The sequence below is a fragment of the Arachis ipaensis genome, chromosome B2 (genome assembly GCF_059453495.1).
Source record: "Arachis ipaensis isolate K30076 ecotype BB chromosome B2, ASM5945349v1, whole genome shotgun sequence".
Taxonomy (NCBI): Eukaryota; Viridiplantae; Streptophyta; class Magnoliopsida; order Fabales; family Fabaceae; genus Arachis; species Arachis ipaensis.
In genome coordinates this window covers 35,863-107,951 of record NC_142437.1, presented here as the reverse complement: position 1 = coordinate 107,951, position 72,089 = coordinate 35,863, and the positions used below count along the sequence as shown (strand labels likewise).

The window sequence follows — 72,089 nt, the reverse complement described above, 5'->3', positions numbered from 1 at the left end:
TAGGGTTTTGCTCTAAGTGAGAGATCCTTGGTTTAATAGCCACCTATAACATATTTTTATAACATATACATATATAGGATCTAACTTAGTCATACACAATTTCCAATCCTCTAATTTGTCATATTTTTGACATAGTTTATTCCTAAGGTATTCAAACTATTTTAATTTATTCCAATTTAGCCTCTTAAATTTTATTGTTTAAATTTGAAATATTTGATTTTTAATCATAATTTTAATTTGATCTTTAAATACCTCAACAACTATGACATCCCATTTTCTCTTTGCTTACCCAACAATACCCACTACTTTCAAATCTCCAATATTCTTCTTTCACAACCCCTCAGTCTCCCACCCTGTCATAGACCAGAACGGCAGCCACTGCTTTCTCCAGCATCCCTCTGATCTCTTCATTGTACACTATTACTATTGCTGTTGAGGCTGCAACCTTTGAGCTCGATGCCGATCTGCTCTCTACTCCTCTCTTCGCTGCTGCTGTGCTCTCTACTCTATACTCTCTCTCCATCCTTTTTCTTTCTCTACGCACACCGCCGCTATTCTATCCACAAGCAGCCTCCGCCGCCGCCTGCAAACTCTGCTGCCAGCACTGCAACGAACGTCTCCTTTCTTCAGAAAATTAGGTATGCGTTCTCCTTCTTTATCTTTTATTTGTTGTCATTTCTCAATCTGGAACCTAAATTTGTGTCTCTTGTTTGATTTTATCTAAATATTTTTTTCCTCTTCCTTTGTGAATTGAATTTATTTATTTTTAAACTATGGTATTGTGTATGATTGTTTTGTGTCATTTTCTCGAATGATAGAGCTTTGGCACTAGAATTTGCTTAATGAAATGGACATTGATGACGTATTTTTTCTTATACTTTTTTGTGCATCTCTTGATTTTTGATTAATTGATTATTGAATATTGATGACTTGATCAGTTAAGAATATGGATTAGTTCAATTTTTAAATTTCTTTGTTTATCTATCTTTTTTATCAGGATAGTTCTGGGTTGCCACTATATGAGATAAAAATACAGTGTGATTAAACTTTATTCAATTTAGTGAGAGCTTTTTAATATGTGTGATGTGTTCTTTCCAAATAGAGGCTTAATTTGCTTGTGTATGATTAAACCTTGCTACTTTATAAAAGAATTAACTAGCTAACATTCTGGGGCCTTAATTTGCTTGTGATTTGAATTTAATTAAAGACAAATGGAAGAATGAAGGCCTTAGTTTACTTCGTTGCTTACCATTTTGGTTCACTAATCCATCTTCATTAAATACAATGTAATAAGTGTCTTGCATATGATTGTTTTCAACTCTTAATTTATCTTTTATTCACGTAATGAGACTCCTTTATAGCTATGCAATTGATGACTGCTTGTTAGACTAACTATATTCCTGTCTTTTATTATTGTCTATGTTAATTTGTTAATTGAAATATATCATATCACACAGAATATTATTATCCATTGAAAAAAGTTGAGAAGTTGAAGAAACACTATCTCTAGGATCACTTTCGTCCGATTTTGGATTTAAACAAAATTAATAGTTTCAATCAAAAGATGTCAAGGAAGAAAATGAGTTAAGCAGAAAAAGCGAAAGAAATAAAAAGAGAAAGAAAGAAGGAAGAAAGAAAAGTTGACATATTCATTTATATAAAGGGAATCTAAAAATACATTGTGATGACTAAATTAAAAGATATCTCTATATATGTATCATGTTGCTAAATGCTACAAAGGGAATGGACATATAACAAAAGATGGAAGGAAAATAATGAAGGATGTTGTGAGGAAATATTGAGTGATTGCTTCGGAAGATGACAAAAAGCTATCCATCTGCTGTAATTTTTGGTCTATTAAGTAATAATGTAGAGTAAAATACGATAGGTGAAAGCTTTTAATGAATGTTGGAGACCTGTACATGGATGTTGCAAATGATATTATGTAGGGTTTTTTAGAGTTTTCTAGGTTTTTCTATAGTTTTTTAGGATTTTTCTAGGATTTTCTAGGGTTATCTAAGGTTTTCTAGGGTTCTCTAGTATTATCTAGGGTTTTTTTAGGGTTTTACTAGAGTTTTCTAGGATTTTTTTATGGTTATCTAGGGTTTTCTAGGTTTTTTAGGGTTTTTTAGGATTTTTAGGATTTTCTAGACTTTTTTTTCATGGTTTTTAGGATTTTTTAGGGTTTTTCTTGTGTTTTATAGGTTTTCTAGGATTTTCTTAGGTTTTTGAGGGGTTTCAAGGATTTTCTAGATTTTGTCTAGGTCTATCTAGGATTTTTAGGATTTTTTGGGTTTTTTAAGATTTTTTATGGTTTTTTAGAGTTTTTTTCTTTGATTTTTTAAGGTTTTTTAGGGTTTTCTAAGGTTTTCTAGATTTTTTCTTAGGTTTTCTAAGATTTTTCTAGAGTTTTTCTAGGGTGTTTAGCATTTTTAAGATTTTCTAGGATTTTTCTAGGATTTTCTTGGGTTATCTAAGGTTTTCTAGGATTTTCTAGGATTTTTTTGTATTTTCTAGGATTTTCTAGGAATTTTTTTAGGATTTTCTATAGTTTTTTTAGGGGTTTTTTAGGTTTTTTGTATTTTCTATGGTTATCGAGTGTTTTCTAAGGTTTTTCTTGAGTTATCTAGGGTTTTCTAGAATTTTTTATGTTTTTTTAGGATTTTCTAGGGTTATCTAGGGTTTTTTAGAATCTTCTAATATTTTTTTGGATTTTTTAGAGTTTTCAAGTGTTTTTTAGGTTTTTTTTAGGATTTTCTAGGGTTTTTAGGACTTTCAAGGGTGTTTTAATGGTTTTTAGAATTTTTCCGGGTGTTTCTAGGGTTTTATAGAATTTTCTAGAGTTTTCTAAGATTTTTCTATTGTTTTCTTGGATTTTCTAAATTTTCTAGGGTTTGCTAGGATTTTTTAGGGTTTTTTAAGATTTACTAGGGTTTTTAGGATTTCTATTGTTTTCTAAGATTTTTTTTAGGGTTTTCTAGGGTTATCAAAGATTTTCTAGTGTTATTTAGGGATTTCTAGGGATTTCTATGGTTTTCTAGGATTTTTTAGGATCTTCTAGGGTTTTCTATGGTTTTTCTACAGTTTTCTATGATCTTCTAGGTTTTTCTATGGTTTTCTATAGTTTTTCTAAAATTTTTTAGGATTTTCTAGGATTTTTTAGGGTTATCTAGGGTTTTCTAGGGTTTTTATGATTTTTCTAGGGTTTTATAGGATCTTCTAGGGTTTTCAAAGTTTTTTCTAGGATTTTCTAGGGTTTTCTATGGTTTTTAAGGTTTTCTAGGTTTTTTTATGGTTTTTCTAGGGTTTTTTATGGTTTTTTCTAGGGTTTTTTATGGTTTTTAGGGTTATCAATGATTTTCTAGGGTTTTCAAGGATTTTCTAGGGTTATTTAGGGTTTTCTAGGATTTTTCTAGGGTTTTATAGGGTTTTCAAGGGTTTTCTAAGACTTTCTAGGTTTTTTCTAGGATTTTCTAAAATTTTCTAAGATTTTTAGGGTTTTTTAGGATTTTTTATGGTTTTTAGGATTTTTAGGATTTTTCTAAGCTTTTCTAGGATTTTTCTATTGTTTTCTAGGGTTTTCAAGGGTTTTTCTAAAGTTTTCTAGGGTTATCTAGGAATTTCTAGGGTTTTGTAGAGTTTTCTAGGGTTTTTCTAGTGTTTTTAAGGATTTTTAGGATTTTCTAGGATTTTTAGGATTTGCTAGGGTTTTTTAGGGTTTGTTAGGGTACTTAGGTTTTTTTAGGGTTTTTTTAGGGTTTTCTAGGGTTTTTTATGGTTTTTTATAGGGTTTTTTTATGGTTTTTAGGGTTATCTAGGATTTTCTAGGGTTTTCTAGGATTTTCTAGGGTTTTTTAGGGTTTTCTAGGATTTTTCCAGGGTTTTCTAGGGTTTTCAAAGATTTTCTAAGGTTTTCTAGGTTTTTTTAGGGTTTTCTAAAATTTTCTAAGAGTTTAAGGGTTTTTAAAGATTTTTTATTGTTTTTAGAATTTTTAGGATTTTTCTACGATTTTCTAGATTTTTCTAAGGTTTTCTAGGATTTTTCTATTGTTTTCTAGGGTTTTCAAGGATTTTTCTAAAGTTTTCAAGGGTTATCTAGGAATTTCTAGGGTTTTGTAGGGTTTTCTAGAGTTTTTCTAGTATTTTTTAGGATTTTTAGGATTTTCTAGGGTGTTCTAGGATTTTTTTTAGGGTTTTCTAGGGTTTTTCTAAAGTTTTCTAGGGTTATCTAGAGTTTTCTAAGGTTTTTTAAGATTTTCTAGGGTTTTCCAGGATTCTTTAGGGTTTTTTAGGAGTTTTCTAAGATTTTTTAGGATTTTTAGGGTATTTTTTAGGGTTTTGCACTAAGTGAGAGATCCTTGGTTTAATATCCACCTATAACATATTTTTATAATATATACATATATAGGATGTAAGTTAGTCACACTCAATTTCCAATCCTCTAATTTGTCATATTTTGACATAGTTTATTCGTAAGGTATTCAAACTATTTTAATTTATTCCAATTTAGCCTCTTAAATTTTATTGTTTAAATTTGAAATATTTGATTTTTAATCATAATTTTAATTTGATCTTTAAATATAAAGAAATATTGTTAAACTAATAAACTATTAACAAAAATGAAAAATCTAAAGATTTCAAATTAATACATGAGTGACAAACCCCCCAAAAAATACCCCGACGACTATGACATCCCATTTTTTCTTTGCTTACCCAACAATATCCTCTACTTTCAAATCTCCAATATTCTTCTTCCACAGCCCCTCAGTCTCCCACCCTGTCCTAGACCAGAATGGCAGCCACTTCTTTCTCCAGTATCCCTCTGATCTCTTCATTGTACACCGTTACTATTGCTGTTGAGGCTGCAACCTTTGAGCTCGATGCCGATCTGCTCACTTCTCCTCTCTTCCCTGTTGCTGTGCTCTCTACTCTGTATTCCCTCTCCAACCTTTTGCTTTCTCTACGCACACTGCCGCTATTCTATCCACTAGCAGCCTCCGCCGCCGCCTGCAAACTCTGCTGCCAGCACTGCAACGAACATCTCCTTCCTTCAGAAAATACGATAGGTAATAATGTATATTAAAATAATGTATATTAAGTAATAATATATATTAAAATAATGTATATTCTATCCACCTGCTGTAATTTTTGGTCTATTAAGTAATAATGTATATTAAAATACGATAGGTGAAAACTTTTAATGAATGTTGGAGACCTGTACATGGATGTTGCAAATGATATTATGTAGGGTTTTTTAGAGTTTTCTAGGTTTTTCTATGGTTTTTTTTTTTGGATTTTTCTAGGATTTTCTAGGGTTATCTAAGGTTTTCTAGGGTTCTCTGGTATTATCTAGGGTTTTTTAGGGTTTTACTAGAGTTTTCTAGGATTTTTTATGGTTATCTAGGATTTTCTAGGTTTTCTCTAGAGTTTTCTAAGATTTTTAGGATTTTTTAGGATTTTTTATGGTTTTTAGGATTTTTAGGGTTTTTCTAGGAATTTTTAGATTTTTCTAAGGTTTTCTAGGATTTTTCTATTCTTTTCTAGGATTTTCAAGGGTTTTTCTAAAGTTTTCTAGGGTTATCTAGGATTTTCTAGGGTTTTGTAAGGTTTTCTAGGGTTTTTCTAGTGTTTTTTGGGATTTTTAGGATTTTCTAGGGTTTTCTAGGATTTTTTAGGGTTTTTCTTGGATTTTCTAGGGTTTTCTAGGGGTTTGTTAGGGTACTTAGGTTTTTTTAGGGTTTTCTAGAAGTTTTCTAAAGTTTTCTAGGGTTATCTAGAGATTTCTAAAGTTTTTTAGGATTTCCTAGGGCTTTCCAGGATTCTTTAGGGTTTTTTAGGAGTTTTCTAGAATTTTTTAAGATTTTTTAGGGTATTTTTAGGGTTTTGCACTAAGTGAGAGATCCTTGATTTAATACCCACCTATAACAAATTTTTATAACATATATATATATATATGATGTAAGTTAGTCACACTCAATTTTCAATCCTCTAATTTGTCATATTTTGACATAGTTTATTCGTAAGGTATTCAAACTATTTTAATTTATTCTAATTTAGCCTCTTAAATTTTATTGTTTAAATTTGAAATATTTTATTTTTAATCATAATTTTAATTTGATCTTTAAATATAAATAAATATTGTTAAACTAATAAACTATTAAAAAAATGAAAAATCTAAAGATATCAAATTAATACATGAGTGACAAACCCCCAAAAAAATACCCCAACGACTATGACATCCCATTTTTTCTTTGCTTACCCAACAATATCCACTACTTTCAAATCTCCAATATTCTTCTTCCACAGCCCCTCAGTCTCCCACCCTGTCATAGACCAGAACGGCAGCCACTTCTTTCTCCAGCATCCCTCTGATATCTTCATTGTACACCGTTACTATTACTGTTGAGGCTGCAACCTTTGAGCTCGATGCCGATCTGCTCACTTCTCCTCTCTTCCCTGTTGCTGTGCTCTCTACTCTGTATTCCCTCTCCAACCTTTTGCTTTTTCTACGCACATCGCCACTATTCTATCCACTAGCAGCCTCCGCCGCCGCCTGCAAACTCTGCTGCCAGCACTGCAACGAACATCTCCTTCCTTCAGAAAATTAGGTATGCGTTCTCCATTTTTATCTTCTATTTGTTGTCATTTCTCAATTTGAAACCTAAATTTGTGTCTCTTGTTTGATTTTATCTAAATATTTTTTTTTCCTCTTCCTCTGTGAATTGAATTTATTTATTTTTAAACTATGGTATTTTGTATGATTTTTTTAGGGTTTTTTAGGATTTTTTTTGTTTTTTCTAGGATTTTTTAAGGTTTTTTAGGGTTTTCTAGGATTTTCTAGATTTTTTCTTAAGTTTTCTAGGGTTTTTCTAGGATTTTTCTAGGGTGTTTAGCATTTTTTGGATTTTCTAGGGTTTTTCTAGGGTTTTCTTGGGTTATCTAGGGTTTTCTAGGATTTTCTAGAGTTTTTTTTGTATTTTCTAGGGTTTCCTAGGAATTTTTTAAGGATTTTCTATGGTTTTTTTAGGGGGTTTTTACGTTTTTTTGTATTTTCTAAGGTTTTCTATGGATATTTAGTGTTTTCTAAGGTTTTTCTTGGGTTATCTAGGGTTTTCTAGGATTTTGTAGGGTTATCTAGGGTTTTTTAGAATCTTCTAACGTTTTTTTTAGAGTTTTCAAGTGTTTTTTAGGTTTTTTCTAGAGTTTTGCAGGATTTTCTAGGGTTTTTAGGACTTTCAAGGGTGTTTTTATGGTTTTTAGGATTCTTCATGGTTTTTCTAGGGTTTTATAGATTTTTCTAGAGTTTTCTAAAATTTTTCTATTATTTTTTTGGATTTTCTAGATTTTTCTAGGGTTTTCTTGGATTTTCTAGGACTTTTTAGGATTTTTTAAGATTTACTAGGGTTTTCTAGGGTTTTTAGGATTTCTATTGTTTTCTAAGATTTTTTAAGGATTTTTAGGGTTATCAAAGATTTTCTAGTGTTATTTATGGATTTCTAGGTTTTTCTTGGATATTTTAGGATCTTCTAGGGTTTTCTATGATTTTTCTACAGTTTTCTATGATATTCTAAGTTTTTCTATGGTTTTCTATGGTTTCTCTAGAATTTTTTAGGATTTTTTAGGTTTTATTAGGGTTATCTAGGGTTTTCTAGGATTTTTATGATTTTTCTAGGGTTTTCTAGGATCTTTTAGGGTTTTCTAAGTTTTTTCTAGATTTTTCTAAGATTTTCTAGGATTTTCTAGGGTTTTTTATGATTTTTCTAGGGTTTTTTATGGTTTTTTCTAGGGTTTTTTTATGGTTCTTAGGGTTATCTGGGGTTTTCTAGGGTTTTCGAGAATTTTCTAGTGTTATTTAGGGTTTTCTAAGATTTTCTAGGGTTTTCTAGGGTTTTCAAGGGTTTTCTAAGGTTTTCTAGGTTTTTTCTAGGTTTTTCTAAAACTTTCTAAGAATTTTAGATTTTTTTAGGATTTTTTATGGTTTTTAGGATTTTTAGGGTTTTTCTAGGATTTTCTAGATTTTTCTAAGGTTTTCTAGGATTTTTCAATTGTTTTCTAGGATTTTCAAGGGTTTTTCTAAAGTTTTCTAGCGTTATCTAGGAATTTCTAGGGTTTTGTAGGGTTTTCTAGGATTTTTCTAGTTTTTTAGGATTTCTAGGATTTTCTAGGGTTTTGTAGAATTTTCTAGGGTATTTTAGGATTTTTTAGGATTTTTCTTGGATTTTCTAGGGTTTTCTAGGGTTTATTAGGGTACTTAGGTTTTTTTTAGGGTTTTCTAGGGTTTTTCTAAAGTTTTCTAGGGTTATCTAGAGTTTTCTAGAGTTTTTTAGGGTTTTCTAGGGTTTTTCAGGATTTTTTAGGGTTTTTTAGGATTTTTTAGGATTTTTTAGGGTTTTGCACTAAGTGAGAGATCCTTAGTTTAATACCCACCTATAACAAATTTTTGTAACATATACATATATAGGATGTAAGTTAGTCACACTCAATTTTCGATCCTCTAATTTGTCATATTTTGACATAGTTTATTCGTAAGGTATTCAAAAAATTTAAATTATTACAATTTAGCCTCTTAAATATTATTGTTTAAATTTGAAATATTTGATTTTTAATCATAATTTTAATTTGATCTTTAAATATAAAGAAATATTGTTAAACTAATAAACTATTAACAAAAATGAAAAATATAAAGATTTCAATTAATACATTAGTGACAAACCCCCAAAAAAATACCCGAACGACTATGACATCCCATTTTCTCTTTGCTTACCCAACAATACCCACTACTTTCAAATCTCCAATATTCTTCTTCCACAGCCCCTCAGTCTCCCACCCTGTCATAGACTAGAACGGCAGCCACTTCTTTCTTCAGCATCCCTCTGATCTCTTTATTGTACACCGTTACTATTGCTGTTGAGGCTGCAACCTTTGAGCTCGATGCCGATCTGCTCACTTCTCCTCTCTTCGCTGCTGCTGTGCTCTCTACTCTGTACTCTCTCTCCAACCTTTTGCTTTCTCTACGCACACCGCCGATATTCTATCCACTAGCAGCCTCTGCCGCCGCCTGCAAACTCTGCTGCCAGCACTGCAACGAACGTCTCCTTTCTTCAGAAAATTAGGTATGCGTTCTCCTTTTTTATCTTCTATTTGTTGTCATTTCTCAATTTGGAACCTAAATTTGTGTCTCTTGTTTGATTTTATCTAAATATTTTTTTCTTCTTCCTCTGTGAATTGAATTTATTTATTTTTAAACTATGGTATTTTGTATGATTGTTTTGTGTCATTTTCTCGAATGATAGAGCTTTGGCACTAGAATTTGCTTAATGAAATGAACATTGATGATGTATTTTTTCTTCTACTTTTCTGTGCATCTCTTGATTTTTGATTAATTGATTATTGAATATTGATGACTTGATCAGTTAAGAATATGGATTAGTTTAATTTTTAAATTTCTTTGTTTATCTATCTTTTTTATTAGGATAGTTCTGGGTTGCCTCTATATGATATAAAAATACAGTCTGATTAAACTTTATTCAATTTAGTAAGAGCTTTTTAATATGTGTGATGTGTTCTTTTCAAATAGAGGCTTAATTTGCTTGTGTATGATTAAACCTTGCTGCTTTATAAAAGAATGAACTAGCTAACATTCTGGGGCCTTAATTTGCTTGTGATTTGAATTTAATTAAAGACAAATGGAAGAATGAAGGCCTTCGGTTGCTTAGATTTTGCTTACCATTTTGATTCACTAATCCATCTTCATTAAATACAATGTAATAAGTGTCCTGCATATGATTGTTTTCAATTCTCAATTTATCTTTTATTCACGTAATGAGACTCCTTTATAGCTATGCAATTGATGACTGCTTGTTAGACCAACTATATTCCTGTCTTTTATTATTGTCTATGTTAATTTGTTAATTGAAATATATCAGATCACACAGAATATTATTATTCATTGAAAAAAGTTGAGAAGTTGAAGAAACACTATCTCTAGGATCACTTTCGTCCCATTTTGGATTAAAACAAAATTAATAGTTTCAATCAAAAGATGTCAAGGAAGAAAATGATTTAAGCAAAAAAAGAGAAAGAAATAAAAAGAGAAAGAAAGAAGGAAGAAAGAAAAGTTGAGATATTCATTTATATAAAGGGAATCTAAAAACACATTGTGATGACTAAATTAAAAGATATCTCTATATATGTATCATGTTGCTAAATGCTAGGGAATGGACATATAACAAAAGATGGAAGGAAAATAATGAAGGATGTTGTGAGGAAATATTGAGTGATTACTTCGGAAGATGACAAAAAGCTATCCACCTGCTGTAATTTTTGGTCTATTAAGTAACAATGTAGATTAAAATACGATAGGTGAAAGCTTTTAATGAATGTTGGAGACCTGTACATGGATGTTGCAAATGATATTATGTTGGATTTTTTAGAGTTTTTTAGGATTTTCTATGGTTTTTTTGGATTTTTCTAGGATTTTCTAGGGTTATCTAAGGTTTTCTAGGGTTCTCTAGTATTATATATGGTTTTTTTAGGGTTTTACTAGAGTTTTCTAGGATTTTTTATGGTTTTCTAGGGTTTTTTAGGTATTTTCTAGGGTTTTCTATGGTTTTTAGGATTTTCTAGACCTTTTTTTCATGGTTTTTAGGGTTTTTAGGGTTTTTCTAGTGTTTTCTAGGTTTTTTAGGATTTTCTTAGGTTTTTGAGGGGTTTCAAGGATTTTCTAGGTTTTGTCTAGGTCTATCTAGGGTTTTTAGGATTTTTAGGGTTTTCTAGGATTTTTTAGGATTTTTTATGATTTTTTTTTATTTTTTCTAGGATTTTTTAAGGTTTTTTAGGGTTTTCAAGGATTTTCTAGATTTTTTCTTAGGTTTTCTAGGATTTTTCTAGGATTTTTCTAGGGTGTTTAGCATTTTTAGGATTTTCTAGGGTTTTTCAAGGGTTTTCTTGGGTTATCTAGGGTTTTCTAGGATTTTCAAGGATTTTTTTTGTATTTTCTAAGGTTTTCTATGGATATTTAGTGTTTTCTAAGGTTTTTCTTGGGATATCTAGGGTTTTCTACGGTTTTTTATGTTTTTCTAAGGTTTTCTAGGGTTATCTAGGATTTTTTAGAATCTTCTAACGTTTTTTTTTTTTTAGTTTTTTAGAGTTTTCAAGTGTTTTTTAGGTTTTTTCTAGAGTTTTCCAGGATTTTCTAGGATTTTTAGGACTTTCAAGGGTGTTTTTATGGTTTTTAGGATTTTTCAGGGTTTTTCTAGGGTTTTATAGATTTTTCTAAAATTTTTCTATTATTTTCTTGGATTTTCTAGGACTTTTTAGGATTTTTTAAGATTTACTAGGATTTTCTAGGGTTTTTAGGGTTTCTATTATTTTTCTAAGATTTTTTAGGGATTTCTAGGGTTATCAATGATTTTCTAGTGTTATTTATGGATTTCTAGGGTTTTCTAGGATTTTTTTAGGGTTATCTAGGGTTTTCTAGGATTTTTATGGTTTTTCTAGGGTTTTCTAAGATCTTCTAGGGTTTTCTAAGTTTTTTCTAGGATTTTCTATGATTTTTAGCGTTTTCTAGGGTTTTTTATAGTTTTTCTAGCGTTTTCTATGGTTTTTTCTAGAGTTTTTTTATGGTTCTTAGGGTTATCTAGGGTTTTCTAGGGTTTTCGAGGATTTTCTAGTGTTATTTAGGGTTTTCTAGGATTTTTCTAGGATTTTCTAGGGTTTTCAACGATTTTCTAAGGTTTTCTAAGTTTTTTCTAGGATTTTCTAAAACTTTCTAAGATTTTTAAGGTTTTTTAGGATTTTTTTATTGTTTTTAGGATTCTTTAGGATTTTTCAGGATTTTTTAGGGTATTTTTTAGGGTTTTGCACTAAGTGAGAGATCCTTGGTTTAATACCCACCTATAACAAATTTTTATAACATATACATATATAGGATGTAAGTTAGTCACACTCAATTTCCAATCCTCTAATTTGTCATATTTTGACATAGTTTATTCGTAAGGTATTCAAACTATTTTAATTTATTCCAATTTAGCCTCTTAAAATTTATTGTTTAAATTTGAAATATTTGATTTTTAATCATAATTTTAATTTGATCTTTAAATATAGAGAAATCTTGTTAAACTAATAAACTATTAACAAAAATGAAAAATATAAAGATTTCAATTAATACATTAGTGACAAACCCCCAAAAAAATACCCGAACGACTATGACATCCCATTTTCTCTTTGCTTACCCAACAATACCCACTACTTTCAAATCTCCAATATTCTTCTTCCACAGCCCCTCAGTCTCCCACCCTGTCATAGACTAGAACGGCAGCCACTTCTTTCTTCAGCATCCCTCTGATCTCTTTATTGTACACCGTTACTATTGCTGTTGAGGCTGCAACCTTTGAGCTCGATGCCGATCTGCTCACTTCTCCTCTCTTCGCTGCTGCTGTGCTCTCTACTCTGTACTCTCTCTCCAACCTTTTGCTTTCTCTACGCACACCGCCGATATTCTATCCACTAGCAGCCTCTGCCGCCGCCTGCAAACTCTGCTGCCAGCACTGCAACGAACGTCTCCTTTCTTCAGAAAATTAGGTATGCGTTCTCCTTTTTTATCTTCTATTTGTTGTCATTTCTCAATTTGGAACCTAAATTTGTGTCTCTTGTTTGATTTTATCTAAATATTTTTTTCCTCTTCCTCTGTGAATTGAATTTATTTATTTTTAAACTATGGTATTTTGTATGATTGTTTTGTGTCATTTTCTCGAATGATAGAGCTTTGGCACTAGAATTTGCTTAATGAAATGGACATTGATGATGTATTTTTTCTTCTACTTTTCTGTGCATCTCTTGATTTTTGATTAATTGATTATTGAATATTGATGACTTGATCAGTTAAGAATATGGATTAGTTTAATTTTTAAATTTCTTTGTTTATCTATCTTTTTTATTAGGATAGTTCTGGGTTGCCTCTATATGATATAAAAATACAGTCTGATTAAACTTTATTCAATTTAGTAAGAGCTTTTTAATATGTGTGATGTGTTCTTTTCAAATAGAGGCTTAATTTGCTTGTGTATGATTAAACCTTGCTGCTTTATAAAAGAATGAACTAGCTAACATTCTGGGGCCTTAATTTGCTTGTGATTTGAATTTAATTAAAGACAAATGGAAGAATGAAGGCCTTCGGTTGCTTAGATTTTGCTTACCATTTTGGTTCACTAATCCATCTTCATTAAATACAATGTAATAAGTGTCCTGCATATGATTGTTTTCAATTCTCAATTTATCTTTTATTCACGTAATGAGACTCCTTTATAGCTATGCAATTGATGACTGCTTGTTAGACCAACTATATTCCTGTCTTTTATTATTGTCTATGTTAATTTGTTAATTGAAATATATCAGATCACACAGAATATTATTATTCATTGAAAAAAGTTGAGAAGTTGAAGAAACACTATCTCTAGGATCACTTTCGTCCCATTTTGGATTAAAACAAAATTAATAGTTTCAATCAAAAGATGTCAAGGAAGAAAATGATTTAAGCAAAAAAAAGAGAAAGAAATAAAAAGAGAAAGAAAGAAGGAAGAAAGAAAAGTTGAGATATTCATTTATATAAAGGGAATCTAAAAACACATTGTGATGACTAAATTAAAAGATATCTCTATATATGTATCATGTTGCTAAATGCTACAAAGGGAATGGACATATAACAAAAGATGGAAGGAAAATAATGAAGGATGTTGTGAGGAAATATTGAGTGATTGCTTCGGAAGATGACAAAAAGCTATCCACCTGCTGTAATTTTTGGTCTATTAAGTAATAATGTAGATTAAAATACGATAGGTGAAAGCTTTTAATGAATGTTGGAGACCTGTACATGGATGTTGCAAATGATATTATGTAGGGTTTTTTAGAGTTTTCTAGGTTTTTCTATGGTTTTTTAGGATTTTTCTAGGATTTTCTAGGGTTATCTAAGGTTTTCTAGGGTTCTCTAGTATTATCTAGGGTTTTTTTAGGGTTTTACTAGAGTTTTCTAGGGTTTTTTATGGTTTTCTAGGGTTTTCTAGGTTTTTTCTAGGGGTTTTCTAGGGTTTTTAGGATTTTCTAGACCTTTTTTTATGATTTTTAGGGTTTTTTAGGGTTTTTCTAGTGTTTACTAGGTTTTTTAGAATTTTCTTAGGTTTTTGAGGGGTTTCAATGATTTTCTAGGTTTTGTCTAGGTCTATCTAGGGTTTTTAGGATTTTTAGGGTTTTCTAGGATTTTTTTAGGGTTTTTTAAGATTTTTTTTCTTTTTTCTAGGATTTTTAAAGGTTTTTTAGGGTTTTCTAGGATTTTCTAGATTTTTTCTTAGGTTTTCTAGGGTTTTTCTAGGATTTTTCTAGGGTGTTTAGCATTTTTAGTATTTTCTAGGAATTTTCTAGGGTTTTCTTGGGTTATCTAGGGTTTTCTAGGATTTTCTAGGGTTTTTTTTGTATTTTCTAGGGTTTCCTAGGGATTTTTTTAGGATTTTCTATGGTTTTTTTAGGGGTTTTTACGTTTTTTTGTATTTTCTAAGGTTTTCTATGGATATTTAGTGTTTTCGAAGGTTTTTCTTGGGTTATCTAGGGTTTTCTAGGGTTTTTTATGTTTTTCTAGGGTTTTTAGGGTTATCTAGGGTTTTTTAGAATCTTCTAACATTTTTTTTTTGTTTTTTAGGTTTTTTCTTGAGTTTTGCAGGATTTTCTAGGATTTTTAGGACTTTCAAGGGTGTTTTTATAGTTTTTAGGATTTTTCAGGGTTTTTCTAGGGTTTTATAGATTTTTCTAGAGTTTTCTAAAATTTTTCTATTATTTTCTTGGATTTTCTAGGTTTTTCTAGGGTTTTCTTGGATTTTCTAGGACTTTTTAGGGTTTTTTAAGATTTACTAGGGTTTTCTAGGGTTTTTAGGGTTTCTATTGTTTTCTAAGATTTTTTTAGGGATTTCTAGGGTTATCAAAGATTTTCTAGTGTTATTTATGGATTTCTAGGTTTTTCTTGGATATTTTAGGATCTTCTAGGGTTTTCTATGGTTTTTCTACAGTTTTCTATGATCTTCTAGGTTTTTCTATGGTTTTCTATGGTTTTTCTAGAATTTTTTAGGGTTTTTTAAGATTTTTTTTAGGGTTATCTAGGGTTTTCTAGGATTTTTATGATTTTTCTAGGGTTTTCTGGGATCTTCTAGGGTTTTCTAAGTTTTTACTACGATTTTCTAGGGTTTTCTATAGTTTTTAGGGTTTTCTAGGGTTTTTTATGGTTTTTTCTAGGGTTTTTTTATGGTTCTTAGGGTTATCTAGGGTTTTCGAGAATTTTCTAGTGTTATTTAGGGTTTTCTAGGATTTTTCTAGGGTTTTCTAGGGTATTCAAGGGTTTCCGAAGGTTTTCTAAAATTTTCTAAGATTTTTAGGTTTTTTTAGGATTTTTTATGGTTTTTAGGATTTTTAGGGTTTTCTAGGATTTTCTATATTTTTCTAAGGTTTTGAGGATTTTTCTATTGTTTTCTAGGATTTTCAAGGGTTTTTCTAAAGTTTTCTAGCATTATCTAGGAATTTCTAGGGTTTTGTAGGGTTTTCTAGGGTTTTTCAAGTTTTTTAGGAAATTTAGGATTTTCTAGGGTTTTGTAGGATTTTCTAGGATTTTTGAGGGTTTTTCTTTGATTTTCTAGGGTTTTCTAGGGTTTGTTAGGGTACTTAGGTTTTTTTAGGGTTTTCTAGAGTTTTTCTAAAGTTTTCTAGGGTTATCTAGAGTTTTCTAGGGTTTTTTAGGGTTTTCTAAGGTTTTCCAGGATTCTTTACGGTTTTTTAGGCTTTTTTAGTATTTTTTAGGGTTTTGCACTAAGTGAGAGATCCTTGGTTTAATACCCACCTATAACAAATTTTTATAACATATACATATATAGGATGTAAGTTAGTCACACTCAATTTTCAATCCTCTAATTTGTCATATTTTGACATAGTTTATTCGTAAGGTATTCAAACTATTTTAATTTATTCCAATTTAGCCTCTTAAATTTTATTGTTTAAATTTGAAATATTTGATTTTTAATCATAATTTTAATTTGATCTTTAAATATAAAGAAATATTGTTAAACTAATAAACTATTAACAAAAATGAACAATCTAAAGATTTCAATTAATACATGAGTGACAAACCCCCGAAAAAAATACCCCAACGACTATGACATCCCATTTTCTTTTTGCTTACCCAACAATATCCACTACTTTCAAATCTCCAATATTCTTCTTCCACAGCCCCTCAGTCTCCCACCCTGTCATAGACTAGAACGGCAGCCACTTCTTTCTCCAGCATCCCTCTGATCTCTTCATTGTACACCGTTACTATTGCTGTTGAGGCTGCAACTTTTGAACTCGATGCCGATCTGCTCACTTCTCCTCTCTTCGCTGCTGCTGTGCTCTCTACTCTGTACTCCCTCTCCAACCTTTTGCTTTCTCTACGCACACCGCCGCTATTCTATTCACTAGCAGCCTCCGCCGCCGCCTGCAAACTCTGCTGCCAGCACTGCAATGAACGTCTCCTTCCTTCAGAAAATTAGGTATGCGTTCTCCTTTTTTATCTTCTATTTGTTGTCATTTCTCAATTTGGAACCTAAATTTGTGTCTCTTGTTTGATTTTATCTAAATATTTTTTTCCTCTTCCTCTGTGAATTGAATTTATTTATTTTTAAACTTTGGTATTTTGTGTGATTGTTTTGTGTCATTTTCTCGAATGATAGAGCTTTGGCACTAGAATTTGCTTAATGAAATGAACATTGATGACGTATTTTTTCTTTTACTTTTATGTGCATCTCTTGATTTTTGATTAATTGATTATTGAATATTGATGACTTGATCAGTTAAGAATATGGATTAGTTTAATTTTTAAATTTCTTTGTTTATCTATCTTTTTTATTAGGATAGTTCTGGGTTGCCTCTATATGATATAAAAATACAGTCTGATTAAACTTTATTCAATTTAGTAAGAGCTTTTTAATATGTGTGATGTGTTCTTTTCAAATAGAGGCTTAATTTGCTTGTGTATGATTAAACCTTGCTGCTTTATAAAAGAATGAACTAGCTAACATTCTGGGGCCTTAATTTGCTTGTGATTTGAATTTAATTAAAGACAAATGGAAGAATGAAGGCCTTCGCTTGCTTAGATTTTGCTTACCATTTTGGTTCACTAATCCATCTTCATTAAATACAATGTAATAAGTGTCCTGCATATGATTGTTTTCAATTCTCAATTTATCTTTTATTCACGTAATGAGACTCCTTTATAGCTATGCAATTGATGACTGCTTGTTAGACCAACTATATTCCTGTCTTTTATTATTGTCTATGTTAATTTGTTAATTGAAATATATCAGATCACACAGAATATTATTATTCATTGAAAAAAGTTGAGAAGTTGAAGAAACACTATCTCTAGGATCACTTTCGTTCCATTTTGGATTAAAACAAAATTAATAGTTTCAATCAAAAGATGTCAAGGAAGAAAATGAGTTAAGCAAAAAAAGAGAAAGAAAGAAGGAAGAAAGAAAAGTTGAGATATTCGTTTATATAAAGGGAATCTAAAAACACATTGTGATGACTAAATTAAAAGATATCTCTATATATGTATCATGTTGCTAAATGCTACAAAGGGAATGGACATATAACAAAAGATGGAAGGAAAATAATGAAGGATGTTGTGAGGAAATATTGAGTGATTGCTTCGGAAGATGACAAAAAGCTATCCACCTGCTGTAATTTTTTGTCTATTAAGTAATACTGTAGATTAAAATACGATAGATGAAAACTTTTAATGAATGTTGGAGACCTGTACATGGATGTTGCAAATGATATTATGTAGGATTTTTTAGATTTTTCTAGATTTTTCTATGGTTTTTTAGGATTTTTCTAGGATTTTCTAGGGTTATCTAAGGTTTTCTAGGGTTCTCTAGTATTATCAAGGGTTTTTTTAGGGTTTTACTAGAGTTTTCTAGGGTTTTTAATGGTTTTCTAAGGTTTTCTAGGTTTTTCCTAGGGTTTTCTAGGGTTTTTAGGATTCTCTTAGGTTTTTGAGGGGTTTCAATGATTTTCTAGGTTTTGTCTAGGTCTATCTAGGGTTTTTAGGATTTTTAGGGTTTTCTAGGATTTTTTTAGGGTTTTTTAGGATTTTTGTTTTATTTTTTCTAGGATTTTTTTAAGGTTTTTTAGGGTTTTCTAGGATTTTCTAGATTTTTTCTTAGGTTTTTTAGGGTTTTTCTAGGATTTTTCTAGTGTGTTTAACATTTTTAGGATTTTCTAGGGTTTTTCTACGGTTTTCTTGGGTTATCTAGGGTTTTCTAGGATTTTCTAGGATTTTTTTTGTATTTTCTAGGGTTTCCTAGGGATTTTTTTTTATGATTTTCTATGGTTTTTTTTAGGGGTTTTTACGTTTTTTTGTATTTTCTAAGGTTTTCTATGGATATTTAGTGTTTTCTAAGGTTTTTCTTGGGTTATCTAGAGTTTTCAAGTGTTTTTTAGGTTTTTCTAGAGTTTTCCAGGATTTTCTAGGATTTTTAGGACTTTCAAGGGTGTTCTTATGGTTTTTAGGATTTTTCAGGATTTTTCTACGGTTTTATAGATTTTTCTAGAGCTTTCTAAAATTTTTCTATTATTTTCTTGGATTTTCTAGGTTTTTCTAGGGTTTTCTTGGGTTTTCTAGGACTTTTTAGGGTCTTTTAAGATTTACTAGGGTTTTCTAGGATTTTTAGGGTTTCTATTATTTTCTAAGATTTTTAGGGATTTCTAGGGTTATCAAAGATTTTCTAGTATTATTTATGGATTTTTAGGATTTTCTAGGATATTTTAGGATCTTCTAGCGTTTTTCTATAGTTTTCTATGGTTTTTCTAGAATTTTTTAGGATTTTCTAAGATTTTTTTTAGGGTTATCTAGGATTTTCTAGGATTTTTATGGTTTTTCTAGGGTTTTCTAGGATTTTTTTATGGTTTTTCTAGGGTTTCTTATGGTTTTTTCTAGGGTTTTTTTATGGTTCTTAGGGTTATCTAAAATTTTCTAGGGTTTTCTAGGGTTTTCAAGGGTTTTCTAAGGTTTTCTAGGTTTTTTCTAGGGTTTTCTAAAACTTTCTAAGATTTTTAGGGTTTTTTAGGATTTTTTATGGTTTTTAGGATTTTTAGGATTTTTCTAGGATTTTCTAGATTTTTCTAAGGTTTTCTAGGATTTTTCTATTGTTTTCTAGGATTTTCAAGGGTTTTTCTAAAGTTTTCTAGCGTTATCTAGGAATTTCTAGGGTTTTGTAGGATTTTTAGGGTTTTCTATGATTTTTCTAGGGTTTTATAGATTTTTCTAGAGTTTTCTAAAATTTTTCTATTATTTTCTTGGATTTTCTAGGTTTTTCTAGGATTTTCTTGGGTTTTCTAGGACTTTTTAGGGTTTTTTAAGATTTACTAGGGTTTTCTAGGGTTTTTAGGGTTTCTATTATTTTCTAAGATTTTTTAGGGATTTCTAGGGTTATCAAAGATTTTCTAGTGTTATTTATGGATTTCTAGGGTTTTCTAGGATATCTTAGGATCTTCTAGCGTTTTTCTATGGTTTTCTATGGTTTTTCTAGAATTTTTTAGGGTTTTCTAAGATTTTTTTAGGGTTATCTAGGATTTTCTAGGATTTTTATGGTTTTTCTAGGGTTTTCTAGGATCTTCTAGAGTTTTCTAAGTTTTTTCTAGGATTTTCTAGGGTTTTCTATGGTTTTTAGGATTTTCTAGGATTTTTTATAGTTTTTCTAGGGGTTCTTATGGTTTTTTCTAGGGTTTTTTTATGGTTCTTAGGGTTATCTAGGATTTTCTAGGGTTTTCAAGGGTTTTCTAAGGTTTTCTAGGTTTTTTCTAGGGTTTTCTAAAACTTTCTAAAATTTTTAGGATTTTTTAGGATTTTTTATGGTTTTTCGGATTTTTAGGATTTTTCTAGGATTTTCTAGATTTTTCTAAGGTTTTCTAGGATTTTTCTATTGTTTTCTAGGATTTTCAAGGGTTTTTCTAAAGTTTTCTAGCGTTATCTAGGAATTTCTAGAGTTTTGTAGGATTTTTAGGGTTTTCTAGGATTTTTTCAGGATTTTATAGATTTTTCTAGAGTTTTCTAAAATTTTTCTATTATTTTCTTGGATTTTCTAGGTTTTTCTAGGGTTTTCTTGGGTTTTCTAGGACTTTTTAGGGTTTTTTAAGATTTACTAGGATTTTCTAGGGTTTTTAGGGTTTCTATTATTTTCTAAGATTTTTTAGGGATTTCTAGGGTTATCAAAGATTTTCTAGTGTTATTTATGGATTTCTAGGGTTTTCTAGGATATTTTAGGATCTTCTAGCGTTTTTCTATGGTTTTTTATGGTTTTTCTAGAATTTTTTAGGGTTTTCTAAGATTTTTTTTAGGGTTATCTAGGATTTTCTAGGATTTTTATGGTTTTTCTAGGGTTTTCTAGGATCTTCTAGAGTTTCAAAGTTTTTTCTAGGATTTTCAAGGGTTTTCTATGGTTTTTAGGATTTTCTAGGGTTTTTTATGGTTTTTCTAGGGTTTCTTATGGTTTTTTCTAGGATTTTTTTTATGGTTCTTAGAGTTATCTAGGATTTTCTAGGGTTTTCTAGGGTTTTCAAGGGTTTTCTAAGGTTTTCTAGGCTTTTTCTAGGGTTTTCTCAAACTTTCTAAGATTTTTAGGGTTTTTTAGGATTTTTTATGGTTTTTAGGATTTTTAGGATTTTTCTAGGATTTTCTCGATTTTTCTAAGGTTTTCTAGGATTTTTCTATTGTTTTCTAGGATTTTCAAGGGTTTTTCTAAAGTTTTCTAGCGTTATCTAGGAATTTCTAGGGCTTTGTAGGATTTTTAGGGTTTTCTAGGATTTTTCTAGGGTTTTATAGATTTTTCTAGAGTTTTCTAAAATTTTTCTATTATTTTCTTGGATTTTCTAGGTTTTTCTAGGGTTTTCTTGGGTTTTCTAGGACTTTTTAGGGTTTTTTAAGATTTACTAGGGTTTTCTAGGGTTTTTAGAGTTTCTATTATTTTCTAAGATTTTTTAGGGATTTCTAGGGTTATCAAAGATTTTCTAGTGTTATTTATGGATTTCTAGGATTTTCTAGGATATTTTAGGATCTTCTAGCGTTTTTCTATGGTTTTCTATGGTTTTTCTAGAATTTTTTAGAGTTTTCTAAGATTTTTTTTAGGGTTATCTAGGATTTTCTAGGATTTTTATAGTTTTTCTAGGGTTTTCTAGGATCTTCTAGGGTTTTCTAAGTTTTTTCTAGGATTTTCTAGGATTTTCTATGATTTTTAGGATTTTCTAGGGTTTTTTATGGTTTTTCTAGGGTTTCTTATGGTTTTTTCTAGGGTTTTTTTATGGTTCTTAGGGTTATCTAGGATTTTCTAGGGTTTTCTAGGATTTTCAAGGGTTTTCTAAGGTTTTCTAGGTTTTTTCTAGGATTTTCTAAAACTTTCTAAGATTTTTAGGGTTTTTTAGGATTTTTTATGGTTTTTAGGATTTTTAGGATTTTTCTAGGATTTTCTAGATTTTTCTAAGGTTTTCTAGGATTTTTCTATTCTTTTCTAGGATTTTCAAGGGTTTTTCTAAAGTTTTCTAGCGTTATCTAGGAATTTCTAGGGTTTTGTAGGATTTTTAGGGTTTTCTAGGATTTTTCTAGGGTTTTATAGATTTTTCTAGAGTTTTCTAAAATTTTTCTATTATTTTCTTGGATTTTCTAGGTTTTTCTAGGGTTTTCTTGGGTTTTCTAGGACTTTTTAGGGTTTTTAAAGATTTACTAGGGTTTTCTAGGGTTTTTAGGGTTTCTATTATTTTCTAAGAATTTTTAGAGATTTCTAGGGTTATCAAAGATTTTCTAGTGTTATTTATGAATTTCTAGGGTTTTCTAGGATATTTTAGGATCTTCTAGCATTTTTCTATGGTTTTTCTAGAATTTTTTAGGATTTTCTAAGATTTTTTTTAGGGTTATCTAGGATTTTCTAGGATTTTTATGGGGTTTCTAGGGTTTTCTAGGATCTTCTAGGGTTTTCTAAGTTTTTTCTAGTATTTTCTAGGGTTTTCAATGATTTTTAGAGTTTTCTAGGATTTTTTTATGGTTTTTCTAGGGTTTCTTATGGTTTTTTCTAGGGTTTTTTTATGGTTCTTAGGGTTATCTAGGATTTTCTAGGGTTTTCTAGGATTTTCAAGGGTTTTCTAAGGTTTTCTAGGTTTTTTCTAGGGTTTTCTAAAACTTTCTAAGATTTTTAGGGTTTTTTAGGATTTTTTATGGTTTTTAGGATTTTTAAGATTTTTCTAGGATTTTCTAGATTTTTCTAAGGTTTTCTAGGATTTTCTATTGTTTTCGAGGATTTTCAAGGGTTTTTCTAAAGTTTTCTAGCGTTATCTAGGAATTTCTAAGGTTTTGTAGGATTTTCTAGGGTTTTCTAGTTTTTTAGGATTTGTAGGATTTTCTAAGATTTTCTAAGATTTTTTAGGGGTTTTTCTTGGATTTTCTAGGGTTTTCTAGGGTTTGTTAGGGTACTTAGATTTTTTTAGGATTTTTTAGAGTTTTTCTAAAGTTTTCTAGGGTCATCTAGAGTTTTCTATGGTTTTTTAGGGTTTTCTAGGGTTTTCCAGGATTCTTTAGGATTTTTTTTAGGGGTTTTTAGGAGTTTTCTAGGACTTTTTAGGGTATTTTTTAGGGTTTTGCACTAAGTGAGAGATCTTTGGTTTAATACACACCTATAACATATTTTTATAATATATACATATATAGGATGTAAGTTAGTCACACTTAATTTCCAATCCTCTAATTTGTCATATTTTGACATAGTTTATTCGTAGGGTATTCAAACTATTTTAATTTATTCCAATTTAGCCTCTTAAATTTTATTGTTTAAATTTGAAATATTTAATTTTTAATCATAATTTTAATTTGATCTTTAAATATAAAGAAATATCGTTAAACTAATAAACTATTAACAAAAATAAAAAATCTAAAGATTTCAAATTAATACATGAGTGACAAACACTCCAAAAAATACCCCAACACCTATGACATTCCATTTTCTCTTTGCTTACCCAACAATACCCACTACTTTCGAATCTCCAATATTCTTCTTCCACAGCCCCGCAGTCTCCCACCCTGTCGTAGACCAGAACGGCAGCCACTTCTTTCTCCAGCATCCCTCTGATTTCTTCATTGTACACTGTTACTATTGCTGTTGAGGCTGCAACCTTTGAGCTCGATGCCGATCTGCTCACTTCTCCTCTCTTCGCTGCTGCTGTGCTCTCTACTCTGTACTCCCTCTCCAACCTTACCTTTTGCTTTCTCTACGCACACTGCCGCTATTCTATCCACTAGCAGCCTCCGCCGCCGCCTGCAAACTCTGCTGCCAGCACTGCAACGAACGTCTCCTTCCTTCAGAAAATTAGGTATGCGTTCTCCTTCTTTATCTTCTATTTGTTGTCATTTCTCAATTTGGAACCTAAATTTGTGTCTCTTGTTTGATTTTATCTAAATATTTTTTCCTCTTGCTCTGTGAATTGAATTTATTTATTTTTAAACGATGGTATTTTGTATGATTGTTTTGTGTCATTTTCTCGAATGATAGAGCTTTGGCAGTAGAATTTGCTTAATGAAATGGACATTGATGACGTATTTTTTCTTCTACTTTTCTGTGCGTCTCTTGATTTTTGATTAATTGATTATTCAATATTGATGACTTGATTAGTTAAGAATATGGATTAGTTCAATTTTTAAATTTCTTTGTTCATCTATCTTTTTTATTAGGTTAGTTCTAGATTGCCTCTTTATGAGATGAAAATACAGTGTGATTAAACTTTATTCAATTTAGTTAGAGCTTTTTAATATTTGTGATGTGTTCTTCCCAAATAGAGGCTTAATTTGCTTGTGTATGATTAAACCTTGCTGCTTTATAAAAGAATGAACTAGTTAACATTTTAGGGACTTAATTTGCTTGTCATTTGAATTTAATTAAAGACAAATGGAAGAATGAAGGCCTTAGTTTGCTTCGGTTTTGCTTACCATTTAGGTTCACTAATCGATCTTCATTAAATACAATTTAATAAGTGTCTTGCATATGATTGTTTGCGATTCTCAATTTATCCTTTATTCACGTAATGCAACTCCTTTATGGTTATGCAATTGATGATGCTTGTTAGACCAACCATATTTCTATCTTTTATTATTGTCTATGTTAATTTGTTAATTGAAATATATCAGATCACACAGAATATTATTATTCATTGAAAAAGTTGAGAAGTTCAAGAAACACATTCTCTGGGATTACTTTCGTCCCATTTTGGATTATAAAAAATTAATAATTTACAATCAAAAGATATCAAAGAAGAAAATGAGTTAAGTAAAAAGAGAGAAAGAAATAAAAAGAGAAAGAAAGAAGGAAGAAAGAAAAGTTGAGATATGCATTGATATAAAGGGCATCTAAAAACATATTGTGATGACTAAAAGATATCTCTATATATGTATCATGTTGCTAAATGCTACAAAGGGAATGGACATATAACATAAGATGCAGGAAAAATAATAAAGGATGTTGTGAGGAAATATCGAGTGATTGCTTTGGGAGATGACAAAAAGCTATCCACCTGCTGTAATTTTTGGTTTATTAAGTAATAATGTAGATTAAAATGACGATAGTTGAAAACTTTTAATGAATGTTGGAGAGCTGTACATGGATGTTGCAAATTATATTATGTAGGATATTTGTATCTTTATTTGTGGTCTATTGTAGACATATTTATCAAATCCGGCTTGACCTTGTCGGTTCGACCGAAAACTCGGTCACCCGGTTACTTGGTCGGGCCAAGCCACTCGTTGAACTGGTTGTGCAACAGACCCGGTTCGACCAAACGGGTTTTCGTGAAATCCGATGACCCGGCCGGTTAATTTAACCCGATCCGGGTCTTTTTTATTTTTTTTTCTTCCTAATACTTGAAACGGCGTCCTTTCATAACCCCCCTCCTAACCTTTCCCTTTAGATGAAACCCTATGCCCAAATGCCAAATCTGAGACTCTTGACTCTGAGTGTCTAAGTAAAACCCCCTAACCCAGCCAGTCTCTGTGCTCTCTCCATCTCTAGCTCGGCAGTCGAAACTCAATACTCAGTAGTCCCTTTCTCGTCTCTCCCCTCACCTCGACAGTCGTCACTCTCAGTCTCTCACGGCCTCACCTCGTCGCTCTCTCAGTCTCTCATCTCGTCCACTCACCTTGGTCGTCGTCGCGGTCCCGTGCCCCGGTGTTCGCTTCGTTGGCGGCAGAAGCAGACGGAACCACATCTGGTCCCTCGGGTAGTGGTGGTGGTCATCTTCTTGCTTCTCACGGTCTCTGTCTCGCACCTGGTCTCGATCTCTCCCTTCCCTGCGCTCTTCGTCGCCTGTAATAGAGGCAACAGGTCCCGGTGGACTGGTCTTCGTTGTCGTCTTCTTGCTTCGAGCCTTGCCGTTAGCTTCTCCCTCGCCATCAGCTTCTCCTTCGCCGTCAGATTCCTTCGTGCAACCCGATTTGGTAAGTTCCCCATGTTCTTTCTGTTTTAATTTTGTTGCTGAAAACCAAATGTGTTGCTGAAATTTGTTACTGATTATCATGAACCTTGAATTTATTAGTGAGTTCCCCCTGTTCTTTTTGTTTCAATTTTCTTTTTTTTTTTTTTTGTTGCTGCCTGAAAGTTATCGTAGTTTATATTTTTGTTACTCCCTAAAAGTTATCATAATTATCATACAATGTAACTAGTTTCTTGTATCTCTCTCTTCAAACTCTTCTTTCTCTTATTCTGATGTTCTGTATAACATCATAATGCAGTGTTTCTTATGAAAGATATAGATGCAAATCAAAATGAGAAAAATGTTGATCAAGCTCTAAATTTGTCCTATGAAGATATAAATTTCGATTTTAAGATCACTTGGACTTTATTATCAATTATGTTATCTTTTGCTTGCTCTTGTTTATTTAAATAGAGAAAGTATTTTGTATTAAAAACTAATTTATTATCTTTTTTTTGTATCATTAGTTGTCTAAAAATTAACATTTGATTATTATTATATTTATAAAGACTTACATTTTAAGTCTTAGTATGTAATTTTAATTTTATTTATATAATTTATATTTTTTAAATTATGACCGGATCAACCGGGTAAACCAGTGACCTACCGGTTGATCCAGTAATCAGGTTACCTGGTCATTTGGTTCTAATAACTATGATTAATATTATATTAAAGTGTGTTTATGTATGGATTAGGATATACTAGAATTAATTAAGATCAATTAGGACTCATCATGTTCTTCTTTATTATATATTATAATTATGAGTAATAATTAATTAGTGTATATAAATCTAAAAATTGAGGAGTTCATTAACCTTTTTCACATTATAATCACCGTCTAAAAGTGGTATCAGAGGCAAAGCATAGATTTTGTCACTTTTTTCAAAAAGCATTCTGTCAGTTTTTCTAGCTACTAATTAAGATGACTTAAAAACTCTTAACCTAAATTAAAATTTAATAAAAAAAAAATCTGACATCGTATACCATAGATAAAAATATCATAAATAAACCAATATCAAAGATAGAATAAAATAAACCAGTATCATAAACCAATACCATAGATAAAAATATCATAAATAAACCAATATCATAAATAAACCATTTGAAAAGAGAAACAAGGATAGAATAAAATAAGAAACCCCACTTGTTAATGTCACCAGCGAAAGCTCCTTGGAATTCTGTTGGTACTTTCAGCTCAACAAGCATAACAGGTTCTAATATAAATGGCCTGGAAGCTGTATAGCACTGATACAAAAATCAAAGAATATGGTCATTACTATGAGAACAAAACTATGGACAATATTATCATGATAATATGTGCAATGTTATGAATATGGATGCAGAATTGTAAAGAACCTGTATGAAAGCATAGATAGAAGCCAACTTAAATGCAAGTTCACTAGAATCAACGGCATGAGCAGTACCATCTGTCAAGACAATTCTTAAGATTTTCGACAGGATGTCCAATTAAAGCCCCCCTGTATGAAAGCAACATTACGTTACCATAAAATGAGTATTGTAACACTATCATGGCTGAATCGCATAATAAAATTGATGTTTCGTAAATATGCTAATGAATGAACTTTGGCTTCCTCAATATTACATTCTTAGTCCCCATAAATTACTTTTGAATGCTCACTTATTCCATCATTACATTTTTCGGTGGTCTTTATTACATTCATGGGGAATAAGATAATATATGTTGAACGACAATTAGATTTAAAGTAGAAATCACAAATAACCAATGATGAAAATTTCACTCACGAGTTGGCGGCTTCCTTAAAACCTTTTTCAATTGCAGGGATAAAACCTGATGGAATAGCTTGCCCAACAAGGAGGTTTTCAAATTCGAATTTAGTTGGTGATCCTGCCCGAAGTGGTTCAATATACCTGCAAACATAGAACATAGTGAATTCACTAAGCATCAAGAAACAAAAGGTGATTAGGGACAAGTTGGAACATCACAAATTCACAATCAGCTGCTATCATAAAGTAGATATACTTTATACGGAAGCCATTAGCCCAGAAACAGAACCAGAACCACAGCAAAGAGAAGAAGGCTTTATCCAATTTGTTTTAAATCTAAGGATTATTACACTTTTATTGAGAAAAGAAAAAGGATATTTATACACATGGAGAAGTCTGGAAGTAAATGAAAATCCCTTTCTAAAATTTGATTGCCCTTGAATACCAGCAATTTTCTGTTCCTAAGAGACATGCATTTAGTTTGGATGACATTGTTTGAAAATCACAATGTATACTTTCTTGATTTATTAATTCACAACACCTTTTATTTAACAAAACTTTTTTGACTAACTTTAAATTTTTTTAATAACGCATCAACTTAATTTTATTTCTAACCACACAGAAAAGAATATAAATTGAGACAAATTTGTTTAAAAACTAACATGGACAAAAATGCCTCTTTTGTCAAGCGCTTATATTAAAAGGAACTTCTCAAAAAGTAATTTCTGAATAAACAATTTGCTGTAAGATTAATATAAGTTACTTTTTTTTATCTTTTAGAAAGTACTTATTGAGCCTAATACAAAAAATATATAATTTACACACTACAACGGCATATTTATCTTGTAATATTCAGTAAGTTAAAACTTGGGGAAAAATAATTAAAGAATCTTGTAATGATCAAACAGTTCTTCAAACAGTGCCTACTCCCTAATCTTGCCTTGCATGCAAGGTCTATGCATATTTAGACATGCGGTTGTTTGAGAGAAAGTTAATCAAGACTAAGTCACAGTCATTATATTTCTTGCAAGGTTGGTTCACATGATTTCTATGCTCCAACCATAGGGTATTGAAAATTGTAATTGTAATTGCAATTAAACTTTATTTGGAGATGCTAACAGTTTGTCAGTAATTATCTCTCCTAAAGTTGTAATTATTGTAATTGGATAAAGGTAAAACTCAAAAGAATGGTTTAATATCGAACAGGCCCCTTCACACGAATGTCGCTTATTCTTTTTGAGTTTGAAGAATGGACAATGCACAGGTCCATCCTATCTTGGGATGCAGCTTTTATTAAGAATAATTGAGAGACAACAAGGATTGAACCCTCTGTCTAGTCATAGAAGCTCTTACACCATTATTGAAACTCAGTCACTCTAATTAAACTTTAAAAAATAGCTCAAGGGAGAGGGTTGCCCTAGACTTGTAAAGGCTTCTACCACACCTTATCCTTAGGACATGTGGAACTATAATATACCTTCTCATGCTCAAGACTGGACAAAGACTTGCTATTTGGTTGACTAGACATTTTGGGGTGACCCAAAAACAACCATAGAATAGGTTCTGGTACAGTAATATACCATGATATGAACCATCTTTCCCATGAACTTAAATTGTTGGTCAGCGACACGATTTTATATCTAACACTTTCATGAGAAACAAATCCAAATCTTGATTATTGATATTGTAAAGGTGAGATGTAAATTAGTGGGATACAAATAATAATAATAATTAGAGCATATGACGATCATAGTGCAAAGTGCCACTCTCGGGCAATCCCCATGTCTAATCTGATTTTAATAAAAAAAAAATCTTATGTATGGTAACTAATATAAAAATTACCGACACATACCCAATTACCCGTCCATATTGACCTTGCCCTCCAGATTGCTTCTTGTGTAAATAATCAAAATCAGCACGTTGTGTAACAGTTTCTCTTTAGTTTACATGGGGCTTTCCAACAGTTGCATCTACCTTAACAAGTAGGAACATAATAATGAAACTCCAGAAGCAGGAAATATAAAACCAGTATCAGCAAGGATTAACAACATTAATGCATGGGAAAGGAATAGGTACCTTATACTCTCTCCGAATACGTTCAACATAAATATCTAAATGTAGTTCTCCCATTCCAGAAATGATAGTCTAACAACAAAGGTAAACTATGTCATTGCAAGTTCAACAAATTTGCCACTTCTATGATCTAGATAAATAGAATAGAACATTACCTGCCCACTCTCTGGGTCTAAACCAACACGGAATGTAGGATCCTCTTTCTAGAAGCGATTCAAAACTTTTGAAAACTACAAGTGATATACCAAGAAAATCAAATACATGATAAGCTGGGACAGAGTGGTCAGTGTGTTACATAAAGAAACTACTTACTTGCCCTCCAGAATCTTTTGAAACTGGCTGTACAGCTAATGACATTACAGGTTCAGGAACATTCATGGAAGTCATTGTGTATTTAACTGATCCATCGGTAAAAGTATCTCCTAATAACCAATGGATGGAAAAAAGTTAGACAAGTAATCATGTATTAAGGCCAATATAAAACTAACTTAGGCAACATATTACTACAAGATTAAGTTCAAAATTGAGTGCAATTCATTCTCTACATCAATAGGCAGAGACTGCTAACAACAAAAGACTCAATTATCAGAAATTCAGAATGTTTAACAGCTGTTGAGAAGGATTGACAGTAATTAAGCCTAAAAAATTGATTAAACTATACAATTAGAGCCTTACAAATTAATTTAAAAGATTTAACTTGAGAGTTTCCTATGGGCATTGGTTAAGAGAGAAAATAGAAAAGTTTTGGTTTGCATTCAGTGCACAGAAAAATTAAAAAAAGTTAGCATTTACTTGTTCTTATAGTATTCTTAGTAAGTGCCTTAACACTTGTTAACAAGACCCTTAATTAAATCTTGAATAAATAAAGGTACAATATAGGATTCCAGAAATCAATATTTGCCCTGCATGAGCCTCTTGAATGTCCTGCAATTTGGATAAAATCCTAATTGAATATTAAATATATTTAATTATTGAAATATATTAAACAGTCTTCGTAACAAATCAAGCTGGGAAAGGTACCCCTACCAAGTTACTCTATAGCAAAAACAATAGCCTATAACCTACCCAACAAAAGTTTCTTTTTCTTTTCTTTTCTTTTCTTTTTTGTTTTTTCTTGATAAAAGAAGACTTTTTTTAATATGAAGAGAAAACTAAACAAACTGGGTAGGACAAGGGGATAAGAGTTCCTCTTTACCATAAAAAAGTAATGAGAAAAAAATACCAATAACATGAAAATCCGCCAGTAATACTGTAAATCCAAAACCTAACCTCTATCTCATCAGAATGCATCCTAACTAAGCGAGGAACCTGCATCCATTAAGAAAAACATTTAGCCAAAAATTCATTCTAATTTTGAAATGCAATACATGAAAGTACAGACCTAATGATCTAACTAGTGAAAATATTACATCACTGGTAGCACAGCAACAAAATTTTGGTGCATAGTTTTAAAGAAATTCATGAACCCAGGGTAGATTAAAATTGAATAATTGCTATAATCTTATGTCATGTAATTTATTACTCTTCCCAAGATGAAATCTAAAGGAGATAATAAAAAGCTGAAGATTTCAACAAAACACTACTGCAAAGTTGTGTTTGGAAAAATCTTGAGAGTTACACCTATGATTTATAGCATAGCATTAGCCAAAAAAAATTCCAGGATTCAATTGCACATATGCACATGAATAACACAATCACAAAAAGCCTTAGATTTTACCTTGATCTTCTTGCCGGTGTTTACATTAATAATAAACTCGCCCTTGCGGATCACACCCTCGTAAATTCTTCAACACCCAAAGCCGGGGGGAAGGAAAATTGAGAAAACAATCCAATAATTTTGTGTAATTTACAAAGTTAACACATTCAAAACAAAATATATGCAGACAAACACACGCAGGGAAAGTGATAAAATGGTTAATGGTGAGAATGAAATGAGTAAATCTCGGTTGTGGGAAAACAAAATGCTCAGGACGGGGAGGAGGGGAGCGCAATATGGGCCCGAGGGACTGGTAACTCTGGGTGGCAAGACTGGTGGGGAGGGGTAGTGAAATGATTTTGTTAGAAAAGAGAGTTGGGGAGTATATTGGGAGGTGACAAAATGCTGAGGAGGGCATTCAGATTGTTGGGATTAGAATCAGACTAGGAGAGGGTCAGGTCTCTCAAAAGCCTGCCATTTGTCACACATTGTTTTTTCCTTTCTCAGTAAAGAACACATGACCTGGGGAAGGGTAAAGCCACATTGGATTTTACCCATTTCCTTCAGTTTCTGTACTGTTTGATCTCTTTTCTACCTACAATTGGTACCAGTTGTTACATACAGTCATACGAGATGCGACTTCTTTATGTAATCATGTGAGCTCTAAAGTACGTCAACCATTCATGTACGATGATGCAGCCAAGAATTGCTCTCACTCTCATAACAGCCAACTTCTCTCACTTGATACTGCCTTATATATGTTGAAAAAGAGTTTGAAGTAATATTACCTTAAATATGTCAACTGGCCAAACCGCCCTTCCTCCAACTTAAATGCCAACGCTACAAGTGGCCCATCAAGACTTCCAGTCAACTCAACCTGAAAGTGCATAGATAAATTATTCAATAAAAAAAGAAACAAGAGCACAAATGCAAAATCGGCTTGCAAAATCATTTGCAGGCCTCTCATTGCCACAGCAAGAACTCTCCAGGCCTTTTGGTATCATTTAAAATCCTTGGGTTTTTCCCAATGGATTTGCATCAGTTTCTAATTACCACATTCAAAGTTTTGGATCATACCAAGAAGCAAATACAATTGGTAACTTTTCAGTGTTTTGGCGCATTCGGTTGAAACTTGTAAAGGAAGTCCATGCCTTTTAACAGCTCCTTTTCGACTACTCATTTAATTGAGATACGATTACCTTTTCGGCCTCGCTTTGGTGCTTCGTACATGGTCTGTCTAAGGGTGTTCCTCACTTCCTCTAGCTAACATTCAAAGGGATTGGCATGCTTTAGTACATGGTCCTGTTTGTTGGGTGATACCATTTTGTATCCATGTGAGGATATTCCATCCTCTTGTGTACATTCTTCTCTCTCCTAATAAAATTTCTTTTTCTATCAAAATAATTTAACCTTCCCTTGACTAAGTTGTGATTTATATTTTGAAAAACTTATGCAATAGTTATCATCCCGGTTAAATCTAAGTTATGTTATTTTTCATTTTGTATTTACTTTTTCTGCGTGGAGTCTTACAAATGCTACTATAGATGCAAGAAAATGTCCACATGAGAATTTTTAACTTTTTTAAAGATTATGTTTAACTAGTAATTACATTTTAAAAAATCCATGAAAATTTAATTATTCGAGTAATTAAACAAGTTCTTAATTGATGTTTTTCCCCTTTTTCTAGGTTTTACTCTATTTTCCATATATTTTCTTGTATGATTCTTCAAACCAAATATTCTTCTTTCACTCCCACTCAAATATATATCTAATCTATATATATAAAGAAACTTATAAATCATCATTAAAAAATAGCCTGCAAATTCAGAGGCCAATTGACAATTTATGACAAATAGATCATAATATCAAAGCAAAACAAAGATAAACATCTTACAAATCAGGTACCTTTTCCTCATTCTTTGTTTGGTCAAGGGCATAACTACTAACTTCAATTGGACATGGCAAATAATTAAGTACACCATCCAGAAGTGGCTGTACTCCCTGTATCAGTAACAGAAGACAATGAAAAGCATAAGAGGCAGAAGGTAAAAATAGGGATGCCTGCAAGCATATGCATGTACAAGAGAACCTCTTGGGGGTTTGGGAGTTTGAACTTGAGAGCAAGGATACCAACCCGAGACGAATTGATGATAAAAAGATTCATCAATTACACAAATCCGATCAAAAGGTAACTTAATAAATGATACAAATTACAAAACATTACACGCCACATTAACAGAGCAATCCAGAATATCACAAGCAAGATAGGAGATCGAACACAAATAGGAGACGAGTAGTCAGTAATAGATAGTTATAAACACAGCAGCATTCTAATAAAAATTTATCAGGACAAAATATTTTATTCCTTTATATTTATTGTGTATGGTCATAAATTGACCTGTATTTGATTTCATTTGGGCATATGATGGGATCAAAAATCCCAGACATCTATGATCCAATCAAAACAAACGTAAAGGATCTAGTAGGTTGGGCAACTTAAGCTACCTCTTGCAATATTTGAATATTTTACACTCCTAATATTTTGAGCCATCCTGACAAATATTAAATACCTGCTAACATGATGCATGCCATTTATGATCCCATATGATATGCATACTCAACCATTATAGCAGTTGTGTACTACAGAATGTCGAGGCAACTATGCCAAGAGGATTTAAGTTCTCAAAAAAAGAAAAGGAAAAAAAAAAACATATCCAAATTAGGTGCATTGTGTACATATGGAAAATAAGGATACAACATATTAATAATGTAAAGAGGAGGAATACAGAAAGCAATGACTATATAGCATAGAATACACATAATAACTAAAGGTAATTCAATGGTTGCCTTATTTTTAAAAACACTACCCATGAACACTGGTACAAACTTCCGTGCTATGGTGGCCCTACGAATTGCTTCCTGCTCAAAGAAAAATGACATCACAATAATAAAACTCAATATTTAATAAAATAATTAAATATTCTAAACTACATATAAAGCTAAAGGAGAATGCAGTACATTGACTTCATGATAATCTATTGGTGAAAAACCATAGGCCGAAGTGAGTGAAAAATGCAAGAACTAAGCATCAACGAAGAACCAAAGAACCATGCTTACAACTTTTATTAGCAGAAACCATACATATTACAATATAAGCAATTTTTTTCACTGATAATCATAAAATAACAAGACCACTTCCCATTGACACACCTATGCCTTTACTATTTCTGATACACATCTAGAATGCTCAAGACTTCTATGTAATCAACAATAAAACATCCCAACAAAATAATTGTCAGAGGTAAACCAAATTCGATGCATATCCTATAAATCAAATAATGAACATACCTAATAGAGAAAGCTAGAAAACTCTCTAACTTGATTAGAAGAGTAGGGACTTAAGAAACTGACTCTACCAGCTAGATTAGGATAAATACAACAGATTCAGAAAATATCTTCTCTCTCTACTCAGTTTCAGTTAATACCAAACTTCAATAGGGATGAGGGAAAGGAAAAAAAAAAACCGAAAAATGAAAAAAGAAAACCCACAGACCTGAAGGTCAGCAGGTGATATGGGCTCATCACCAAGAAAAGCTTCAGCAAGTTGATCATCAACTTCTGACACAGCTTCTATGAGCTCCCGCCTTTTTTCTACTTCCAAGGCTTCCATATCTGCAGGCACCTCTTCAGTGACAACTTTTTCACCGAAATAAGCAACAATAGAGCATGCTAAAAGTAAGCCATAAGGAAAATTAATTTTAGTAATAAACAGCAATAATTTTGAAACAAACCCATTAGAACCCCAAAAATAGTATGCTTTTACTGCACAAGATCAACAAGTCCCTCAAAATCATCCTCCAAGCCTATCGGAACTTGCATTGCAGCATTATGATGCCGAAGTTTAGATCGTGCCTGTAAAAGTATAGTCCTCAAATGAGAAAAAAGTTATACAACTATAATGATGATGTAAGCACTTTTGGCTATATTTTGCTATTGTATATATGATCTCTTATCCTCCTTCTCCTTCTATCCGTATTAATGATATTCTTCTTTTATCAATATAAATACAATAAAAAAGAAAGTATGGTGACAATGATATAATGAATCAAAAGGAAACTAAAAGGATTTCCAGAATGCACAAAGGTAATAACAAATAATACTTACTAAACTACCAAACTAAAATTTGATAGCTTATATATTGCTGCAAAATCTTAATTAATGTGATGCTATATACATATAAAAATTAAGGTGAAGTCATAGAAGATTTTTAGTAAACAGGTTACAGAAGGTTTTATCATGAAAAATCAGCTTTAGAAGAGGTTCAACTTTTTCAAATTCCTTAATTTCTCAAAGATCAGCAACCAAGGGATTGAGGAACCGAATCTGCGAAATTCTCTTCCATAAAATCGTATGAATGGCAATAAAACTATAAAACATATCATCTATACGGTCTTCATTAATCTCCAATGAACCTGATTTAAAACTTTCCATGGATCTGCTCCCATTCGATCAAGCTTGTTAATAAATGCAAGTCTTGGAACCTCGTATCTTCTCATTTGTCAATCTACCGTGATGGACTGACTTTGCACACCACCAACACTACAAAGTACAAGAATAGCACCATCAAGGACACGCAAAGCCATCTCAACTTCAATGGTGAAATCAACGTGACCAGGTGTGTCAATTATGTTAGTCTGCAATGACAAATTTCCCAAAAGAAATACAAATACAATTATATTTTTACCCAAAAATTAGAAAGTATAAATAATTAGCAAGTCAAAGAGATGAAAGAAGGAAGTCATCAGTACTGCAAGTATAATATAGAATTCTTATTCTAATATTCCAATGTTTCAACATTTTTGACTGTCATCGAGACAATTTACTTTTGCTTAGCAGACTAATTTTTTTATTTTCTCAATTCCACTTAAGAATAATTACACATAGAAACCTTTTCAACCTTTTCTCCATTCTCCATCATAACTAATAACTAATCCATAACAATAATTAGTATGTTAGGGATTGCAGTAACAGAAGCACTCAAATCTCACTATACATTAAAAGCTCATTAGCTCTTCAAAATTGATTTAATACTTAAATTCAGTTTGAACTCAGTCAACTCATAACCACATAAAATTCATCCAACTAAATCTCAACTCCAATCATAACTTCAACACTGAAATGAAACTGACTGATTCATCATAGTCACTAGTAGATTGACAGGTACTTCAATACACATTTTCTTTACAGAAAACGTAAAAAAATAATTACTTTTTTAAAAATTAGACTAAAATTGGAGTAAATAACTACTTTTATATTGTTTTATCATTTGAGGAATAGCAAAACAACACAACAATTTGGAGAAGGGGAACAGTTTATCAATAGCAGAGAAAGAGATATTTACCTTATAGTCTTTCCAAGAGCAGTAAGTAGCAGCAGACTGGATAGTGATACCTTTCTCCCTCTCCAAGTCCATGGAATCCATCTTGGCGCCGACGCCGTCTCTGCCCCGAACCTCGTGGATCTCGTGGATACGACCAGTGTAGAAAAGCACTCGCTCCGTCAAAGTTGTCTTGCCGGAGTCGATGTGAGCAGAGATCCCGATGTTGCGTAACCGCTCCATGGACTCCTTCCACCATGGCTCCTTGTCCGCCGCCGCCGCCCTCGCTCGAGCAGCGTTACCCGACGAGAAGTGCCGCAGGTGGAATGCACCGGCAAGGAGGGACGACGCCGGAGACGGAGACGGCGATGGGGATGCCGGGGGCACGGAAGAGGAGAAGAAGGTGTAGAGCAGGCGCGGCGCAGAGGACCTGGCTATCCGTGCCATGATGGTGGTGGAAGAGGTGGCGCAGGGTTTGTCGTTTGTTTTGGGGGGCTTACTACGTGACTGTTAAAGTGCTGACTTTAATATTCTTTAAATTAAATTTTTTGAACAAAAGATTGCATTTTTACTTAAATTAAAACAACAACATTTATATTCAGATATACCAACCGCATTCAGATTTATATCAAAATTTTTTGTATTGGCATTCACATAAGAACTCTTGTATTTTGTCATTTATTTCAGAATTTAAGTAGAAAAGCAGCATTTTATTCAAAAAAAAAACGATATCGCTTTTGTCCTTTAATTTAGAAGACCTATTAGTTCGACTGGCGACACGTGGCAACGTTATAGTCACGTCAGCAACTTAACAATCACATCTATTTTTATTGTTAGTAGTTAACGACTTTAACTAACTAGATATCTAAAATGTCTCGTTTATGTAAAGTTTGAGGATCTTGATTATAATAAAAAGTTTTCGAAGACTAAATCGTTTTATACGAAATTTTTTGAAACCTATTTGAATATATACTCAATAAAATAAATTTAATAATTACATATTTGTGTACTTTTTTAAAAAAATTAGGCAAATATTCTTATGAAAATACAAAATATTATATATAAAAAAATAAGGTATTAAATTAATTATTATGTATTTATATTATATATTTGTATATAGATATATATAGTATTTAACTTATTTTTAATATATTATTATATTTTTATATATTTTTTATATGAATAGTTAATTTTTTAAATACACAAAGCATAATTAGTTAAAATAATATCTATTTTTCTTTTGTATTTTTATTTTTGAAAATAATTTTTATTTTTAACTTTTTATATTTTAAAAATATAATTTGTTTGTGAAAATAATAAAAACATGTTGGATTAGTCTATTATTAAAATATGTTTTTAATATTGATTTTAGAATATAAAATTATGCTTTATTGAATTTATAATTTTATTTATTTTTTATAAAGTTAACAATTAATTTTTATAAATTTCAAAAATAAAATAAATTACTATCATAAAGTAATTAACTTAATTCATAATAAAAATAGATAATTTAACCAAATAAATAATAGGGTTAAGTACAATTTTGGTTCTTAATGTATAGGCCAAAATTTTTTTTTGTCTCTAATATTTTTTTGCATACAAAATCGTCTCTAAGGTTCAAGTTGATTTTAAATCGTCCTTCGGGCTAAAAAATACTTTTTAAAGACGATTTTGCTCTTTATGGTTTCTTTTCCTTCATGTCATTCTCGTGAAATCATTTCGTCTTCCTCAAATAACTCACAATATTTGAGAACACACTTGGTTTTTGAAACATTTGCGTGAAACCCTACAAAAGTGTTCCTGCGAGGATGATCTACGCTAATGGTTGAAGACATTTTGTTGTTAGGAGTTTGACCGAGGGTGTGGCGTGATGTCGCATTCGTCACTCATCTTCATCGCTGCAGATAGCCGTTATTGAGGTAAGCTTGCTTTCCATGCAATGTCACTTCACCTCAAATATTCTTACATTTGGGTGGTTTAAACTTTACAACAATGTTGCTGCATCTAAATTGTTTGGGGTTTAATGTAGACTGCATTGACGATGGATAAAGCTGGGTTTGTGATGATCTATTTCTTTTCTTTCTTGTTTGTTTTAGTAATGTATTATGTTGAATAATAATAGGGTTGTTTGAGTAGAAGACGGTGTACTTTACATGAGGGTGCATCATGGGGTGCATTCGGATATGAGAACGGGGTATTTAAGTATTTGAAGGGGCAAACTACAATTATCGAAAAAATTGATGGCGATCGGTGCTTTGTGTTGAGGCCTGTGAAGAGTTAAGACGGTTTGGATACTTGGAGTCCAACATTGCAGCATTATGGTATAAAGATCCAACTACGAAAGATTCTGAAAATAACTTGAAGATGTTAAAAGGTGACTCAGATGTAATTGAGATTTGCAAAATAGCTGACATGTGGGGTTTGGTGATTTGTTTGTGGTCTATGATGTTGGGGATGCGGATGGATTTCCAAAAATTGGTTATATTGACGTATGGGGAGTTATTGGGGCGTTGAAAGTGAGAAACTTAATGGTGCTGTTCTTGAAATAGTTGGTATTTGAAGGAGAGCAAGAAAGGAATGTGATAGTAAAGGATGATGACCCTGTGACTGAAGCAGTTGATGATGAGGTCGAAATAGAATTTTAGAATGCGGAAAGTGGGGAACATAACGAGGGTGTTTCAGGAGAGTTAGGAGGTGGAGGACAGATTGGAAGAGGGCTGTTTGTCACAAAGAGTGCCTCTTTTGGCTTTATGCACACAGGGTTGGCGGGGAGGAGTCAACATGGCAATTAAGAAGCTTAAATTTGCAACATACTTGCATGCAAACACACAGGATTGGCATAATGAACTCCAAATGGCTAGACAACCAGTTTAAGAAGAAGGTGGAGTCTAATCCAAGAATCAAAATAAAGGAGTTGGTGGCAAAGGCATACAAAAAGTGGAATCTGACTGTGACTAAATCAATGGCAGTAAAAACCAAGCAAAAGGCATTGAGCCAGATTCAGGGCATTTAGAGAGCAGTATAAGAGGATTAACGATTATTGTTTGAACTTCTAAGAGCAAATCCAGGATCATCCGTTTACCTGAAAATGATTCGGTCCCTGGATTTTGCTCAGGAGATCCAGAACCCAATCTTGATGAATTATTGTGTATTCCAGAGACTGTATGTATCCTTTGATGCATCCAAGAAAATCTTCCAACACTGTAGACCGTTTGTTAGTTTGGACGGATGCTTCTTAAAGACTCCTCAGGGTGGACAACTGTTGACTGCAATTGGAAGATACCCGAACGATCAGATGCTTCAAATTGCTTATGTAGTGGTTGAAGCTGAGACATATGACTCCTTGATTTGGTTTCTGCGCCATCTTGTTGAGGATTTGGAGTTGGAGAAAATTGGAAAATGCACCTTCATGTCTGATCAGCAGAAGGTAATGATACAGTTTACATTATTGTTATGCTTTAACAAATAATGATTGTTTCAAATTAGATACAATGATTTCTGGACTAACAAAATGCATGCTCACCTTCATTTCATAAGGTTTGTTACCAGCATTTGAAGAGGTCATACCAGGGGTGACAACAGACTCTGCATGAGGCATCTCTATAGCAATTTCAGAAAGAAATTTCCTAGTTTAGAGATGAAGAACAGAATGTGGCAGTGTGCAAAGGCAACTCATTGGAGGGATTGGGAGAAGGAAATGAAATCTCTAGACTTGTAATGATGGGGAATTTTGACATTTAAACGGCATTGCACACAGGTTTTGGTCGCCTTCTAGATTTACATTTCATTCAAAATGTGACACCCTTGTTAATAACATGAGTGAAAATTTTAATGCTGTCATAGTAGAGGCAAGAGAAAAACCTATTGTAACCATGTTAGATGACATTATGGTGTATCTCATGACTAGATAGGCTGCTAATAGAGATAGGATTCAACTTTACTAGGAAAATATTATGCCAATAATTAGGAATAAATTGGAGAAAGGGGCAAGGTTAGCTAGGGACTGGAGGCCATACTGGTCAGCTACTAATAAATATGAGGTCATGTGTGGATTAGATAAATTTATTGTGGATCTGGCTGCTGCTTAGTGTTCTTGCAGGAAGTGGCAGATGAGTGGAATTTCATGTCCTCATGCCATTAGTTGCATTAACTTCAAAGGACTAGATTTAAAATCCTATGGGGATGATTGCTAAAAGAAATATGCTTACCAGAAGGTGATATACCCTCTGAATGGACCGGATTTATAGAAGAGAACCCAATATTATGATGTCATGCCACCTCCATATAGGAGGCCAAGTCACATACCTCTGAAAAAGAGGAAGCGAGGATCTGGAGATGAGGAGAACAGAAGCCAGAATCACCTATCACAGAGGGGTCAAATTCAAAGATTCTCTAATTGTGGTGATGTAGGGCATAAGAAGGGGGCTGCACAAAATCTAATAAGAGTGTATGTGCCATTATGCTCTAGGGTTTACTTGGGTTTATGCTATGTATATATTTTACTTTTTGGTTATGTATTTAATTCTGATTCTTTTTATATAATTGTGATTACCTTCATAGGCCCAAATCTCAACACAACAAGCTGCCAAAGCTCCTAAGAGAGGGAGGAAGGCTTCATCCTCACAACTCCCTGGTCAAATAGTTCAAAAAGGGAAGTAGAGGAAGACTTCATCCTCACAACCCAACCCTCCAGCAACTCAACCCAAAAAACCAGCTTCTAAACCCAAGAAATCAGCAGCTCAACCCAAGAATGCAACAACTCAGTCTAATAACCAATTCTAGTCCAATCCTAAAACACCTTCAGCCCAACCATTGGTCAAGAACAAAAGTACAGTAGCAATAACCTCCTCCAATAAGAAATAGTCACTGAGTCAACTAACTAAGAGAAAGAGATATTTTTCTGTCATCCAAACTGGTGCACCACATGTTCTTCTACAGAAGTTCAAGCTAATGGCAAAATTACCTTCTAGTAAATGGAAAAATCTTTAGATATTGCTCGTTATGTTTGTTTTGTTATCAATGTGTTACTTAGTTGGAAACAATGTTTTATGCAACATTCCAGATACTATTACTTGGTTTTAGGTAATTCAACATACTATCTTGAATTGTGTTTTTTGTTTAAGTGGCATGACATCCACTGTAAGCTATGATTTCAATTTAGACTTGTATAATCCATGGGTTAAATTGTGAAAGTTTTAACTTGTCTTTAATTAAAATTGGCCATTAGGTCACTACTAGATTTACAAATCTCATTCCTACATATTGCTATACTAAGCTTCTGATTTAAGCTTGGCAATATTATTATTATTATTATTATTATTATTATTATTATTATTATTATTATTATTATTTAATGAATATTTTATGAATTAAAAAAATTATTTATTTATTTTTACCAACTTATAAATTTTATTTCTATTATGTTATTGTTGATTTTTCAATATACTATTGAGATTCGTTATGCTGTTGTTTGTTATTTAAAATTTGATGTTGAAACTTGTTATGTATGTTTAATTTTGTAATTTACAAAACCACAAATCCGATTCCATCCAAACCGCACCTCAAGTAAAATTAGTATTCGAATCAAATGAGTGTTTGACTCAAAACCGATCCAAACTGCACGAACACCCATACCATCGGCGTCGTCTCTCCCTCCCCTCTTCTCTCTTTCCTTCCTCTTCTTCCCTATCTTTTCGTTCAGTCTCTGCTCTCTCTTTCTTTATTTCTTTCGTTTTCAATGTGTGGGATGACCGAATGGGAATTTTATTCTAATTTTAATTTTTTTATTAATAAGTATATTTTAGTAATTTTGTTTATTTCAATTTCTATATTTATCTTCAACTAAACAGGATACTCACATATAACTCATTCTTATATACTTTCCACTAAATATAATACAGAGACTTTATCTTTTAGCGAAGAGTGTGCCAATAGTCAGACCATGGATTAAACACCAACTACTTCAAGATAAAAAAAACACCAACTATTTGCAACATAAGAGAAAATATTACGATGTAAACTCTGTTAAACTCTAAAGTGGTCATTAAAATTGGCAGCTTGCACAAAAAAAAAATTACCGAAATTTTAATTGCACTATACAAATCTCCAAGATAAAAAAAATTGCACCACGTGGTTCCTATCCTCTCTCTGTCGAGTTACACATCATATCTTGAGTAAGTTGACTTAGAAAAAATGACGTTACTTTAGTTTTGACGATAAATATTTGTTGAAATGATAATAATACAATTTTTTTAATCTTAAAGATATTTATAATGTATTTAAAATCTCAAAAACTTTTCTGGTGCAAACGAACAATCTCAAAAACTACTTTGGACTTAGTCCAAATGCTACATTGCAAACGTCGATAGGGTGAAAAAGGAGAAAGATTTATTGCAGAATCAACTTACGTCTACCTTTTTCTTTTCTTTTTTTATGGGATTGTATGCCGTTTGCTATTATTCTATTGCTTCTGCTATTACTTTCAGATTAAATACTACATGATGGTTTTCATAACAATATAAAACATCTATTAGCAAAGAGAATACACAATTCAAATTATTAAAATTTATAACATGAAGGGTTAACAAATGTCAATAGCCAATGGAATGCACGGAGGATCAGACAAATTGAGTAGGCTGGGAGAAAAATCTAAGCATAAATTTAAAATGAGGTTGACTGATACAATCAATCATAGCTATCACTTACATACTCATTTTAAGTAGTTTGTACTACTCTTAACAGAATGAAACCAATTCTAACATAAATATTTAGGAGAATAATTCTCATTACTGACTAAATAACTGAACCTCAATGTAACTATGTAATAATCTAACAATTATGCTTCCCCAAGTATAAACCAACACTGAATTTGAAACTATATGGTATAAGCAACTTTGTAGAATAGTCTAGCAACTGAAAACCAATACTTGCATTTCTTCGATCTAATTAGTCAATGGCATTCATCTAAAATTGTAGAACATTAAATGAAAAATGATGAACTAGGGGCCACTAAATTTACATGGCCATCCTCTAAGGAGATGAAGAGGATGGTACTGTTAGTGTGCATAATAGCTTTAGCAGGCATTTAACCTTTTTCTGACTCTGCAGATAATAATAGATATCATAACTAGCGTATTCTAGAAGATTCCAAGAATTTCATTCAGTGTGAAAGAACAAAAACAAAATCAAGGCTTGAAATTACGCAAAGTCAACCCCAAAATTGACAATGCTCAAACTCAGCTTGATAATATTTAGCTCAACTCATGGTTTGACTAATTTATTATCGAGCTTAATCTTATTATGGAATCTTGATGCACGAGTAAAATTTCAAAGACCATTTTAAACATTAACCCTTAGATATTAATTAAGCTTTTGGCTATAAGTACATACTTATTTTCAACATATTTAATCTACAAGACACATTATGCAAATAATTGAGATATAATATATTATTATTGATAATATATAATGATATAGGTGATATTATGCCGAGGTCTCAGGCATTTACATATCTATGTGAACCGACAAATGAATATACAACCCTACTCATGGAACATAGCAAATTTAAGTTTGACTCATTTAATAAATGAGCTCAAATTTTTAGTTCAAGCTTAGTAGCTCACCGGCTTAAGAGCTTAGCTTATAAAATAACTAACAAATTGAGCTAAAAATAGCTCACATGCTATTAGGAACAAGGTAAACTACCGAAATTGCACCAAAAAACTCATATCGCTATGAAAAATAACCAAACAAGATTTCTATGAATGACAAAGAAGTCTCAAAAGATTTAAAAACGTGACAAAATTAACAAAAATATCATATTTTTTTACATAAATGATAAAGGAATTTTGTATTTAGCAAACAACTTGTGCATTTTATTTTAAATTCAATCATTCACAAAAAAATTTGAAAAAATTCCTTGACAAATCACCAAATTTTAACTATGACAAAGTCTCATTTTTCTAATAATACTTACAAAAAATCGCATCGAAATCTAATATCTAAAGTATTTTATGAAAAAATATAACTAATATCCGGTTAGTTTTCTCACTTTTTAAATCCTTTGGAGCTTATTTGTTATCTTTCTAGGTTATTTTTATTAGCGGCATAAACTTTCAAGTACCATTCTTGGTAGTTTATTTTTAGGAAAGTATCTCTTCATGCAACAAGGAAACTAAATGAACAAGATATAGCAATAGTTTCAAATAGAACATTTGCTTCATACCATATATAGCTTCCATGTTATTTTGCTTGTAAACACCAAAAGGTGATCCATGGACAGAGAGAAGCATCTCACTAGGTTTCGACAGCCTAAGGGTTTTGGGTGTCATCCCAACAGACAAGCGCTGACTACTCACCTGCAAAAGGCAACAAAGTCAAATCAATCACAACTGTTTAAAAAATAGCCTCAGCAATGAATACTAGAGTTCATAAAGTCATCCATAAAAAACAAAAGGTAAAAAATAAAAGGAGAAAATTCGGACATTGGGAGTCTGAAGACCTTCTTGACTTGTGAGAGTCTGAGCTTCACATGGCTCCTCAAAAACCTATGTAACAAACATTCAATTAATTCATATTATCACAATATATTGCAACCACTAATTAGTTTTTATTTGCAAGCTGTTTAAGTTAGTCATAATAGATTTAGCAGCGTATACAATGAAACTAGTAATAGAGGCAAGTTCTCTTCCATCTGCACATGAAAGGATCCTAAATGAATAGCAACATTTCTCATTCAAATCAATTCGTGGATGCTTCAGCACATGATGGAAATGAGAATGGAAGTGCTATATTAATGCTGCTCCTACACAGCTACCCCAATTTTATGTCGCATCAAGTCCTATGTAAGTGACCCAAACAAGCCAGCTAAGGATGTTACAAAATACAATTAATCAAAGTGCACAGAGAAGATAGAGAACATACAAAGTCCTTAAAATGAAGATTTTCATCACTAAGAAATCCTGTTCTCCCTACCAACAAAGAAGTAAACTAACAGGTATCAACTACAATCTATGCCAAAATGTATAAGAACTATAATATCTATAGTAAAATCGTTCAAAATTGAAGGAACTCAAACATTTTAAGGGGCACAGAACAATAGTATGTTTCGTAACATACATTTCCATTTTTTTTAATTCAATTTAGGAAACTTTAATTCAGATATGAAATGAGTTAAATCGAAAGAGAAAACTAAACACTACCAGTATTGCTAGAGTATTCAAAACCACCAAACTGAGAAACCGAAAAAGGACATTCCGAAGGAAAAGTAATCGAAAGCCTCTAGAACAGAGAAGCGTGCAAATCTCTTTCTACACCACCACAAGTCGTGGACATTCTGCTCCCTCTCTCTTTCCACTTCACATCAAATTTTCCATTACCTTCATCTTTCACAATTGAGGGATTCGGTAAGGTTTCTTCGAAGACCTGTAGCATTAGCTTCCGGAGCTGTTCCTCACTGAAACACGACCGAACCAAACGAAGTTCCATCAACAATCGCTCAATCTCAACATCACGAACCACCTTAATTGCACTGATTTGACACTCCACTGCCACAAACACACAGGTAGAGTTTTAATAAAAATAAATAAATAGTGAAAACTTTATGCTAATCAAGAAATCTGTTATTTGATTTTGCTGTACCTTCGATTTCAAGCTCTTTGAATTGAGGTTGCTGCGTTTGGGTTTTAAGTTCCTTCAATTGAGTTGATTGTTTGACCATTTTCTTCGCTCTACGCCTTGGAAATTTTGCCTTTAATATACTAAAACTAATATAGTAAGAAATAAGGGCTATAAATCTACAGTTATAGTTATCAGAATTGAATCGGTAATCCACTCGGTCTGGTTCAATCGATGGGTCACTGATTCACCCGGTTGACCCGGTCATAATTTAAAAAATATAAAATTATATAAATAAAATTAAAATTACATATTAAAACTTAAAATGCAAGTCTTTACAAACATAATAATAATAATAATAATAATAATAATAATAATAATAATAATAATAATAATAATAATAATAATAATAATAATAATAATAATAATAATAATAATAATAATCAAATGTTAATTTTTAGACAACTAATGATGCAAAAAGAGATAATAAACTAGTTTCTAGTACAAAATACTTTCTTTATTTAAATAAACAAGAGTAAGCAAAAGATAACATAATCGATAATCAAGTCCAAGTGATCTTAAAATCGACATCTATATCTTCATAGGACAAATTTGGAGCTTGATCAACATTTTCCTCACTTTGATTTGCATCTATATCTTCCATAAGAAACACTGCATTATGATGTTATACAGAACATCTGAAACAGAGAAAGAAGAGTTTGAAGAGAGAGGTACAAGAAACTAGTGAACTGAATTAACTTCATCTTATTCTTCCATCAATGAATCAATTCTACACACCTCTTATAGGGATGCAAGAGCTTTATTTATAACAGAGTTGAAAAAGAGAAAAAGATCAGACATCAGAATAACAAACCCTAACTAACTGTACCAAACTGATTTTGTTATTGACTAACTCTCTTATCTCTTATCCCTTAACATACAACAACAAAAGATTTAGCATTTTTTAAGCAACACAACAAGAAGGTTCAGTAACAAATTCAACTCAAGTCAGTTATCCAGTAATAAATTCTACTTCTAGCAACAACCACATTTATGATAGGTTCAGCATCAAATTCAACTTAACAACAAATTCTACTTCTAGAGTTCTAGTAACAAATTCAGCTATGATAACTATGATAACTTTCAGGCAGCAACAAAAACATAAACTATGATATAACAAATTTCAGTAACACATTCAACTTTCAGCAACAAATTATTTTGGCAACAAAATTAAAGTGCAGTGATGCAGCAACAAAATTGAAACAGAAAGAACAGGGGGAACTCACCAAATCGGGTTGCACGAAGGAATTTGACGGCGAAGGAGAAGCTGATGGCGAGGAAGAAGCTGACGGCAAAGCTCAAAGCAAGAAGACGACAACGAAGACCAGCCCACCGGGATCTGTTGCCTCTGTTACCGGCGATGAAGAGCGTAGGGAAGGGAGAGATCGAGACCAAGTGTGAGATAGAGACCGTGAGAAGCAAGAAGATGACCACCACCACCACCCGAGGGACCAGATGCGGTTCCATTTGCTTCTGCCGCCAGCGAAGCGAGTGCAGGGGCATGGGACCATGACGACGACCAAGGTGAGTGGACGAGGTGAGAGACTGAGAGAGCGACGAGGTGAGGCCGTGAGAGACTGAGAGTGACGACTGTTGAGGTGAGGGGAGAGACGAGAGAGGGACTATTGAGTACTGAGTTCTGACTGCCGAGCTAGAGACGGAGAGAGCACAGAGATTCAAGAGTCTTAGATTTGGCATTTGGGCATAGAGTTTCATCGAAAGGGGAAGGGGAGGAGGGGGTTATGAAACGACGCCGTTTCAGGTATTACGAAGAAAAAAAATAAAAACGACCTGGACCGGGTTAAATTAATCAGCTGGGTTATCGGGTTTCACGAAAACCCGTCGAGTCGAACCAGGTCTGTTGCACAATCGGTACAATGAGTAAAGAATGTTGTGAGAAAATATTGAGTGATTGCTTTTTGTCATCTCCCAAAGCAATCACTCAATATTTTCTCACAACATTCTTTATTATTTTTTCTCCATCTTTTGTTATATGTCCATTCCCTTTGTAGCATTTAGTAACATTATACATATATAGAGATATCTTTTAGTCATCACAATATATTTTTAGATGTCCTTTATATCAATGTATATCTCAACTTTCTTTCTTCCTTCTTTCTTTCTCTTTTTATTTCTTTCTCTTTTTTGCTTAACTCATTTTCTTCCTTGACATCTTTTGATTGTAAACTATTAATTTTTTTTAATCCAAAATGGGATGAAAGTGATCCTAGAGACTGTGTTTCTTCAACTTCTCAACTTTTTCAATGAATAATAATATTCTGTGTGATCTGATATATTTCTATTAACAAATTAACATAGACAATAATAAAAGACAATAATATGGTTGGTTTAACAAGCAGTCATCAATTGCATAGCCATAAAAGAGTCTCATTACATGAATAAAAGACAAATTGAAAATTGTAAACAATCATATGCAAGACACTTATTACATTGTATTTAATGAAGATGGATTAGTGAACCTAAATGGTAAGTAAAACCGAAGCAAACTAAGGCCTTCATTCTTCCATTTGTCTTTAATTAAATTCAAATGACAAGCAAATTAAGGCCCTAGAATGTTAACTAGTTCATTCTTTTATAAAGCAGCAAGGTTTAATCATACATAAGCAAATTAAGCCTCTATTTGGGAAGAACACATCACAAATATTAAAAAGCTCTCACTGAATTGAATAAAGTTTAATCGCACAGTATTTTCATCTCATAACGAGGCAACCCAGAACTAATCTAATAAAAAAGATAGATGAACAAAGAAACTTAAAAATTGAACTAATCCATATTCTTAACTGATCAAGTCATCAATATTCAATAATCAATTAATCAAAAATCAAGAGATGCATAGAAAAGTAGAAGAAGAAACACGCCATCAATGTCCATTCCATTAAGCAAATTCTAGTGCCAAAGTTCTATAATTCCAGAAAATGACACAAAACAATCATACAAAATACAATAGTTTAAAAATAAATAAATTCAATTCACAGAGGAAGAGAAAAAAAATATTTAGATAAAATAAAACAAGAGACATAAATTTAGGTTCCAAAATGAGAAATGACAACAAATAGAAGATGAAGAAGGAGAACACATACCTAATTTTTTGAAGGAAGGAGACGTTTGTTGTAGTGCTGGCAACACAGTTTGCAGGCGGCGGCGGAGGCTGCTAATGGATAAAACAGCGGTGGTGTGCGTAGAGAAAGCAAAAGATTGGAGAGAGATTACAGAGTAGAGAGCACAACAGCAGCAGATAGAGGAGAGGAGAGCAAATCGGCATCGAGCTCAAAGGTTGCAGCGTCAACAGTAACAACAACGGTGTACAATGAAGAAATTGGAGGGATGCTGGAGAAAGAAGTGGCTGCCGTTCTGGTTTATGACAGAGCAAGAGACTCAGGGATTGTGGAAGAAGAAGATTGGGGATTTGAAAGTAGTGGATATTGTTGGATAAGCAAAGAGAATGGGATGTCTAGTTGTTGGGGTATTTTTTTGGGGGTTTGTCACTCATGTATTAATTTGAAATTTTTAGATTTTTTATTTTTGTTAATAGTTTATTAGTTTAACAATATTTGTTTATATTTAAAGATAAAACTAAAATTATGATTAAAAATCAAATATTTTAAATTTAAACAATAAAATTTAAGAGACTAAATTGGAATAATTTAAAATAGTTTAAATATTTTAATAATAAACTATGTCAAAATATGACAAATTAGAGGAGGAGAGATTGAGTGTGAATAACTTACATTCTATATATGTATATTTTATAAAAATATGTTATAGGTGGGAATTAAACCAAGGACCTCTCACTTAGTGCAAAACTCTAGAAATACTCTAGAAAATCCTAAAAAATCCTAAAAAAATCATAGAAAACCCTAAAAAACTCTAAAAAATCATGAAAAATTCTAGAAAAGCCTACATAACCCTAGAAAACTTTAGAAAAATACTAGAAAACCCTAGAAAAACCCTAGAAAACAATAGAAAAACCCTAGAAAAATCTAGAAAATCCTAGAAAACCCTTAAAAAAAATTCTAAAAACCATAAAAAAACCCTAGAAAATCCTAAAATCCTAGAAGACCCTAGAAAACTTTAGGAAACTCCAAAAAACCCTAGATAAACCAAGAAAACCCTATAAAACCTTAGAAAATCCTAAAAAACACTAAAGAACCCTAGAAAACTCTAAGAAAATCCTAAAAATCCATAGAAAATTCTAAAAATCCTAGAAAATCTTAGAAAACCCTAAAAAAATCTAAGTACCCTAACAAACCCTAGAAAACCTTAGAAAACCTTAGAAAATCCTAGATAACCCTAGAAAATCCAAGAAAAATCCTAAAAACCCTAGAAAACCCTAGATAATCTTAGAAAACTCTAGAAAAACCCTAAAAAATTCTAGAAAAACCTAAAAAATCCTACAAAACCCTAGAAAACTCTAGATAACCCTAAAAAACTTTAGAAAAATCCTAGCAAACCCTAGAAAACTCTAGAAAAATCCTAGACAACAATAGAAAAACCCTAGAAAATCCTAGAAAAATCTAGAAAACCCTCGAAAAACTCTAAAAAACCCTAAAAACCATAAAAAAAAACTCCTAAAAAATCCTAGAAAACCATGGAAAACCCCAAAAAAACCTTGAAAACCTTAGAAAATCCTAGAAAAACCCTAAAAAATCCTAGATAACCCAAGAAAATCCTTGAAAACCCTAGATAACACTAAACCCTGTGGTTCGAAATAGGAAATTATTAGGCAAATGTTCTTAGGATTTTTTTTAATAAATAAAATAGAGTATATACGGCCAAATAGGATCCAGAAAATTTCATATCCGACGTTTTGGTCTAATGGAATTTTTTTACAATCAAGGTTTTCGAACTTTATGAAACAATTAGGCTCCCGTTAATTACTAACAGCCAAAGACTATGTGACCGTTAAATTGCTGACTATAATGTTGTTACGTATCGCCAATCAGATTAATAGGTTATTTAAATTAAATTTTTTGGACAAAACACTGCATTTTTACTTAAATTAAAACAACAACATTCATATTCAGATATACCAATCGCATTCAGATTTATATTAAAATTTTTTGCATTGGCATTCACATAAGAACTCTTGTTTTTTGTCATTCATTTCAGAATTTAAGTAGAAAAGCAACATTTTATCCAAAAAAAAACGACATCGCTTTTGTCCTTTAATTTGGGAGACCTATTAGTCCGACTGGCGATGTGGCAACGTTATGGCCACGTCAGCAACTTAACGACCACATCTACTCTTACTGTTAGTAGTCAACGACTTTAACTAACTAGATATCTAAAATGTCTCGTTTATGTAAAGTTTGGGGACCTTGATTATAATAAAAAAATTTCGAAGACTAAATCGTCTTATACAAAATTTTTTGGGACCTATTTGTATATATACTCAATAAAATAAATTTAATAATTACATATTTGTGTACTTTTTTAAAAAATTAGGCAAATGTTCTTATGAAAATACAAAATATTATATATGAAAAAATAAGGTATTAAATTAATTATTATGTATTTATATGTATATAGATATATATAGTATTTAACTTATTTTTAATATATTATTATATTTTTATATATATTTTATATGAATAGTTAATTTTTTAAATACACAAAGCATGATTAGTTAAAATAATTTCTATTTTTCTTTTGTATTTTTATTTCTGAAAATAATTTTTATTTTTAACTTTTTATATTTTAAAAACATAATTTGTTTGTGAAAATAATAAAAACATGTTGGATTAGTCTATTTATAAAATATGTTTTTAATATTGATTTTAGAATATAAAATTATGCTTTATTGAATTTATAATTTTATTTATTTTTTTATAAAGTTAACAATTAATTTTTATAAATTTCAAAAATAAAATAAATTACTATCATAAAGTAATTAACTTAATTCATAATAAAAATAGATAATTTAACCAAATAAACAATAGGGTTAAGTACAATTTTGGTCCTTAATGTATAGGCCGAAATTTTTTTTGTCTCTAATCTTTTTTTGCATACAAAATCGTCCCTAAGGTTCGAGTTGGTTTTAAATCGTCCTTCGAGCTAAAAAATACTTTTTAAAGACGATTTTGCTCTTTATGATTTCTTTTCCTTCATGTCATTCTCGTGAAATCATTTCGTCTTCCTCAAATAACTCACAATATTTGAGAACACACTTGGTCTTTGAAACATTTGCGTGAAACCCTACAAAAGTGTTCCTGCGAGGATGATCTACGCTAGTGGTTGAAGACATTTTGTTGTTGGGAGTTTGACCGAGGGTGTGGCGTGATGTCGCATTCGTCACTCATCTTCATCGCTGCAGATAGCCGTTGTTGAGGTAAGCTTGCTTTCCATGCAATGTCACTTCACCTCAAATATTTCTTACATTTGGGTGGTTTAAGCTTTACAACAATGTTGCTGCATCTGAATTGTTTAGGGTTTAATGTAGACTACATTGACGGTGGATAAAGCTAGGTTTGTGATGATCTATTTCTTTTCTTTCTTGTTTGTTTTAGTAATGTATTATGTTGAATAATAATAGGGTTGTTTGAGTAGAAGACGGTGTACTTTACATGAGGGTGCATCATGGGGTGCATTCGGATATGAGAACGGGGTATTTAAGTATTTGAAGGTGCAAACTACAATTATCGAAAAAACTGATGGCGATCGGTGCTCTGTGTTGAGGCCTGTGAAGAGTTAAGACGGTTTGGATACTTGGAGTCCAACATTGCAGCATTATGGTATAAAGATCCAACTACGGAAGATTCTGAAAATAACTTGAAGATGTTAAAAGGTGACTCAGATGTAATTGAGATGTGCAAAATAGCTGAGATGTGGGGTTTGGTGATTTGTTTTTGGTCTATGATGTTGGGGATGCGGATGGATTTCCGAAAATTGGTTATATTGACGTATGGGGAGTTATTGGGGCGTTGAAAGTGAGAAACTTAATGGTGCTGTTCTTGAAATAGTTGGTATTTGAAGGAGAGCAAGAAAGGAATGTGATAGTAAAGGATGATGACCCTGTGACTGAAGCAGTTGATGATGAGGTCGAAATAGAATTTTAGAATGCGGAAAGTGGGGAACATAACGAGGGTGTTTCAGGAGAGTTAGGAGGTGGAGGACAGATTGGAAGAGGGCTGTTTATCACAAAGAGTGCCTCTTTTGGCTTTATGCACACAAGATTGGCGGGGAGGAGTCAACATGGCAATTAAGAAGCTTAAATGTCCACCATACTTGCATGCAAACACACAGGATTGGCATAATGAACTCCAAATGGCTAGACAACTAGTTTAAGAAGAAAGTGGAATCTAATCCAAGAATCAAAATAAAGGAGTTGGTGGCAAAGGCATACAAAAAGTGGAATCTGACTGTGACTAAATCAATGGTAGTACAAACCAAGCAAAAGGCATTGAGCCAGATTCAGGGCATTTAGAGAGCAGTATAAGAGGATTAACGATTATTGTTTGAACTTCTAAGAGCAAATCCAGGATCATCCATTTACCTGAAAATGATTCGGTCCCTGGATTTTGCTCAGGAGATCCAGAACCCAATCTTGATGAATTATTGTGTATTCCAGAGACTGTATGTATCCTTTGATGCATGCAAGAAAATCTTCCAACACTGTAGACCGTTTGTTAGTTTGGACGGATGCTTCTTAAAGACTCCTCAGGGTGGACAACTGTTGACTGCAATTGGAAGAGACCCGAACGATCAGATGCTTCAAATTGCTTATGTAGTGGTTGAAGCTGAGACATATGACTCATTGATTTGGTTTCTGCGCCATCTTGTTGAGGATTTGGAGTTGGAGAAAATTGGAAAATGCACCTTCATGTCTGATCAGCAGAAGGTAATGATACAGTTTACATTATTGTTATGCTTTAACAAATAATGATTGTTTCAAATTAGATACAATGATTTCTGGACTAACAAAATGCATGCTCACCTTCATTTCATAAGGTTTGTTACCAGCATTTGAAGAGGTCATACCAGGGGTGACAACAGACTCTGCATGAGGCATCTCTATAGCAATTTCAGAAAGAAATTTCCTAGTTTAGATCTGAAGAACAGAATGTGGCAGTGTGCAAAGGCAACTCATTGGAGGGATTGGGAGAAGGAAATGAAATCTCTGAGACTTGTAATGATGGGGAATTTTGACATTTAAACGGCATTGCACACAGGTTTTGGTCGCCTTCTAGATTTACATTTTATTCAAAATGTGACACTCTTGTTAATAACATGAGTGAAAGTTTTAATACTGTCATAGTAGAGGCAAGAGAAAAACCTATTGTAACCATGTTAGATGACATTATGGTGTATCTCATGACTAGATAGGCTGCTAATAGAGATAGGATTCAACTTTACTAGGAAAATATTATGCCAATAATTAGGAATAAATTGGAGAAAGGGGCAAGGTTAGCTAGGGACTGGAGGCCATACTGGTCAGCTACTAATAAATATGAGGTCATGTGTGGATTAGATAAATTTATTGTGGATCTGGCTGCTGCTTAGTGTTCTTGCAGGAAGTGACAGATGAGTGGAATTTCATGTCCTCATGCCATTAGTTGCATTAACTTCAAAGGACTAGATTTAAAATCCTATGGGGATGATTGCTAAAAGAAAGATGCTTACCAGAACTGCTGCTACCAGAAGGTGATATACCCTCTGAATGGACCGGATTTATAGGAGAGAACCCAATATGATGATGTCATGCCACCTCCATATAGGAGGCCAAGTCACATACCTGTGAAAAAGAGGAAGCGAGGATCTGGAGATGAGGAGAACAGAAGCCAGAATCACCTATCACAGAGGGGTCAAATTCAAAGATGCTCTAATTGTGGTGATATAGGGCATAAGAAGGGGGCTGCACAAAATCTAATAAGAGTGTATGTGCCATTATGCTCTAGGGTTTACTTGGGTTTATGCTATGTATATATTTTACTTTTTGGTTATGTATTTAATTCTGATTCTTTTTATATAATTGTGATTACCTTCATAGGCCCAAATCTCAACACAACAAGCTGCCAAAGCTCCTAAGAGAGGGAGGAAGGCTTCATCCTCACAACTCCCTGGTCAAATAGTTCAAAAAGAAAAGTAGAGGAAGACTTCATCCTCACAACCCAACCCTCCAGCAACTCAACCCAAAAAACCAGCTTCTAAACCCAAGAAATCAGCAGCTCAACCCAAGAATGCAACAACTCAGTCCAATAACCAATTCTAGTCCAATCCAAAAACACCTTCAGCCCAACCATTGGCCAAGAACAAAAGTACAGTAGCAATAACCTCCTCCAATAAGAAATAATCACTGAGTCAACTAACTAAGAGAAAGAGACATTTTTCTGTCTTCCAAACTGGTGCACCACATGTTCTTCTACAGAAGTTCAAGCTAATGGCAAAATTACCTTCTAGTAAATGGAAAAATCTTTAGATATTGCTCGTTATGTTTGTTTTGTTATCAATGTGTTACTTAGTTGGAAACAATGTTTTATGCAACATTCCAGATATTGTTACTTGGTTTTAGGTATTTCAACACACTATCTTGAATTGTGTTTTTTGTTTAAGTGGCATGACATCCACTGTAAGCTATGGTTTCAATTTAGACTTGTATAATCCATGGGTTAAATTGTGAAAGTTTTAACTTGTCTTTAATTAAAATTGGCCATTAGGTCATTACTAGATTTACAAATCTGATTCCTACATATTGTTATACTAAGCTTCTGATTTAAGCTTGGCAATATTATTATTATTATTATTATTACTATTATTATTATTATTATGAATTAAAAAAATTATTTATTTATTTTTACCAACTTACAAATTTTATTTCTATTATGTTATTGTTGATTTTTCAATATACTATTGAGATTCGTTATGCTGTTGTTTGTTATTTAAAATTTGATGTTGAAATTTGTTATGTATGTTTAATTTTGTAATTTACAAAACCACAAATCCGATTCCATCCAAACCGCACCTCAAGTAAAATTAGTATTCGAATCAAATGAGTGTTTGACTCAAAACCGATCCAAACTGCACAAACACCCATACCATCGGCATCGTCTCTCCCTCCCCTCTTCTCTCTTTCCTTCCTCTTCTTCCCTATCTTTTCATTCAGTCTCTGCTCTCTCTTTCTTTATTTCTTTCGTTTTCAATATGTGGGATGACCGAATGTGAATTTTATTCTAATTTTAATTTTTTTATTAATAAGGATATTTTAATAATTTTGTTTATTTCAATTTCTATATTTATCTTCAACTAAACAGGATACTAACATATAACTCATTCTTATATACTTTCCACTAAATATAATACAGAGACTTTATCTTTGAGCGAAGAGTGTGCCAATAGTCAGACCATGGATTAAACACCAACTACTTCAAGATAAAAAATACCAATTATTTGCAACATATGAGAAAATATTACGATGTAAACTCTGTTAAACTCTAAAGTGGTCATTAAAATTGGCAGCTTGCACAAAAAAAAATCACCGAAATTTTAATTGCACTATACAAATCTCCAAGATTAAAAAAATTGCACCACGTGGTTCCTATCCCCTCTCTGTCGAGTTACACATCATATCTTGAGTAACTTGACTTAGACAAAATGACGTTACTTTAGTTTTGACGATAAATATTTGTTGAAATGATAATAATACAATTTTTTTAATCTTAAAGATATTTATAATGTATTTAAATTCCCAAAAACTTTTCCGGTGCAAACGAACAATCTCAAAAACTAATTTGGACTTAATCCAAATGCTACATTGCAAACGTCGATAGGGTGAAAAAGGAGAAAGATTTATTGCACAATCAACTTACGTCTACCTTTTTCTTTTCCTTTTTTTATGGGATTGTATGCCGCTTGCTATTATTCTATTGCTTCTGCTATTACTTTCAGATTAAATACTACATGATGATTTTCATAACAATATAAAACATCTATTAGTAAAGAGAATACACAATTCAAATTATTAAAATTTATAACACGAAGGGTTAACAAATGTCAATAGTCAGATTTTGGGCCACGTTTTAACCCAATTTTCATCCCAGAAACATAGATTAGAGCCAGGGAACATGCAGATACTTAGGGACATTCTCATTCTGCATAGTTTTAGTTTTAGTTTTGAAATCTAGAGAGAGAATTCTTCCTCCTCCTCTAGTTTTTTTTTTTCTTTTCACTCATAGTTTAGAATTTCATCGCTTTGCTTTGGATATTGAGAAGAGTCTACCTCCGGAATTGACTATTCTAGTTTGTTTTCTTTACCTTATTTACTCTTTTATATTTTTAATCCTTATTCAGAGCTACAATTGGGAAGCTTTTATAACCTTTAGAATTTATTAATGCAAGAACTATTTTATTTTTAATTGATCTTTTGATTATTATTTATCATGTCTTCTTTTTATTCTCTCTTTATTTTTGTGAACTTTATATTTATGATAATGGAGTAGCTTCCTAACTTGATTGGGAGTGGATTAAAAGGAGAACCTTGAGTTGGGATACTCAAGAGTTCAATTGTAATTGGTTCGTTGTTGGTTGGCTTGTTAGTCACTAACTCTAATCCTTCCCGAGGGAGAGGATTAAAACTTGTGAATAGAAGTTGACTTTCAACTACTTGACTTTTCCTTAATTAGTGAGGGTTAACTAAGTAGAAACAACTACAAATTATTAATTGATCTTGAGAAATTTCCGACAAGGATAGAACTTCCGATTAATCTTCTCCTGGTCAAGGTTTTTATTTAAATTACATAAACTCTCTAATTTAATTTCATGTTTATCAAACTCAAAAAAAATTTCTTGAAAACCTCCAACCAATAAGCTGCACTCTTTTGTCAACTCGTTGGGAGACGACTTGGGACTCATAGTCCCAGTAATCTTATTCTTAAAATTGTGACAACTCTTTTCTAAATTGACAAGTGGATTTTTGCCGGTTAAGAGCTGTACTTACAACGTTGTTTTCCTTAATAATTCTTAATCTGCCAATTTCCACCACTGCCAATTTTTGGCGCCGTTGCCGGGGAGTTGCAATAGAGTGCTAATTTATTGATTAGAATTTATTTATTTGTATTTTATTTTATTTTGTTTTTGTTACCATGAGCTATGTACTTCTTCCATTGAATGACGCGTTCATTGCCTGATCCGAGCTTAGCCGCTTTTGATCCTGAAATTGAAAGAATTATTTCACATATTAGGCAAGCTCGACGTCGGTTAGCCTCTGAGGGTGGTGAAGTGATTGTCGTCGATTCACCAGTCTCATCTGAGAGCGAATCTGAACCGCCATTTGAGGAAGAAACAAGCTCCTTTACTACTGATTCGGTTGATTCACGTGCAGGTAACATGGCAGCACCTAGGAGAGTTACTATCCAGGAAGCTGGAGCCCCAGATTTTACACTGCAGCCGTATCAAGCGCATCACCCAGCGGTGGCTGCAGATTTCGAACTAAAGACTACACTACTCAACTTGATGCCCAAGTTTCATGGCTTACCTGCTCAAGAGCCTATCAAGCACCTTAGGGATTTCCAGACAGCCTGTTCTACTGTTAAGCGTGATAGTTGATGAGCGGATAAGTTATACGCTTTTTGGCATTGTTTTTAGTAGGATCTAGTTACTTTTAGGGATGTTTTCATTAGTTTTTATGTTGAATTCACATTTCTGGACTTTACTATGAGTTTGTGTGTTTTTCTGTGATTTCAGGTATTTTCTGGCTGAAATTGAGGGACTTGAGCAAAAATCAGATTCAGAGGTTGAAGAAGGACTGCTGATGCTGTTGGATTCTGACCTCCCTGCACTCAAAGTGGATTTTCTGGAGCTACAGAACTCGAAATGGCGCGCTTCCAATTGCGTTGGAAAGTAGACATCCAGCAATATATAATAGTCCATACTTTGGCCAAGAATAGACGACGTAAACTAGCGTTCAACGCCAGCTCTCTGCCCAAAACTGGCGTCCAGCGCCAGAAAAGGAGCCAAAACCAGAGTTGAACGCCCAAACTAGCACTAAAGCTGGCGTTCAACTCCAAGGAGGACCTCTACACGTGTAACACTCAAAGCCCAGCCCAAGCACACACCAAGTGGGCCCCGGAAGTGGATTTATGCATCAATTACTTACTCATATAAACCCTAGTAGCTAGTTTATTATAAATAGGACCCTTTACTATTGTATTAGACATCTTTTGAATCTGGGATCAGTTGTAAACAATCTTTGGACGCCTGGTTCTTAGATCAGAGGGGCTGGCCATCTCGGCCATGCATGGACCTTCACTTATGTATTTTCATACGGTAGAGTTTCTACACTCCATAGATTAAGGTGTGGAGCTCTGCTGTTCCTCAAAGATTAATGCAAAGTACTACTGTTTTCTATTCAATTCTTCTTATTTCTCTTCTAAGATATCCATTCGCACCCAAGAACGTGATGAAGGTGATGATTATGTGTGACGCTCATCACCATCTCCCTTATGAACGCGTGCCTGACAAACACTTCTGTTCTACATGAAACAAGCTAGAATGAATATCTCTTAGATCTCTTAACCGGAATCTTCGTGGCGTAAGCTAGAATGATGGCGGAATTCAAGAGAATCCGGAAAGTCTAAACCTTGTCTGTGGTATTCCGAGTAGGATTCAATGATTGAATGACTGTGACGAGCTTCAAACTCGCGAGTGCTGGGCGTTAGTGACAGACGCAAAAGGAGGGTGAATCCTATTCCAGCATGATCAAGAACCGACAGATGAATAGCCGTGCCGTGACAGGGTGCGTGAGCATATTATTCACTGAGAGGAGGGGATGTAGCCACTGACAACGGTGATGCCCTTGCATACAGCCAGCCATGGAAAGGAGTAAGACAGATTGGATGAAGACAGCAGGAAAGCAGAGGTTCAGAGGAACGAAAAGCATCCCCATTCGCTTATCTGAAATTCCTACCAATGAATTACATAAGTATCTCTATCCCTATTTTATTATATAATATTCAAAAACACCATTATCACTTTATATCTGCCTGACTGAGATTTGCAAGGTGACCATAGCTTGCTTCATACCGACAATCTCCGTGGGATTCGACCCTTACTCACGTAAGGTATTACTTGGACGACCCAGTGCACTTGCTGGTTAGTTGTATCGAAGTTGTGACAATTATGAATTAAGATCAAAGCACCAAACTTTGGAGCCATTACCAGGGATTGTTCGAGCCTGGACATCACAATTTCGTGCACCAAGTTTTTGGCGCCGTTGCCGGGGATTGTTCGAGTTTGGACAACTGACGGTTCATCTTGTTGCTCAGATTAGGTAATTTTCTTTTTATTTTATTTTCAAAAAAATCTTGCAAAAATATTTTCAAAAATCTCTCATCTGTTTTCGAAAAAAAGAAAAAAAAAATGTTTTCAAAAATTTTATTCAAAATTTTTAAGAATGAATTCTAGTGTTTCATGAAGCATGTTGAAGCCTGGCTGGCTGTAAAGCCATGTCTAAATTTATTTGGACTGAGGCAGCAATTTGTTATCAAGATCAATATACTCTCGTGTTAAAGACTAAAGCTTGGCTGGCCATTGGCCATGTCTAGTGTTTTGGACTGGAGCTTTCTTTGAAAGCTTGGCTGGCTAGTGAGCCATGTCTAATTCCTGGACTGAAGCTTTAGACTAAGAATGCAAGATTCCTGGAATTCATATTAAAAATTTTGGAATCCTTATTCTCCTTTTTCAATTAATTTTCGAAAAAATTAAAAATAAAATACAAAAAAAAATTTAGAAAATAAAAAAAATCAAAAACATTTTTCTGTTTCTTGTTTGAGTCTTGAGTCATGTTATAAGTTTGGTGTCATTTGCATGTGCATCTTGCATTTTTCGAAAATTTCATGCATTCATAGTGTTCTTCATGATCTTCAAGTTGTTCTTGGTAAGTCCTCTTGTTTGATCTTGATGATTTTTTGTTTTGTGTTGTATGTTGTTTTTCATATGCATTCTTGAATTCTTAGTGCGTAAGCATTAAAGAATTCTAAGTTTGGTGTCTTGCATGTTTTCTTTGCATTAAAAATTTTTCAAAAATATGTTCTTGATGTTCATCATGATCTTCAAAGTGTTCTTGGTGTTCATCTTGACATTCATAGCATTCTTGCATTCATCACATGTTTTGATCTAAAAATTTCATGCATTGCATCATTTTAGTGTTTTTTATAAAAATTCAAAAAATTCAAAAAAATATCTTTCCCTTTTTCTCTCATCAAATTCGAAAATTTGAATTGACTTTTTCAAAAATTTTTAAAATCAAATTGTTTCTCATGAGTCAAATCAAATTTTCAATTTGAAAATCGTATCTTTTTCAAAATCTTTTTCAAAAATCAAATCTTTTTCAAAATTCTTAGTTATTTTCGAAAATTCCAAAAATATTTTTCAAAAATCTTTTTCTTATTTTTGTATTAAATTTTCGAAAATAACATAAACAATTAATGTTTTGATTCAAAAATTTCAAGTTTGTTACTTACTTGTTAAGAAAGATTCAAACTTTAAGTTCTAGAATCATATCTTGTGATTTCTTGTGAATCAAGTCATTAATTGAGATTTTAAAAATCAAATCTTTTTCAAAAACTAATTTCAATCATGTCTTTTCAAAAATATCTTCTTATCTTATCAAAAATATCTTTTCAAAATATCTTTTCTAACTTCCTAACTTCTTATCTTTTCAAAATTTGTTTCAACTAACTAACTAACTTTTTGTTTGTTTCTTAACTTTTTCAAAACTACCTAACTAACTCTCTCTCTCTCATTTTCGAAAATATCTCTCCCCTTTTTCAAAATTTCTTTTTAATTTATTAATTATTTTAATTTTTAAAACTTAATTTTTGAAAAAACACTAACAATTTTCAAAAACCATTTTCAAAAATCACTAACTCCTTTTCAAAAATAATTTTCGAAAATTCCCTCCTTCTCTCTCATCTTATTCTATTTATTCATTCATATCCTAACATCTCATCTCACATCTCTTCCATCCGTACAGTTGTGTTTCTTCCTTTACATCACATCCTTTATCTCCCCCTTTTCTTCTACTCACATAAAGGAATCCCTATACTGTGGTATAAAGGATCTCCATTATTATTATTATTTTTCTGTGCCTTCTTCTTTGTCATATGAGCAGGAGCAAGGATAAGAACATTCTTGTGGAAGCAGATCCAGAACCTGAAAGGACTCTGAAGAGAAAATTAAGAGAAGCTAAAATACAACAATCCAGAGATAACCTTTCAGAAATTTTCGAACAGGCAGAAGAGATGGCAGCCGAAAATAATAATAATGTAAGGAAGATTCTTGGTGACTTTACTGCACCTAATTCCAATTTACATGGAAGAAGCATCTCCATTCCTGCCATTGGAGCAAACAACTTTGAGCTGAAACCTCAATTAGTTTCTCTGATGCAGCAGAACTGCAAGTTTCATGGACTTCCATCTGAAGATCCTTTTCAGTTCTTGACTGAATTCTTGCAGATATGTGATACTGTTAAGACTAATGGAGTAGATCCTGAAGTCTACAGGCTCATGCTTTTCCCTTTTGCTATAAGAGACAGAGCTAGATTATGGTTGGACTCTCAACCTAAAGACAGCCTGAACTCTTGGGATAAGCTGGTCACGGCTTTCTTAGCCAAGTACTTTCCTCCTCAAAAGCTGAGCAAGCTTAGAGCTGATGTTCAAACCTTCAGATAAAAAGAAGGTGAATCTCTCTATGAAGCTTGGGAAAGATACAAACAGTTGACCAAAAAGTGTCCTTCTGACATGCTTTCAGAATGGACCATCCTGGATATATTCTATGATGGTTTATCTGAGCTATCAAAGATGTCACTGGACACTTCTGCAGGTGGATCTATTCACCTAAAGAAAACGCCTGCAGAAGCTCAAGAACTCATTGACATGGTTGCTAATAACCAGTTCATGTACACTTCTGAAAGGAATCCTGTGAGCAATGGGACGCCTATGAAGAAGGGAGTTCTTGAAGTTGATACTCTGAACGCCATATTGGCTCAGAATAAAATATTGACTCAGCAAGTCAATATGATCTCTCAGAGTCTGCATGGAATGCAAGCTGCATCCAACAGTACTCAAGAGGCATCTTCTGAAGAAGAAGCCTATGATCCTGAGAACCCTGCAATAGCAGAGGTAAATTACTTAGGTGAACCTTATGGAAACACCTATAACTCAACATGGAGAAATCATCCAAATTTCTCATGGAAGGATCAAAAGCCCCAACAAGGCTTTAATAATGGTGGAAGAAACAGGTTTAGCAATAGCAAGCCTTTTCCATCATCAACTCAGCAACAGACAGAGAACTCTGAACGAAATGCTTCTAATTTAGCAAATCTAGTCTCTGATCTATCTAAGGCCACTGTAAGTTTCATGAATGAAACAAGATCTTCCATTAGAAATCTGGAAGCACAAGTGGGCCAGCTGAGTAAAAGGATCACTGAAATCCCTCCTAGTACTCTCCCAAGCAATACAGAAGAGAATCCAAAAGGAGAGTGCAAGGCCATTGACATAAGTGCCATGGCCGAACCTGTGAGGAGAGGAGAGGACGTGAATCCCAAGGAGGAAGACCTCCTGGGACGTCCAGTGATCAACAAGGAGCTTCCCTTTGAGGAACCAAAGGACTCTGAGGCTCATCTAGAGACCATAGAGATTCCATTGAACCTCCTTATACCCTTCATGAGCTCTGATGAGTATTCCTCTTCTGAAGAGAATGAGGATGTTACTGAAGAGCAAACTGCCAAGTTTCTTGGTGCAATCATGAAGCTGAATGCCAAACTATTTGGCATTGATGCTTGGGAAGTTGAACCTCCCTTGTTCATCAATGAACTAAGTGATCTGGATCAACTGACATTGCCTCAGAAGAGACAGGATCCTAGAAAGTTCATAATCCCTTGCACCATAGGCACCATGATCTTTAAGGCTCTGTGTGACCTTGGTTCAGGAATAAACCTCATGCCCCTCTCTGTAATAGAGAAACTGGGAATCTATGGGGTGCAAGCTGCTAAAATCTCACTAGAGATGGCAGACAGCTCAAGAAAACAGGCTTATGGACAAGTAGAGACGTGTTAGTAAAGGTTGAAGGCCTTTACATCCCTGCTGATTTCATAGTCCTGGATACTGGAAAGGAAGAGGATGAATCCATCATCCTAGGAAGACCTTTCCTGGCCACCGCAAGAGCTGTGATTGATGTTGACAGAGGTGAAATAGTCCTCCAATGGAATGAGGACTCCCTTGTGTTTAAAACTCAAGGATCTCCCTCTGCAACCATGGAGAGGAAGCAGAAAAAGCTTCTCTCAAAGCAGAGTCAACCAGAGCCCCCACAGTCAAACTCTAAGTTTGGTGTTGGGAGGCCACAACCAAACTCTAAGTTTGGTGTTGAACTCCCATATCCAAACTCTAAGTTTGGTGTTGGAGAGTTTCAACAATGCTCTGAACATCTGTGAGGCTCCATGAGAGCCCACTGTCAAGCTATTGACATTAAAGAAGCGCTTGTTGGGAGGCAACCCAATGTTTATTTATCTAACTCTATTATTCTTGTTTTTCATGTTTTCTTAGGTTCATGATCATGTGGAGTCACAAAATAAATATAAAAATTGAAAACGGAATCAAAAACAGCAGAAGAAAAATCACACCCTGGAGGAGCATCTGTCTGGCGTTCAAACGCCAGAACAGAGCATAGTTCTGGCGCTGAATGCCCAAAATGGGCAGCTTCTGGGCGCTGAACGCCAGAACAGGCATGGTTTTGGCGTTTAACGCCAGAAATGGCACACAGGTGGGCGTTGAACGCCCAAAATGGGCACCAACCTGGCGCTGAACGCCCAGAGTTGTGTGCAAAGGCATTTTACATGCCTAATTTGGTGCAGGGATGTAAATGCCTTGACACCTCAGGATCTGTGGACCCCACAGGATCCCCACCTACCTCCACTCACTTTCTTATCTCTTCTCAATCATCCTCTCTTCCCAATAAACACTCTTCCCCAAAACCCTTCACCTATCACCTCCATCCCTCTTCCCTATTAAACCTTCACCACTCACATCCACCCACTCTTCCCAATAAACCTACCTCATAAACTCCACCTACCTTCAAAATTCAAAACCAATTTCCCACCCAAACCCACCTATATGGCCGAACCAATACCCCCCCTCCCTTCCCTATATAAAGACCTCCATTCTTCACCAAATTCACACAACACACCCCTCTACACTCTCCTTAGCCGAAAACCACATCTCCCTCTCCCTCTCCATATTTCTTCTTCTTCTCCCTCTATTCTTTTGTTTATTGCTCGAGGGCGAGCAATATTCTAAGTTTGGTGTGGTAAAAGCATAGCTTTTTTGTTTTTTTTCATTACCATTGATGGCACCTAAGACCGGAGAATCCTCTAGAAGAGGGAAAGGGAAGATAAAAGCTTCCACATCCGAGTCATGGGAGATGGAAAGGTTCATCTCCAAAGCCCATCAAAACCACTTCTATGATGTTGTGGCCAAGAAGAAGGTGATCCCTGAGGTCCCTTTCAAACTCAAAAGAAATGAGTATCCGGAGATCCGACATGAGATTCAAAGAAGAGGTTGGGAAGTTCTAACAAATCCCATCCAAAAAGTCGGCATCCTAATGGTTCAAGAGTTCTATGCCAATGCATGGATCACCAAGAACCATGATCAAAGTAAGAACCCGGATCCAAAGAACTATGTTACAATGGTTCGGGGGAAATACTTGGATTTCAGTCCGGAAAATGTGAGGTTGGCGTTTAACTTGCCTATGATGCAAGGAGATGAACGCCCCTACACAAGAAGGGTCAACTTTGATCAAAGGTTGGACCAAGTCCTTATGGACATATGTGTAGAAGGAGCTCAATGGAAGATTGACTCCAAAGGCAAGCCGGTTCAACTAAGAAGATTGGACCTCAAGCCTATAGCTAGAGGATGGTTGGAGTTCATTCAATGCTCAATCATTCCCACTAGCAACCGGTCTGAAGTTACTATAGACCGGGCCATCATGATCCATAGCATCATGATTGGTGAAGAGGTGGAAGTTCATGAGATTATACCTCAAGAACTCTATAAGGTGGCTGACAAGTCCTCCACCATGGCAAGGTTAGCCTTTCCTCACCTCATCTGCCACCTATGCAATTCGGCTGGGATTGACATAGAGGAAGATATCCTCATCAAAGAGGACAAGCCCATCACCAAGAAAAAGATGGAGCAAGCAAGAGAGCCCAGTCATGGAGCTCAAGAGGTGCAAGAAGCTCATTTCCATGAGATTCCGGAGATGCCTCAAATGCACTTTCCTCCACAAAACTATTGGGAGCAAATCAACACCTCCCTAGGAGAATTGAGTTCCAATATGGGACAACTAAGGGTGGAACATCAAGAGCACTCCATCATGCTTCATGAAATAAGAGAAGATCAAAAAGCAATGAGGGAGGAGCAACAAAGACAAGGAAGAGACATAGAAGAGCTCAAGGACATCATTGGTTCCTCAAGAAGGAAACGCCACCATCACTAAGGTGGATTCATTCCTTGTTCTTATTTCTTCTGTTTTTCGTTTTCTATGTTATGTGCTTATCTGTGTTTGTGTCTTCATTACATGATCATTAGTAGTTAGTAACTTTGTCTTAAAGTTATGAATGTCCTATGAATCCATCACCTCTCTTAAATGAAAAATGTTTTAACTCAAAAGAACAAGAAGTACATGAGTTTCGAATTCATCCTTGAACTTAGCTTAATTATATTGATGTGGTGACAATGCTTCTTGTTTTCTGAATGTATGCTTGAACAGTGCATATGTCTTTTGAAGTTGTTGTTTAAGAATGTTAAATATGTTGGCTCTTGAAAGAATGATGACTAGGAGACATGTTATTTGATAATCTGAAAAATCATAAAAATGATTCTTGAAGCAAGAAAAAGCAGCAAAGAACAAAGCTTGCAGAAAAAAAAAAATAGGCGAAAAAAAAAATAGAAAGAAAAAAAAAAAGCAAGCAGAAAAAGCCAATAACCCTTAAAACCAAAAGGCAAGGGCAAATAAAAAGGATCCCAAGGCTTTGAGCATCAGTGGATAGGAGGGCCTAAAGGAATAAAATCCTGGTCTAAGCGGCTAAACCAAGCTGTCCCTAACCATGTGCTTGTGGCGTGTAGGTGTCAAGTGAAAACTTGAGACTGAGCGGTTAAAGTCAAGGTCCAAAGCAAAAAAAAAAAAAAAGAGAGTGTGCTTAAGAACCCTGGACACCTCTAATTGGGGACTTTAGCAAAGCTAAGTCACAATCTGAAAAAGGTTCACCCAATTATGTGTCTGTGGCATTTATGTATCCGGTGGTAATACTGGAAAACAAAGTGCTTAGGGCCACGGCCAAGACTCATAAAGAAGCTGTGTTCAAGAATCATCATACTGAACTAGGAGAATCAATAACACTATCTGAACTCTGAGTTCCTATAGATGCCAATCATTCTGAACCTCAATGGATAAAGTGAGATGCCAAAACTATTCAAGAGGCAAAAAGCTATAAGTCCCGCTCATATGATTGCAGCTATGTTTCATTGATAGTTTGGAATTTATAGTATATTCTCTTCTTTTTATCCTATTTGATTTTCAGTTGCTTGGGGACAAGCAACAATTTAAGTTCGGTGTTGTGATGAGCGGATAATTTATACGCTTTTTGGCATTGTTTTTAGTATGTTTTTAGTAGGATCTAGTTACTTTTAGGGATGTTTTCATTAGTTTTTATGTTGAATTCACATTTCTGGACTTTACTATAAGTTTGTGTGTTTTTCTGTGATTTCAGGTATTTTCTGGCTGAAATTGAGGGACTTGAGCAAAAATCAGATTCAGAGGTTGAAGAAGGACTGCTGATGCTGTTGGATTCTGACCTCCCTGCACTCAAAGTGGATTTTCTGGAGCTACAGAACTCGAAATGGCGCGCTTCCAATTGCGTTGGAAATTAGACATCCAGGGCTTTCCAGAAATATATAATAGTCCATACTTTGGCCAAGAATAGACGACGTAAACTGGCGTTCAACGCCAGCTCTCTGCCCAAAACTGGCGTCCAACGCCAGAAAAGGAGCCAAAACCAGAGTTGAACGCCCAAACTAGCACTAAAGCTGGCGTTCAACTCCAAGGAGGACCTCTACACGTGTAACACTCAAAGGCCAGCCCAAGCACACACCAAGTGGGCCCCGGAAGTGGATTTATGCATCAATTACTTACTCATGTAAACCCTAGTAGCTAGTTTATTATAAATAGGACCCTTTACTATTGTATTAGACATCTTTTGAATCTGGGATCAGTTGTAAACAATCTTTGGACGCCTGGTTCTTAGATCAGAGGGGCTGGCCATCTCGGCCATGCCTGGACCTTCACTTATGTATTTTCATACGGTAGAGTTTCTACACTCCATAGATTAAGGTGTGGAGCTCTGCTGTTCCTCAAAGATTAATGCAAAGTACTACTGTTTTCTATTCAATTCTTCTTATTTCTCTTCTAAGATATCCATTCGCACCCAAGAACGTGATGAAGGTGATGATTATGTGTGACGCTCATCACCATCTCCCTTATGAACGCGTGCCTGACAAACACTTCTGTTCTACATGAAACAAGCTAGAATGAATATCTCTTAGATCTCTTAACCGGAATCTTCGTGGCGTAAGCTAGAATGATGGCGGCATTCAAGAGAATCCAGAAAGTCTAAACCTTGTCTGTGGTATTCCGAGTAGGATTCAATGATTGAATGACTGTGACGAGCTTCAAACTCGCGAGTGCTGGGCGTTAGTGACAGACGCAAAAGGAGGGTGAATCCTATTCCAGCATGATCGAGAACCGACAGATGAATAGCCGTGCCGTGACAGGGTACGTGAGCATATTATTCACTGAGAGGAGGGGATGTAGCCACTGACAACGGTGATGCCCTTGCATACAGCCAGCCATGGAAAGGAGTAAGACAGATTGGATGAAGACAGCAGGAAAGCAGAGGTTCAGAGGAACGAAAAGCATCCCCATTCGCTTATCTGAAATTCCTACCAATGAATTACATAAGTATCTCTATCCCTATTTTATTATATAATATTCGAAAACACCATTATCACTTTATATCTGCCTGACTAAGATTTGCAAGGTGACCATAGCTTGCTTCATACCGACAATCTCCGTGGGATTCGACCCTTACTCACGTAAGGTATTACTTGGACGACCCAGTGTACTTGCTGGTTAGTTGTATCGAAGTTGTGACAATTATGAATTAAGATCAAAGCACCAAGCTTTGGAGCCATTACCAGGGATTGTTCGAGCCTGGACATCACAATTTCGTGCACCAATAGTGCAGATGAAACTTCTATTCTGTTAAAAGCCTTCCCGTTCTCTCTTAAGGAAAAGGCGAGAGAGTGGTACTACACTCAACCTGGAGCGACTGTTGCTAATTGGGATATGCTTAGAAGAGAATTTTTGGAAAAATACTTTCCAGCTAAAGTTACTGATAGATTGAGGAAAGAAATTTCCATGATTGTTCAAGACGAATCCGAGACTCTCTTCGAATATTGGGAGTGCTTCAACAATCTTCTAGTAGCATGTCCCCACCACATGATTGACAAGTTGGTGTTGCTCGGCTACTTCACACAGGGCATGAAGCCTCAAGATAAGACCACATTGGAAGGTGCTAGCAATGGGTTTATGAAAAAGTACAAGACCACTGATGAAGCATGGCAATTGATCAGCGACTTAGCTAAATCTACTAGGAATCACAGGCAAAGGCAAGGCCACTTAAAAGCTGTTGCAGAGGTATCCTCTAGCAGAGAGACTACTGCTCTGACCCAGAGTATATGTGAAATGACTAACTTACTGAAGCAGATGCAGTTGAATCAACAACAAGCTCAGTAAGCTCAGCCTTCCCCACCACAACAAAGCCAACAGTTGGTTCCACAAAGAGTATGTGACATATGCGCTGATTATAGTCATTACACTGACGAGTGCCCACAGCTCCAACACAAGGACAACACCGTGGCAGCTACTCACAATTTTTATGACCGCCCAAATCAAGGATATTATCAACAAGGCAGCAACTCTAACTAAGGTTGGAGAGACAACTATAACAGAGGAGGCAGAGACGGCTAAGGAATTCAGAGAGGGAATAATAAAAACAATCAGCAGAATCGGTATTAGCAGAATCCTGCCTATCAACAGCAGAACCAGAATCAGGCTTACAGAGCACCTCATCTAAGGCAGCCCCAACCGTCTCAGCAGACCCCTCAGATCACTTACCCATCTTCATCTTCTAATGATGAGTTACTACAATCTATTGATCAGAGACAGCAGGCCATGGAAAACAACCTTGCTTCTACTCTAAATGTCTGAACTCTACCTTGCAAGCTCTTGTCTCACAGATTGGATCACTAAATAACTCTAACAACCAGCCTTCGAGCTCCAGTGGAATCCCCTCTCAACCATTACCCAACCCCAAGGGTGGCATCAATGTCATCACCTTGAGGTCTGGAACCACACTACAAGGGAGGAATCCTGAGGAGCCAAGCCCGCTAGAACACGCCCCAGCTGAGGACATGGTTGAGGTAGAGGATGTTGAAAAGGAAGGTGAGGTACAGGACACGGTCGAAGAAGGAGTCAACCAACCAGAGAAGGACGCTCCAGAAGGAGCTAAGGTTCCCAAGGACGCCACCCCTATCCCATTTCCACACATTGCAAGAAAGCCCAGAAAGCAGATGGAACTTGATCCCAAAATGGTAGAAATCTTCAAAAAGGTTGAGGTAACTGTTCCCCTTTTTGATGTTATTCAGCAAGTACCTAAATACGCAAAGTTTCTAAAAGATTTATGCATACATAAAGATAAACTTAATGAATTAGGGACTATTCCTTTAGGTAGCTCCATATGTGCTTTAATGGGAAATATACCTGAAAAATGTAGTGATCCAGGTCCATGTATGGTTAACTGTACCATTGGAGGCGTAAATTTTTCTGACTGCATGTGTGATTTAGGAGCGTGTGTGAGTATTATGCCTTTGTCTATATATAATGCTTTGAGGCTCCCTCCCTTAAAAAGGTTGCAGCTCGTTTTGTGTTAGCAGATAAAAGCATTATTACAGTGGTTGGAATTGCTGAAGATGTGTTAGTGAGCATTAAGGGGCTCACATTTCCCATTGACTTCTATATCTTGGAGATGCCCCAAAATGACTCAGGAAAGCCATCATCAATCCTGCTTGGAAGACCGTTCTTGAAGACTTCGAAGTTCAAGCTGGATGTCTTTTCGGGAACCTATTCTTTTGAGATAGATGGCAAAACAGTGAGCTTCAATCTGGATGAAGCTATGAAGCATCCTCCAGAAAATCATTCCATATTCCAATGCGACATCATTGATGAAATTATAGCTGCAATTCACCAGGAAGAAATGGAAGAGAGCACATGGAGCAAAATCCAAGTGTGGGGACACCCTCTGAACATAATGAAGATTCTTTGCCATTGTCACCAGTCCCAGATGATCCAGAGCCCAGCCATGAGCGAAAAATGGAATTAAAGCCTCTTCCTTCACACCTCAAGTATGATTACCTTGAGGACAAGTAGAAGTTTCCAGTTATCATTGCAAGGGAGCTCACTTCCCAACAAGAAGAACAACTGCTTAGTGTATTGAGGACGCATAAGAAAGCAATTGGATGGAGTTTGGCGGATATAGTAGGCATCAGCCCTCAAGTTTATGAACATAGAATATTCTTAGAAGAAGGTGCAAGGCCTGTCCGTCAACCTCAAAGAAGATTGAATCCGACCATCTTAAAAGTTGTCAAGAAGGAAGTAACCAGACTACTTGAAGCAGATATCATTTACCCCATTTCAGATAGCGAATGGGTCAGCCCAGTACAAGTGGTGCCCAAAAAGTCTGGCGTCACAACAATAAGAAATGAGCATGGAGAACTTCTGACAACCAGAGTGCAGAACTCATGGAGAGTTTGCATTGACTACAGG

The 72,089-nt window shown here is 33.7% G+C and overlaps 2 pseudogenes across 1 annotated transcript; both read right to left on the bottom strand.

Annotated features, from left to right (window-relative positions):
* Window positions 1–26,515: 26,515 nt before the first annotated feature.
* LOC107626638 (elongation factor G-2, mitochondrial-like) lies at window positions 26,516–37,039 on the bottom strand (annotated as a pseudogene). Its single transcript, XR_015905173.1, has 17 exons — window positions 36,492–37,039; window positions 35,563–35,784; window positions 34,885–35,002; window positions 34,644–34,797; window positions 33,938–34,009; window positions 32,996–33,091; window positions 31,879–31,967; window positions 31,112–31,178; window positions 30,664–30,702; window positions 30,291–30,318; window positions 29,707–29,849; window positions 29,550–29,624; window positions 29,398–29,466; window positions 29,174–29,295; window positions 27,340–27,465; window positions 26,932–27,053; window positions 26,516–26,820 (listed from the first exon to the last, which is right to left on the bottom strand). The product of XR_015905173.1 is annotated as an elongation factor G-2, mitochondrial-like (transcript).
* Window positions 37,040–44,608: 7,569 nt separating this feature from the next.
* Window positions 44,609–46,185, bottom strand: LOC107623316 (uncharacterized; annotated as a pseudogene).
* Between the last annotated feature and the right edge of the window lie 25,904 nt (window positions 46,186–72,089).